The 72,089-nt window shown below is 39.6% G+C and overlaps 1 long non-coding RNA gene across 1 annotated transcript; it reads right to left on the bottom strand.

The window, feature by feature from the left end:
* Positions 1 to 17,793: 17,793 nt before the first annotated feature.
* LOC134488142 (uncharacterized) lies at positions 17,794 to 35,485 on the bottom strand. The gene is made up of 4 exons (XR_010066941.1): positions 35,319 to 35,485; positions 31,640 to 31,832; positions 26,435 to 26,638; positions 17,794 to 18,176 (listed from the first exon to the last, which is right to left on the bottom strand). It is a non-coding gene; the product is annotated as an uncharacterized LOC134488142 (long non-coding RNA).
* Between the last annotated feature and the right edge of the window lie 36,604 nt (positions 35,486 to 72,089).

The following is a 72,089-nucleotide window of genomic DNA, read 5'->3' as shown; positions in this document are numbered from 1 at the left end:
CCTTGCAACTGCCTGGACAAGTCCATGAAGTATTCTTGGGAACTTTTTTGGAAGTGGTTTGCCTTCTTCCTGAGAGAAAGTGACTGGCCCAGGATCACTAAGGGGCTTCTGGGCCTAAGGCAGGACTAGAACTCAAGTTTCTCCACTCCTAGTCCAGCACCTAAATTAAGCTGGCTTATTCCTGGTAAGGAGGAGGCTAAGGGATTAATTAAATGGTAACAGGAGAGAAGGGATAGGGACTCAATACTCAATATCAGTGAGTGTCATGAAAACAGTTTCAAGAGCTCAAAATTAATTTAGCTTGTTGCTTTGGAAAGATTTTGTGGGGGTTGAGTATTTACCCTCAAACCCCAAGGTTCTTGACAATTATTTGCTTAACAACCACATGGTTTGCTTAACACCCATGGTGATTCACTTAACAACTGCCACAAAAAAGGTCATAAAATTGGGTCATATTTGCTTATTGACTGCTTTGCTTAGGAACCAAAATTCTGGTCCCAATTGTGGTCGTTAAGTGAGGACTACCTGTACATAAAGTAAGTAGGATTGAAGTTTTCTATCTTGCCACTAGGTGGCAAAATCTAACAGGGCTATGATTAAATGTAGAAAAACTCATCCTTTCCCCCCTCCCCACTGCCTTGGAAGAAAGATGGGATATAAATGTAATAAATAATGAATTATCTTGCTGCAAGTGTTAAGGATAAGATTTAAGACTTGCATTCCATAATAACAAAAAATGGGGGTAAGCTGAGTGGATTGCTACAACTTATGGATTGATCTGAAACTTGAAATGAGAGATAAATTGGGGGATGGTTCTGGATTGTTTTGCAATAGGAAGGATGACATTTAAAAAAAAAATAGTTCAAAGTCTGATGAGTAACTTCAGAAATCTGACAAAGTTTTGTCAGTTTTCTGTCTACAAAATTTTCTGGGATTGGATTTTGTGATTTGGGGAAAATGTTTTTTGGTTTTCTTTCTTTCTTTTGTTTCTAAGGGAATTTCTGCTGTTTAGTTTTGCCCTAGTAGTGATGTAACACCTTTGTAAGTTTTTAAAAAAAATATTATTCTAACTGTAGAAATTAGCAACAGTAGCACAATATTTTCCTTCTGGTGCTCAAACAATAGTCCTGCTCATTTAGAGTGGGGGAATGAAGTTTCCTGGAAAGTGGGTGATATGTCTGGGATCAAGTCCCTGTAAAAAATGTGTGACTTCATACAATTCTGATTCCTGGCATTTTTCATGGCAGCATATTTTGGAAGTGGTTTGTCAGTTCCTTATCCCTAGAGTTGGGAATGGGAATGACTGGCCCAAGATCACCCAGCTAGCTTTGTGCTTAAGGCAGGACTAGAACTCCCAGTCTCCTGGTTTTTTTGCTTGATGCCTGAACCACTACCCCAAACGGTAACTGAGTTCCAGTTCTAGCAGCATCCACATAGAAGGTTGTACCTCTAACTGCTACCTGTGGTATCTCAGAACATACCATAGGAGTTTGCCCTTCACCAAACTGAACGTCGGGTTCAGCTTTCCAAAACTTAAGCTGAAACAGAACAAATACTTTCCATGTGGCTTTGCCCTTCAAACCTACAAGAGCCTTTTTGGGCCACTGCACCATTCTTTTTCAATATCCTCACCTTTATGCCTTGAGCTTCCCTGCTCTCCTTCCAACTGGAGCGGGCACTAGAAATAGCAGCCAGCCTGACCGCTTCCTTGTTATTTTTTTCATTGTATTATTTTTTTTCTGATGAGGGTAAAGAATTTTTTAAAAGAGCAAACAAACAAACCAGCCACTAGATGGAGGTGTGACTGAGCCACCTCTACATCACCCAGAAAGCAAAGGGGTGGCTGGGTGGGTCAGGGTCGGGGAGTAGGATATGTAGGCAGAGTGCCATGGTGCCTTCACTTCAGAGTGGAGGGGAAAGCTCTGAGGAGCTGGGAAGCAGGACAAGGTTAGTCCTGGGAATGGGAGCTTAAGCTTAACACTCTGCTATACTTCAGCATAGATATTAACAACAGTAGTACAATATTTCCCCTGTGCTCATACAACAGTCCTGGGAAACAATAATTCAAATTCAAGTGGAACTTCTATAATCTATTTTAAGAGAAAGGAATAGTGGTGGTATAATCTGTCTGTGGCCAGCTTGCTCCTGTTTATCCTCATTTGTTGTGTTTGCTGCATTTAGATGTTTCTTTTTCAACAGGGCTGTTCTCTGATACATCATCCTGTTTTAGCCGGTATCAGGCAGTGGGAAGCTCTGGTTTGCGATGACTTCATCACTCAAGGCTTTGTGTGGGGGAGAGAGGGGGATGAGGAAGGGAGGAAACCAGGAGGGGAAATCACTGAATGTTAAATAAAAACAGTGACCACACAGATGTTGTTCTTCAGGTTGAACTGTATCCTAAAAAGAGGGAGAGGGGGAGAATGAACTTCACAGATGCCTGCAATTTTTAAGAATCTATAGATTCCCCTGCTTAAGGGAAATGAGTTTATTACCAACCCAGTTTATTGGTCATTGCTTTGCAGGGTTTCAGGCAAGGCAACATCCTTCCCCATCAGGTTTCAGGTTTCTGTTTTTCTAAAGGCAAGTAAAGCTAGAGGCTAAGATCTTCTGCAGACAAATCAGGTTCTTTTCTGGTGAGCCCATCCATGTCCATATACTGCTAGCCTATACACATGCTGCCATTTGACTTCAGTATAAATAAAGGAGATTTGGAACAGTCTCCCTAAGACTTGCCATGGTTCACTGGACGGGACTGGTACAGCAGACACATAAAAGCAGCCCATCTGGAGTCCCATGTCAGATCTGCATAGTCAGGTCAATTTACAGCTGCTGACATTGTGCTATCAGTGGATTTTAGTCATATTGTAGAGTGGGTCTTGTGACAGCAAATCCAGGAAAAAGATTGGATATTTATATATTTACATTTTAAAAAACCAACTACCGCCAGCTAGTAGTACACACACACACACACACACACACAAACACCCCTACCTTATGAACACAGAAACACAGGAGTTCAAAATCATAGGCTAGGAGCCTTTCCACACTTGCATTTAACTAAGGAGTGACATGCTCCAGCAATCTCTTTTGCCTCATGACATCACCTTCACCTGGTCCCTAGTCCACCACATCAGAGGTAGGCTTAAATTCTTCTTAGCTCTTCTGGTCCTAAAATAGTGTTTTCCTCTCTCACTCTGACCAAATTTTTGCTGTGGATATAATCCGGCACACGAAACAGACCATTCTGTTGGTGACATAGTGAGACTCCAAGAGGGTTGCAATAAGCCAAGCTCCTAGTGGGCAGGACCCCTCTGCTTCAGTCCTTGGGAACTCTCCTCCAGAGACAGTCCAATTTAGGCAGTAGGAGAGCCTGTTTCTTTCAAACCAGGCTCTTCTTTGGTATCTTCGGGTCTCCATGCTGACCCCTGGAGCTGATCCAGATTTGCCCTGAAACAGTGTGAACAGCAGCACTGAACAGCAATGGCCACTGGGGGCTGTGCAGGGAAGCGGGATTAAAAGAGCCAGCTTTCTTGTTGCCACTTAATCTAACTTTTCCTTATCTGTCAGCTGTTATTCAAGCTAGTTTCGAAAGAGCTTTTGGTGCCATTCTGGGACAGTCCTCAGTCCCTGAGCAAAAGCAGTCTGATGGTCAGGCTATCTTTGAACTAGGCATAAACACTTGCACAAAACCAGCATGAGTTTTGACAGATGTCTAAACCCCCTGATCTAGACATCCTTCAAAACTTACCTCCTCCCCCTCTCCAGCACCAGCCCATGTTAAGAAGAGTGGTTGGTGGACGTTTTCCCTCTAGCTGGTGACTCTGGAGGAGAGGAAAACAAAGCCAGGGATTCCCTCAGGCCATATCCTGAATGTGCTCTGTACATCTTAATTAAGGTCAGCACCATTTGCCCCCTTGAACTTGTGACAGAATAGGGATTGAGGTTGGAGGCAGCAAATTTTATGCTGGTGGAGCTTTCTGCCTGCTCAAGGACTGGTAGATGGCACTTCATTTGGCTTACGTGAAATGCCCTCTGACCCTGTACTTCCTCTTCTGTCTTGGTGCTCATCCCAACACTACACCCACCCTACGTGGCTGACATCTTCCACAGTTACTGAGAAAGGTGAAGGTACTGAAACACACTAACCACTATTTCTACATCACAGCTCTTGAGAAGGAACTAGCATCCTTAAGTCCAGAACCTGGTTCTACCTGCCTAGGCTTTTCTGTGATTCTGTTCTCATGTCACAAATGAATCAACAATGGTTTAATCTAGCATTCTGTAGGAAATGCATATGGTGAGTTTATGTTTCAGTGTGTGGCACTAACCCAAAAATACATTGGAGTAGACCATGAGAAAGTCAGCCTTGGGGAAGCATGTAATGCAAACATAGCTTGTAGCTTTGTCTCATTCAAACTGCAATTTGTCTTCATAGGCAGGCACTTAGATCGAGATGAGAAGACAGCTCTCCTTCTCACAGGTATTTCCCATCCACTGACAACTGTTGAGAGCAATCAGGCAAGCCTCCTATTAGAAGAAATACTTTCCAAGTTTGCCAAGGATGTTAAGGCAGCTTCAAGCAGTACTCCTGGATTCACTAATCCTCTTTTGTCCAGCCCCACAATAGATTTGTGATTTTGACTACAGCCATAATTGTGAATGTGTTTATTGCTTTACACTGGCTAAAATGTTAATGAGTAACTAGGATTTTTTTAGTATTACAGTATTTCTATAACTTGAAAATGAACACTCCTCTCCATTCGTTGAAATGTAATATACCTTAGAGCTTCTACTCCAGTTAAGGGGGAGAGACTTCGGGCTCATTTGGAGATATTCATAGCCTTTCCCCCTTGAAGTTGATGAGTTCTCCATCCAATCTCAAATAAAAAAACAACCCAGTATTATATTTGTGGTCCTCACTGCCAATTCCCATCCTGCCTCTGTTGCCCAGTTACTGCCAGTCATCTGATTTCTTTACAAGGTAATGGGGGACAAAGCCTAACAGATTTTGCACACCTTGAAGCCACCCGTGGATGGGTTGGAATAAGGGGGTAATTACTGTTGTAATACTGAAATAAATAACATGACTTCATGGGCTGGGGATGAGATGAAGGCAGTATTACAGACACATTGCAGAGAAATATGTGACTGGGACATCTTTGTGCTGTGAGTAGTGCAAGTGAGGAAAGGATAAGAGCTAGTGCATCCCTGAGGTTCAAGAAGCCTGGCTCATATATAACCAGGAATCATAATGTGGTTGATTGGTTAGGGTTTTGGCTTATGTGATGTGCAAATCCATTTGTTGCAGTTTGTAAACTATGTTTTGTTTTTTCTTGGAATGAGTTCATATCATGCTAAACCAAAAACATACAATCTCATTATGGCTTAACATCATGTGCAGACCAGATATGCTTTCCCTGGAGACTGGATACAACATTTTTGACAATGGTTTTTACTGAAGAGTCTGTTTTCCTCCATTATTCTGGGCTGTTAGACTGTTTCAAAGTCAGATAGGCTGTGTCTGCATGACAGGTTAAGCTAAAAACATTATGTTAGTATTGTATTCAGATGACCCACAAATAGGGGTGGAATCAGCCTGGCATCCACTGGCCACTTTAGGCTGGTATGGGCACGTCCCAGCTTTCCAGTCCTTGGGTACTGTCTTCCAAAGTGTTTCTGCTCCGGACAGTAGGAGATTAATGGTTCTTTCAAACTGGATTCTCCCCTTGTCCCAACCAGTTCTCTAAGCTGCCCAAAACATGAATCACTCTGAACAGCAGCTGACCAACATGGTGAAACAGGAGAGAGCTGGGTCTCTGCTGCTCCATGGAGAAATTGTCCCTGCACTTGTCAGTGGCTGTTTTGGATACTTTTGAACACAGGTTTAGAGCTTTTCTGAAATAGCACTAAAGCAGCATTTGGTTCCTTCTGAACAGGAGTTTAGCGCTCTTCTAGAACAGTGCTAAACCAATATCTGTAAGAAGTCCAACTGTCAGCTGATAGTCAGATTCTCTTTGAACAGATTATCATTTGCCCTGTGCACTGTAAATAAGGGCAGCATCATTTACTGGCTTTGTACATATGGCAGGATAGAGATCACCAGAAAGGGCAGCACATTTTATGTTGGTATCATTTTCTGTTGGCTCAAACACTAGTGGATGACACTTCAACTAAGCTATGAGGAAAAGCCCTCTGCTCTTTTTTCCTTCCATCTGGATGCTCTCCCCATATGTCTGGCTTCTCCCACACTTACATCACATATTCAGTGCCTTTTCTCTTCTTTTTGTTTTTATAAAGCCCAATTTTATTAGGGACTATGTATAGTCCTAAACAGATGTGGGCTTTTAAAGGGTCTTATTTAAAACAGAAGTAATTTTAAAACTGCCAGTAGACTGGAAAGATGCCTTACCAACACAGAATAAAACAGACCAGATTTTTACTGATCCGCATCTCCCTGTTTAGTGGCATGCTGGAGTGAGGTTTTGCTCCCTTCCAATTATATGATGTCTGCATGGGTAAACAATGCCAGCATCTATTAGAACCATGGGAGGTTAGTGCTCACTGAAAGATGTGAGGCAAAACATCTGATCTTATTTTATAGGAGGGACTTGGATGCTCAACTGGGATTCATAATGCCACTTGGACAGATGGGATTGGTGGTAAAAAGAGGCAGCTGGCTCCAAGAACTGACAATATTTCACTCAGAATGTTCCAAACCTCTAAGGCTGGCATTTGGTTTTTCTTTACCTTCTTAGGAACCGTTGCCAGTAACTGGAAGGACCAGTGCTGGATGCCCTTGTGGAAATTAAAATTCATCTCCAGGGATGGACTTCTGGCGTAGTAGGGCTTTGCAGTGCTTCAGATTTGAAGGTAACATGCATGTGGATGTGAATGTAGCACTGTCTGCAATTCAAACCCAAAGTGTCTTTTTCTGGGATCGCTTGGCAGCTGTGGTGCAATCATGGGGAAACATGCATTTGGTGCATGGTTTGTGAGCCTACAAGCTCTAGGTACTTTTTGCCTTCAAATCTGAAGTACTGCATTGTCTTCCTGGGTAATGAGCTAACTTCACAGTCTAATCATATGATTTATGACTACATGATAATAAATGTATTAGCCTTTACGGTATCACAAAATCTATTGATTTTGTTGGAAAAGGCTAATGGCTATCCCTCCAGAAGCTTTATATATGCCATTCAGGCATTAATCACATCAATTTCAGATAGATTTGCTCCTTTGGAAGTGTGCTTATTAGCACATTTTCTTGGTGAAGAATAAAGCCTACTGGATCCAACAAAATGTTTTTCTGCTGGTTGCGAATTCTGAGGATTGAAGTTCAACCCATCTGAAAGAATATCAAAGAGGGAACATGAAAAATTCACCTGCATATAACTATTAGCCAAGTAGCAATTTTTGTAGTGATAATAGCAGAGTCAACTGATTTTTCCAAATTTAAACCAGTAAGGAAATCAATCAATTAATAAAAACAATAGACTCTTACGTAAGTCATAAGTCTACAGATAGTCTTGTGTTTTCAACTACCTTTCATTTATTCTGCCAATATTGCCAGTTATTTATTTAACATTAAAAATGGCAGGAGCTTTTGTATTTTACCCATTGGTTTTCCTACTTAAAATATGTCCTGGCAGAATTTAAAATATTTGGTACATTTTAATCCCTTAGTTACCTGTGTTTTTTTTCCCTCAGTCCTAAAATAGAAAGTTTTCCTGGAAATCCATTTGTAATTTTCTGGGAGCTCCGATTTCTGAATTCCCAAGTTTACTTCTAGATTAAATTGTAGTCTTTGTTTACAGTGTCTCTGAATATGTGCATGACACGAATGGAGGCATTTTGGAGAGCCTTTAATCCTTCTCATAAGAGAAATATTTTATGGCCAGCAAAGTGAATAAAGCAGAAGGATAATTTTTTCATGATTAACATACTTAAGTCATGGTTCTGGTGGCAAGGATTGATTTAATTCAGCTCTTGCTGAATTAAATCAGCCTAATGATTGGTAACACATGGACAAATGCTTCTTTCTTGTGGTGATTCTCCAAAAAATACGGGGAAGTTTACATAAGATTGCCAGTTAATATGAATGACAGATAACCAAAAGAACTTCCTTGTTTATCATTGGAATTTTACTTCAAACTGGAGGTGGAGGTGACCTACCTTAATATTCTTGGCAATTGTCGTCTCCCCTAGATAGTGACCTGGGGATTACAAGTTTATTTTGTCATATTATTGAACTCTCAGGAATGCTCCTGTTATGTAATACTTTTGTCAGCATCTCCCAGGGAAGGACTCATTAACATGCAGGCTCACTGATACTTGCATGTGAAACCAAAAGAAAGCTTTGAAGAGGTGGAAAGCTTCTTTTGGCTGGTTGAATTCAAGCTGACCCTGGGCAGTTTTCTATAAGGTATTCTTTAATTTGGATCGCATTAGTTTGCTGAGCATTGGACTCAGTGGCCTAAACAGATTTGGGGACTGAGATGTAGCTTGTTTTGGGTGGAGCTGCACTTCCCCTGAAAGATCTGGTACGTGATCTGGATACGTTCATTGAACCTCAGCTGTCTTTATATGCAAGTGGCAGCTGCAGCAAGGAACAGATTTGCGCAATTACAACTAGTGTGCCAGCTGTGACTCTTTTTTGAGCCAGTTCGGTTTGGTAACAGAAATCTATGCCTCGGTTGCTTCCTACCTTGGCTACTGCAATGTATTTTATGTTGGGCAACTGGTGGTTAATTAAGTTTCATTTTTATGACTTTAACGTTTTAGCTTCTGGGTGGGGTTGCTTTTTTAAGTATTAGCCACTTTAAGTACTTTACTGAGTAGAAAGTCAAAGTGTATCAAGTATTTATTTATTTTATTTATTTATCAAATTTATATGACTGCCCATCTCATACAAGATGAATCTGGGTGGCGTACAATAAAACCAGCAGTTAAAACAGTATACAAAAACCAATTAAAACAAATACAAATAAAAAAACAAGGTGACAAAAGGTAACACGTAAATAAATAAGTATATGGCTCCTTTCAGTGTTGATTCTAGGAGCAGAAACAACAACAACAAAAATTGAGGCAGCAGTTGCAGAGATCTAGTAGGCATCTTGATGTCTATGGGCACTTGATTCCTGATCCCGGCTATAAGATATTCAAATACTCCTCAGCCTCCTTGGTACAAGAATATATTTTTCTTGTAAGTTCAGCAACAGTATAATTATATCTTCTCTCAAATCAAACATATACCTCTTACATATACATCTTCTGTCAGATGAAACTGTGGAAAGGTGTCCAGATAAAGCATTTTCTTAGCCCAGACTTGCCTTACACAATCCACCAACTTGAAATCCAGTCTCTTAATCAAAGGACACCCATAGGAGGGGTTGGACGTGTTATGACCTTACCTCCTGCTGTATGATTTTAGGTATCTTTGAGGTATATTGGGGAGGGAGGATGGTCCATGGTCAGCAGTCAGAAGTAAATAAGAAATAAGAATTGATGAGCAAGCCAGAAGTTAGGATGTATGGACAAGTAAGAAACATATCTAAACTTAGGAGAATCCTGTTTCAGCAATTGCCCACTGGATGCTGGACTACAGCTTTTATTACTCACAACAGCCAAACTATTTGGTATGATGATACATTTGGAGGGTATTGGTTTTGGAAGCCTTTCCTAGAAGTTTTAGTGCAAGAATAACAAACATGATTTGTGGTTCTTTTTAAGGTCAAACAGGATAAACTATATGGATTTAGAGATGCTGGACTGGTATGTAGCCCTGCTCCATAAAAGTGTTATTTGGTCAAATTTTTAAAGGAAAAAAACAGGGCAGAGAAAATTGCACTAAATGAACAAAGTATAGTACATTTACTTCCATATTTGATAAATTCTAAAGCAAATCAAACTGAAGACAGTCAAGACTCCTGGACACAGGAAGCAGCAACTTCTGTGCTACCCCTATCTGGCTTGCAAAATTATGGACAGTGTTAGATGACACCAAGAAGTTTTCTGTATCTATTTGCTGCCAGTTAATGGTTCCCAGAAGTTTACAACCCAGATATGGTAGCCATATAAGTTCTGTCCATATTGTGGCTTCCTGACCTGTACATAGTTTTTGCAGGAAGATAATGAGATGTTCTGGGATTCCCATTTTTCTAAGCAGATTTCATAGCTTGACATGATCCACATGTATTGAAGCCTTTCTATAATAAATGAAGCACATGCTAACTTCTCTTTGGTACTGTTTTTATCCAGGTGCATCAGCGTGTCTCAAGTTCTTTGGCCATTTCAAAAACCAGCTTGAAAATCTGGCATCTCTTTCCATCTAAGGCCCTAATCTGTGTTGGATGATCTTAAGCGTTATTTTGCTAGCATATGAAATTAAGGATATTGTACAATAGTTTGCACACTCTGTTAAGTCTCTTTTTTTGGTATTGGAATGTAGATTGACCTTTTCCAATTGATTGGCCATGGTGTTGTGCTCCAGAATTGCTGGCAGAGCTTGGTTAGATCCTTGACTGATTCTTCTTCTGTTGCTGGCCAGATTTCTCTGGGTATTCCACCAGTTCCTGTAGCCTTCCGACTTTCTAGTAGTAGAGGTTCTAGTAAGTAGGAATATTTTCTAAGGTATCCTGGATGTTGACATCTCTACTGTACAATATTTCACTATATTCCTTCCATCTTTCTTTGATCTTCTTAGAATCAGTCTTTGCACTAATGGACATTAAAGAGCACCCTCATTCAATGTGGTCCTTTTGCTTCCAAAACCTGCATTCCCCATCCTTAAATCTTCAATGGAGTGCTGATGCAACCCCTAGCCACCTAAACAAGTACTGGTATTCTTGGCCCTATGTACAGTTATTGTAGAAAGTGCATTTCCTATATTTTCTATAACCATTCTAGAATCAGGCAGTGCCAAAATTGAATTACATACATACATATATATAGTACATAAATATTCAGTTGCCTTGTTGCCTTGAGTTTTTCATTCTGTTTCGGTGTGGATAGCATTTACATTAGTTACTATCTACTTGATTTCTGTAGGATGTAGTGATGCAATTTCACTGGCAAATGCCTTTTCTTGATCCATGGCAAATGCCAATTTTGTTCAGACCAGAGCCTCTGTTGGAGGGCTTCATCATACACCCCACGTACAAATACAGTCAAGGCTAATTTGTTTAGCCCTAATTTCAAAAACACTGAAAGAAGTGTAAAAGCAAATAAAGGTCCCAACCACCACAACTGAAAAGGAGGGTCACACTTTAGTATCTTCTTCCTCTAGCTTTCACCATTACAGTAATACGCCAAAACTAAAATAGCCCATACAAATAACATGGTATGTCCTTATCTTTAACTTAAACTGATTAAACGAGTTGATATTGGATAAAAAGTTCTTTGAGATACTCCCTAACTGGTCCTCTCTATTATTTTGTGAAATACTGTCAAAAGGTCAGTATGAAAAAAAAATGAACAGGCACACCTAATCTTTTGATCTAGAAATCAGTATTGGACTTTAAAAGACAAAATAATTTTAATTCAGAATTCATTTTCTGTCTGTTCTTTTGAAGTCATGATGCAACTTTTATTCCTAGCTCCCTTGGTTCACATAAAGATTTCCTTTCTAATCACTTCCCATTTGTTTTATTTGATAATAAATGCCCAAGCTCCCTTCCAACAATTTGGATCTTTGCCTCTAGGTTGTTTTCTATTTTTTTTTAAAGAGCTGGTTTTTCAGCATAGCAGGAAAAAATGTAAGTGCTTTGTCTCTGAGTTTTATATAATAGTTTTTCTTACAGCCACACATTTTAGAATGTCAGTTGCCTTAGATTTTGCTTTATTTATTTATTTATTTATTAGATTTTTATCACCGCCCTTCTCCCCACACAGGAGGGACTCTGGGTGGTTGATGTCCCAATGACATTCAGCTTTCATATTTTGCTAGTAGTTTAGAGCAAGTCACCCTTTGTAATGCAGTCCAATACTACAATATATTTTATGTATGCTCATTTATCTATGCACAGAGAAGAAAAAAAGCACGTAAGTTGCCAGCTATTATATATTGTATATGATTATGAATTGCTTTGTAAGCCACCAGGCAGGCCACTCTCACTTTTATACCTATAAAGCACTCTGCTGCAGATATTATTTTTGTGTTTATTTTAATAACAAAAATAATTTCACTTTACCAGTGTAATTAGCATCTGATTTAACTGCTGACCACCATACGGATGAATGAAGAACTAGGCATTGTCTACACGGTTTGTAAAGGGCCTTCAGGTATGTCATTAAGGTTGAGGTCCTTTCTTTGTGAGCTAGATCCAAAAGATATAGTGCCATAAGGGGCAATTTATAATTATCTGGTCTGAGCTGTTACATGTCACAGGCCGCAGCATTTGACCCACCCATTTTTGCATTAACTTTAGCAATTTTGGTAGCAAATAATTTGATGAATGGAAAACTCTTTTTTCAAGAATTCCTAGTGAAGAAGTTTTCACTAGAAAGTTTGGAAAATCACTGTCATGCTCAACTTCCTTTCTGAATTGAACTTTGACCTCAACACTCAAGCATGTTCTTGTTCTTGTATGACATAGTAGGAAATAGGAAATAAGATGGCTATTCTCTGTATCTCACCAATACAGGGAACATGTATCACTAAGAAAGAGGACAAATTTGCATATGCAAATTGATATGACAGGAGACATATTTAGAAGTGAGAAGTGTAATTTATATAAAGCATAATACTTTTCACCAAAGCAGAAAAGTTTGCATGAAGATGTCCTGTGTGCTGGCTTAGATTGCTGTTTTGTTTTCTCGCTGTTGATGACATCTTAAAGAACCTACTCTTCCTTCTGATGGTTCTGTATCTTTAATCAGTCCGGAGAGCCCTTCAAATGAAAGAAATAGAGGATTGTCCTGTAGGAAATAAAACACATGACTGAACAAGGAATAGCAAAATGTCTCAGATTGATCCATTCATCTCAAATACTCCTTTCCATCTGACTATGTATATCTTCACTACTATCAGTTTTAACTTTTTCTTTCAGTGCCAATACAATTGTGGAACTGTAGTGCTGTTTTTGCAACAAATCATTTATTTATGAAAATGTCCTTATCCTCCATACAATACTATTCAGAAGCTTTTGATTTGTATATTTACAGATCTCAAAACCCCTAAGATGAAGAAATTAAACTAGTTTGAGCAATTAAAAAAAGTTTAAGAAGCAAAATAAGTAGCAATCTAAGCATATTCAGCTCTATCTTTTTCATTTAAATATGAATACTATTGCTCACTATAAAAAGTGGTTGTTTCCTAGATGTCATCAGCAATTGTTTAATATTTCTACTTCCTAAAGTGATTAAGAATATATCCTGTATCTTCCTCATACTTTTGTTATCTATACATCTTGTCTGAAGTTTGAAAAAGTGGAGTGAAAGATATATATTTTTGAATTTACTATTTCTCAGCACAGTTTTGTATAGCCTTATTTTCCTCATCAGCATCAAGCTTTTCATGAAGTAGATTTGCCTATGAAACCTGCAGCAACAATTTTTTGAAGACACAACAGGAGGCCTTGTTTATTTTTTTGCAGTAGGCTAACAGGGATAATTCTGGGTAAATTATAATCTGTCCAATTTTATAGTCAGTCACACTAGCGCAAAATCAAAAAAGAAAAACATTTGGATGTGATCTGAAGTGAAAGTTAAATGAGGACCTATGTGCGATACCTCTTGCCAATTTTTAATTTTTTTAAAAAGAAAAATTAATCTTACCATTACTTTGACATAATATAAATTGAAGCATTCACAGTCGCAACATTATACTGAAGAGTGAGATCGGTTCAATGAGTTTTCCTCTTTGCTAAAGAATTGATGTGATTGAGAAGGACTTCAGATCTGTTGTTACAATTAGGAGTGGTCTTTTGCCTTAGGCCTTTCTCCTAGGTGGGAGACTGATGGGAATCCAAGAGGTTTGACATCCCAGCATGATATTTCCTGCAGCCTTTGCCGTTCCTGCTGTTCAGTTTATGCCAGATAATTCTGAAAGGTCAGACTGAAACTATACACACACTGCAGATTCAGAACCGATACAGAGTTCATACCAACACAACAAAGGAAAAACAGAACAAGTTTACCATTTAAAAAGTAAATTGTTTTTCTTTTCTGATGAGCATCATCACATTATCTGGATTATGTGTTATGTGAACCCAGACAATTCGGGTTATGCCATAAACTTTGTTTAAGCAAACCATAGCTTGTACAAGTTTCTTATAGCAGGTGACCAAGGTCCTCAGGGGCATGGGCAGGGCACAAGAATTCTGCCTCTTTTCTGGGAGGTTGAGAGATGAGGCTTAAGACCCTCATTTTGTCACTTTGACCTCAGTTTGTATGGACTGGAAAGTTTTAGGGGAGAAATGGGTGGCTTAGTACAGCGAGTGAACAAAAATCCTTTTAAGAGCAGTGATAAATATTAAATGTTATTCAAGTCCTTTCATCCTGTGGGTTATAGGGGTGGGAAGACTGAGTTTCTTCCATTGTGTATTAGAGATTGGAGGGAAAATACAATGATTTCTGGATTTTTTCCCCCCAGAGCATCCTGGTAATTTAAACAGATGCTTACAGGGTAATAAGACAACCTTAGTGTTGTTCAGAGCAGGTTAGCAAAAAGGAACTCAGGGAATGAGAAAACTAAAAAGAAGCATGAGGATGGATATTTCTTTCTCTTTTCTTTGATAATCTTCTGTCTCATGCTAAGGCTTTGAATAGGAATGTGACAGAATGTAGAAAAGTAAGGTGACTCCAGAAGAAGTATGCAAGAATAAGCTGTAATTTCACCTACTGGGATAGATAATGAATTGCTGGGGCAGAAAATCCACATGTGTAAGAAGAACATGGTTAACCACCATGTTCTTGCCAAATTGATCTCCCCTGACTCCTCTTAGCAGCAGCAGCAGCAGCAAAGTAGTGATCTGTAATATTCAGAGTGGTAATACAACTTAAACATTATACTTGTTAGGACAATATCAGAGCATTTGCTCACTGGATAGACAACTGACTTTCTCTCTTTCAGAAGGGCTTATAAGCCAATTTCATATATAATGAGATACCGAATATTATACCATTCCAACAGTAAAATGGCAAAAGGGAGAAATGAGGCACCCTTATAAGAGTTTGCTGCATAGTTAAGCATCCCTTTTTTGATACAGTTATCCTAGCCCTAAATTTGCAACCTTCTTTGTCAATCAAAAAGGGGTATTTCTGTGAGAGGAGAGGGACTGCTAGTAGCTGCCCCCCATTTCCCACCCCTTGGTACAGGTAAATCAATAAGCTTGTTTCAGCATATTATGTAATAAATCCATGTTACTCTGTTCTTGAATGCTATATTAATGTAGTAATGTTGAGAGAAGAACTAATAGAATGGAACAAAAATATATTGCTTTGCTGGAAATATCTGAGGAATATTTCTTTAGATCCAGGAATTTTCTCGGCTTAAACTAATTGACTGAAACATTAGCCTATCTATCTTGGATTCCTTTATTTTGTTTAAAGGTAATTTATTTTAGTATGGCAGTATAATATTGTACTTAATGTCTTGGTTGGTTTCCTGGTTTTTAAAATATATTAAATAACAAAGTGCTAACTACTGTGCAAAGGCAGAATGAGAATTAATTAGTTAATTATGTTAACAGCCACATGATATCTAGTATAATATTTTGCCTCAATGCTTGTATTTATCAAACAGATGAATCTGTGTTATTTTTTTAAAAAAAGAACTTGAATAAACAAATACAACAAATGCCAGTGTAATTCCTGATTATCGTCGCTGAGGGACTTCAATAGCTTCTGGAATCATGAAGTGATGACCGGATTTTCATGGAGGGTGTTGATTAAAATTACGGTGTTGGCTTTATTATACTACAAGATTTATTTTTCAGTATCACAGTGAGGCTTTAAAAAATCAGAAGATCAAAGTCATCCTGAATAAATAAACTGCATTTGCAGTGACTTCACAGAGACTCTCTTAATTGTGCAATGAATGGAAATTGGGTGTGCATGTTGGGATGGTAGGGGGTGGATTGGTCTTTTCAAACAGATGGGTTAAGCCTATTTCAGATCTTCCTTCACAGCTTTGGTGTATTTCCTTCATTGCACTGGCAAGAACAGCCTTATTCTAGGACTAGCAGATTTGGGTTGAAAAAATCCACACAACTGCTAGGTAGCAGGAAAATGATACCCTTCTTGCCACCCATGGGACCTCTTGATTTGTGTAGCCCAGACTTGATAGCCTTATATATATAGTACATCAGAGGTAGAAAATATTTTAGTAGTTGGGGCTGTACGTGACATTCTATTTGATGGGAGGGACTCAAGAGGGTAGTTCAAGATACAAATATCTTTTACATAAATTGCATTTCTATGCCATGCACTAAATATTGGCAATTGTTTTCTCACTACTGGTCCTTCTCAGAATGGGATGACTTTTGTCAAGATTGTATTGTCTTTTAGCCAGTTCACAATAGGTTCATGTTAGTTTCTCTTCCCCATTACAGTAACATGCTAGAACCCAAAGTGCCTTGACAAATACACACAGCAGAACCAAATAATTTGTTGAGAACAACAGCTCAACAAATAACCAAGGATACTTTTATTTCAGATGAATGAATTAAAATGTATCTTCACTGACCAAAATAGTCTACCACCAATTAACCAAGTAATAATTAAATGTATTACTTTTCTTAAATGTATTAACTAACAGTTGAAATTTCTTCAGAACTACCAAGAAGTAGGTCCCACTGAGTCTAAGAGAATATACTCCCAGGAAAATGTGTACAACAGTTAAGACTAAGCCATTTAACCTTTGCTACTTTTGCTACTTTTTAGGCAGTTGGTTAAGTTTACAGACTTCCATATAACCAATCTTTTCCACTGATAAAGTCTTCTGATTTCATTACTGAAAGGAAGCCAGGCTGTTGTCTTCTTCTACAAGTCTACATCACCCTCAGAGTAATAACCCATTACAACTTGTCTTTCCTCCTAAGGGTCAATCAATGAGGTGCCTAAGCCAATTGATGCTTGTTTGCTGGCCAGTAACAAGTACACTGTCTCCTTTAGTTTCACACCAAAAGGACAAAAGATCAATCTTCCTGTCTTACTGTACTTTTTTGTATCTGTTTGCAGCCCAAATCTGATAGCCCTGGTAAAAAAAAACATTAAATTGCTGATGTGTCTGTTTGTTGTGTTGGCAGCTACCACGCTGCTTCTGCTGTGAAGTATTTTTGGCTCCTTTTACTCAGTTTTGACCAAGCCTTGATGCTAGGATACTCTTAGATGGGAAGAACTGCAAGCTAGGTGGCCTCACCAACAGCTGCATGGATTCCTTGGTACAAGTGATCACTACAAAATGCAGCTGCTTCTAAACTGATGCTTGCTGGTTGCAAACAGAAGTTCATTCCCAATTTTCAACCATGTAAAATCTGCGGGAAAAAAGTGGGACTTGGTATAAGAGTAAACATTCAGTGACAACATCAAGTGATTGGTGTAGGGCCCAAATGGTTTCACAAGCAGATTGGAAACAGAGCATGGTAGTAAGCTTCACGTAAATATTTTTCATTTTTTGTCATTACCTGCATGTAGAAACTGATGTTAAAATAATTTCTTTCATGTAACTGAATTCAAAAATATCCTTCTGGTTCCTGGTAGGAAAGAAAGCTGTTAATAGAGTTTATTTTCAAAGTTTGCAAAGCAATATCCAGCTATTTCCTTTGGTGCATAGTGAATAACTCCCCCGTAATCTTTACATAAGGATGATATAAATTTTATATCCAATAGCAATTCCTGACCACTTTAAATATATTAAATATATTAATATTTAAAACAAATAGTTGCAATCACTGAAAGAAAAAAGAGAGAAGTATTTTGGTCACGGCCTTTTTGTGTAAACTTAGACAGTGGGTGTGGGTTTACCATTTGCATTTGGAATATCACTTAATAATGAATCATAATACCAGATACCTTTTAAAGAAATCCTCTTACACACCTTTTGTGAATTCAGTTGTGTGGATTTTCAGTTAAATGAGCTGACAATTGTAACCCAGTTATTTTTCTAGCCAGACCACAGGGAAAACTCATCAGTATGTCTCTCTCTACCATGGTAAGGTATGTGATGAAATAAACAGCTGTTCAGTACAGAAAAATGTAAGAGATGATGCATCATCACTGTGGGCCTTTGGAATTTTAATGTGGCAGGAGGTCATTTGGGCAAACGGCATTTGGCTTCCTTTTCTTTTTTTTCTGAAGACCAACCCTGCTTCCCAAAACCATACTGTATGTTGTATGATCTGGCAAGAGCAAACTTCAGAGGGAAATAGTGTGAACAATGGCAAGTTATGCATAAATTAGAACAAGGAGATGAATTAGCATATTTTGGTAGAATGTTTATTAAAGATGGTGAAAATGGATGAAAAAAAAAATTCTAAGACACTCAAATGCTGCTAGAAAAGCTGTAGGTATTACGTGGCTTGTGGCCAGAAATACATATCTGTTGGAAGAAGCTAAAAGAATCTGTGTATAAGAGCATCATTCTATCCTCTGCTATATGGAAGGAAAAGTTGGGTATGTTAAAAAAACATGGAAGTCAGTGGATTGCAGTGGGAATAGTATATTTAGGAAATATATGTGACAAAACAAGAAGAAATGAGGTAAAGTATACATCGAAGATGAATGAAAGTTGAGTCAATACAAAAGTGGATGACCATATACAGAAGAAGCATGCATGTTGAGCTGGTTTGAATTTATAGACAGTTGGAAAGACAATCAAACACAAAACAAACACAAAAAAGGTGAATGGGCTGAGAGGAAGGGAAGGCAGAGAAAGTCATGGCTGATGGAGCTCATGAGAGCATCATGAATTTTAAGGTGAGGATTTTAAAGAGTAAATGGCAATCTTTTGTATTAAGGGGTGTATGGAAATAGTGGCAGCAAAAACTGTTTGCAGGAATAGGTATAATGAATGGCCTAAGCTAGACTGAGCTCTAATTCCCACCCTTTTTCCTGCCTCAGACTTTTAATTTTTTCTGTGTATAGTACTATTTCTTACTCCCTTTTTGCATTCTGCACAGTGTCGCTCACCCTGAAAAGAAATAAAATGATGGACATGTATGTATTAGGGATAGATCGATTTCTCCCCTTTTTAAAAATAGTATGGTTAACCTGTTTTAGGGCTTATCCTATACTTTTTGTGTGCTTCCTGTCTCAGAATGGTAAGAAACCAAGCAACCAATTTTTAGTAAATAAGTAATAATGTATATTCAGTCAAGCAACCGATTGTTGACATTTGTGGTCAAAGGACACTCCAGGACCTGCAAAACAGGCTCTTAAAGGCCACGGGTGGTCCTCTAGTCTCACCACTGATTTAAATGTTAATGCAAAGAGACTTTGGCTTCCAGTTCATGACAGGCTATGTAAAACAGGGATGTGCAGTACAATGTGTGCTCCATCCATGCAAATCTGCGTGGCTTGTAATTTATGGTAGAAATCCATTTAAAACATGCAATTACTTGAGGCAGGTGGTAACAAATGCCTTTGCTAACAGGCAGAATCAAAATGATAGCCTCCAGTTCTACTTTAAAAGGAGAGGAAGAAATGAGAGATGAAGAGTTGTTAATAGGCGGAAGAGGTAGTCCTACCCATGGCATTTCCCATAAAGAAATTTTGACATTTGACAAACTAATTGTATGTTTTCTGAACACACATGTATCTTCTCTTTCATAAGGTACGGGATGGATGACCTTTGTAAAACAAAGGGAAGAAAAAGAACACTAAAAGCAGATAAGGCAATAAGAGAGAACAGCCTCAGGGCTGAAAAAAATCACATAATTTTAAAATGTATTATTATAATGGTAATGTTTTCTAACTTCAGGCTAGAAACAAAAGCCACAGTTAACCATTGGTTACTGTGAAAAAAAATTGGTTTGATTTCTTCATGTATAAGGAAGTTGGGTCTGGAAATGGTAGAATAGCCGCCTCCGGAAGGAGTAAAGGTAGTCCTCATTTAGTGACTGCCTCATTTAGCGACCATTTGCAGTTATGACAGTGATGAAAAAGTAACTTTGCAATTAATCCTTGCATTTATGACCTTCACAGGTCTGTAAAGCAAAGGAAAGCTGAAGTAAGATTGTAAGTGTCATGAGTACTAATGGCCCCCCAGGGAGGAGTCCGTCAGAAACTAGAAGAACTAGAGGAACTTTTCCTCAGAAACTAGAGGAAAGGGTAAAGTATCACTTGTCTCCTTTATTCTGAATACCAGCTTGACCACACAGCTATACTCCAAGATGTACTTTCTGAGGTTGCAGGTCTGGATGCGTTCACCCAGAAGCCTCGATGTGACCTACAGAACCCGTCTGAAAATTGCCAGCCATTTTAATTGTTAAAATGACAGCAGGGAAGAAATTATTACATATACTGGAAATAATATTAATATTTTAAAAGATGTTCTTAACCTAATTTAAATATAGATTAAACTAAATCAAAACTCCTCATACTTCTTTATCCATGTCCCATATACAGTACATTTTAGAATACAACCTCCAATTTGCCATTTAAAGCCAAATCCCATCTTTGGGTTGAAGATTATTTTGTTCTATGCTGTAGAACATGCTGGCTCTCAAATCATATTTCAAATCCCTTTTCTGAAATGTTAAGCCACCCTCCCTCAAACTGACATACCCTAAATCTGTTCGACCACGTATGTTGGATCAACCATAAATAATGCTCCATGAGCGCCACCAGACTGGGAAAGCTTGTCTAAAGTTTTTGTTTCTTAAAAAGGTACATATATTGTTTCTGTGGTATCTTAAAGCCTGAAATACTTACAGGTAGTTCTCACTTAACAACCACAACTGGGACCAGCAATTCTGTCACTAAACAACATGGTCGTTAAGTGAAACATCACGACTGCAAGACTTACAACCTCACTTTCCCCACAGTCATTAAACGAGTCCCCTACAGTAGTTAAGTAAGGCATCACATGACCATGCCTTGCAATGTTACTGCCAGCTTCTCCATTGACTACTTGTCAGAAGCGAGCTGTGAAGTGCACAAATGGCAATCGTGACTGCCGGATGTGGCAATGGTTGTAAGTGTGAGGACTGGTTGTAAAGTTACTTTTTCAACTTCGAATGGTTGCTAAATAGGGCAGCCATTAAGTGAGGTCTACCTGTATTATGGTATAAATTTTGCAGACTAGAGAGCCAACCATGATGCATCAGATGAAAGTTGCACAAGTTAGTTTTAGTTTTTTAGGTCCTATGTTTGTCAATTTCACCATACCAATCTAAAGGCCAGTTACCGATGGTATAAACACACCCACACACCCTCACTCAATCAGTAAGTGGGAGAGCGGCATGGTGAGGGTTGAGCTTATGGTAAAGGGAGTTTGCCAAAAACGTCGTAGTAACATCTCCCTAGGGTGGCTGCTGTATCAAATATGCCTCAAAGTGTAAGCCTTTAAAATGTAGTAGGAAGATAGTTCATAATTCCAGCTCTCATTAACATTTACTTATATGGAATTATTTCTTCTCTATATTTCTTATTTCATATCTGGATGATTTCAGAACTTCAACTTGCTGTCTTTGCATTCTATCTTCCCCTCCCCTGAGATAAGCAAAGTGTTGCATTTTCAAACTCCCCGTGATTTTAACTTTCAAGATTTCAGATAAGGCGATTCCCTTCAGCCTTCTCCCTGTCTTCCTTATCTTGAGTGTGATGGATTGAACTCTCTTGTTGCACAACCCAGTTCCTGGCAATGGGATAATGTGCCTCAGATTCTGTTTATGCTTACGATTGTGTGTATCACCATTGTATGCAATAGGAAGTATAGAGCCTAGGAAGACATTTTATTTATTTATTTTATTTATTTTCTATCCTGCCTTTATTATTTTTATAAATAACTCAACATACCTAATACTCCTTCCTTCTATTTTCCCAACAACAACAACCCTGTGAGGTGAATTGGGCTGAGAGAGAGTGACTGGCCCAAGGTCACCCAGCCGGCTTTCATGCCTAAGGTGGGACTAGAACTCTCCGTCTCCTGGTTTCTAGCCCAGCACCTTAACCACTAGACCAAACTGGCTATAAGTTTGGCAATACTTTGGTTTTTTCCCCCTTAATTCTGTGTCCAGCAGATATTAAGCTCTGCCATACCACCATCCACAGGATGTGCAAAGTGTACCCAAAGCACAGTAAAACCAACCAGCAATTCTTTCCATTTGTCCTCACCAAACGTGACTTTCAGACTTGCTCATCATGGTGCTGGGATTTCATTCCAAGCCCAAGCTGGCAGGTCTCCAGGCAAATGTCATCTGTGGGGCCTAGCTATCTGAGGGACCACCTGTAGTGTCTGTCTGATTTATTCCTACGGATTGGCCTGCTCTGGATCCCATCAATTAAACAATGTCATCTACTGTAATGGGACCCAGGAGGTGGGCCTTCTCTATTGCTTCACCTGCCCTGTAGAACAGTGTCCCACCAGAGATTTGCATGGCCCCCACTTTGCCTGCCTTCAGGTGATCTTTAAACACCTGGTTGTTTTCCCAGGCCTGGAGCTTTGGGGTAGGTGTTTGGCAGGGTCCCCTTTTAGTGATGGATGAAGTGGAGGTATGTGGTGACTTTGTGGTTCTCCTCCACATACCAATTGTGTTTTACTTTATGCTGTACATTGTTTCCTCTGTATTTTATTGTTTTTAGTTTGTGAAGCTGCCCAGAGTCATTTGGGGGGTGGCCAGCCTAGAAATGTGACTTAAATTAAATTAAATTAAATTAAATTAAATTAAATTAAATTAAATTAAATTAAATTAAATTAAATTAAATTAAATTAAATTGTTCCTCCAAGGTCATTTCAGGAATCTCCTTGGTGCCATCCACCTACATTATCTATTGTCTTCTTATACTTCTACTGCCCTCAACCATGCCAAGTATAGTACTTTTTTTTCTAGTCCATCATCCATTCACATCACACCCACAAAGTATGTGTATTTCTGTTTCCTGATCACTTCAAAGGAGTACTCAGGCTTTATTTGGCCCAGGACCAATGGATTGGTTCTTGCAGTTGAGGGAAGTTAATAACAATTTCAAAAATTCTTAATTTGAAGAAGTAGGTTACTATATCCTTCCTATATCTAGCTTTTATTCCACAATGGGCTTGCCCAGAGTGAATGCAGTTCTCCTGGGCTAAAAGTGTTCCCCTCTTCTACCACAGAGTATCAAACCAGAATTGGGTTCAAATATCCTTTGAACTGCAAACATCATGTGTAAGCATGATGACATTAATTGTCACTAACTCTCAGCTTAGCCAAGCCTATTTCACTATTGTGAAGATAAAATAAAGGAAAAATCTTAATGTAATAACAGTGCAAAAGGTAAGAAGGTAACAATGTTTGAAGGTAAGATTTATTGGTGTGTGTGTGTGTGTGCGCACGTGTGTTTTTCAAGACATGCAAGATGGTGGATGCAGTATCACAATTGCACACATATATCAAAGGGTGGGGCTTGGATTGTAGCAATATGTCTGCCATGTTGCCCATTTTGACCCCCACCCCCACCCCCACCCCCACCCCCACAGCAACCAATGCCACGAATCGTGTAGTGACAAACCCATCATTCATTTAATTTGCAGTTGACTTTACATTACATTTAGAGTACATTTTAAAAAACGATCCCATATATTCATCCCGAGAGCTTCAGGAGACTTCTAGTTGTGCCAGGGGTCACATTCAAAACATTGGCAAGGCAAAGACAAAGGAGCTACAGAGGCCAAGAAAAAACTAGATTTGTCAGGACTTCTGTTGAAATGCTGGATGAAGATCGGATAGTCGAGTTGAAGAAATTAAAGGGAGAGATCGAGTTGCAAGCCATCAATGAAATTGATCTTTTGATGGAATGCCATGGAAAAGAAGGGGTTATAATGTATGGGAGGACTCCTGAAGAGAAGTCGGAGTTTTTGAGGGGGGCAGTTGGGCTGTTCGATTTTTTAAAGAAAAAAGCTCTGTGCACATTGTGGGGATATGTAAATACTCTGGTTTATTTTGAAGTGGGATAAGGGTTTAAGAATATTTATCTGGATTGCTTTTAGGGTTTGGCTGATTTCATTTATCTTTAATGATTTGGATTAAGATTATTAAGGTATTTAAAAAAATAATAAATGTCTGGTTTTAGGTTTGATATGATTAAGATTATTAAAATTGTTGTATTATCAAGTACAATGGCAGACAATTTATATGTTTTTTAGTTTGATCTTTATTATAGTAGACAGAAATGTATAGAATAGTAGTAGGAAGGAAATAATAAATAAATGTTATCTTTGGGGGGGAAGTTGATTAGGAGGTTTATATATTTTTTTCTTTTAATACAGGGGAGGGAGCAACTGTATTTAGTGATTCTTATAATGTGCCAATGGAATGATTTATAGAAATAATGTGATTTTGGTTTAATATAGAGTAAGGGATTGATTATGGAAAATTGTTGTATATCCTTGCTGTTAAAAGTCGGAAGTCACCTCTTTTTGTAATTTTGAAAAATTTTCTCTTGCATTTCTACACTTTTTTAGTTTTTTCTTCTTTTCTTTGCAGTTTTTTGTTTTTCTGTAGCTTTTATCTTTGTTTGAAACTTAATAAAATTCTTATAAAAAAAGAAAAAAACTAGATTTGATTATATTCAAGTTACATTTAAATGTACATATAAATGTTATTAAAATTAAATTGAACACTGCAAATATTACTCCTGAGAGCCAATTTGGTGCAGTGGTTAAGGCACCAGGCTAGAAACCAGGAGACCGTGAGTTCTAGTCCTGCCTTGGGCACAAAGCCAGCTGGGTGACCTTGGGCCAGTCGCTCTGTCTCAGCCCTAAGAAGGAGGCAATGGCAAACTACTTCCAAAATCTTGCCAAGAAAACTACAGGGCCTTGTCCAGGCAGTTGTCAGAAGCCAATAGTGACTCAAAGGCACCTCCCCCCCCCAAATTACTCCTAGGCAATTAATCATTTTTCCTTTTTATCATACTAGAAATATGCACATAGGCTTTGGAGACCATACCCCCAACTTTGGGGCTGCTTCACAACTATATGGGACTGCAATATATGGGACTGCAAGCCTGCCTCTGACTCAGAAAGTGAAACTCTTTCAGAGTCAGAGGAGGAATTGGAAACTTACCAGCCTGAAATTGGGAAAACAAAAGGCTAAACCAGCAGCATAAGAAAAATCCATAGCGCTGATTGGGCAAGATTCAGAGGAGGAATTGAATACACCAATCAGTGCACGCCAACGACGAGCTGAAAAGCACACGCCGGAGAAAGCAGCCTGATTGGCTGCAGGAGACTCCAAGCACGCCAAAGATCGGGATAAAAGGCAGCCACGTGAAGAGCGGGCTGCCAGAGGCAACCGATCCTCTAAGCCTGCAGCTTTGGAAGAAGAGTCCTTACTAGCGTCGGAGGCAGCGTCTGTGGCCGAAGAGGAATCCGTGCCTTCGCTCCACTTTTGAAGAGGAATTGAATCCTGCATCTGCTTCCAACGAGAAATCAGCGTCAGCCGTGCCCGGCAGCCTTCACCTTGCAGCCAGCCTTGAAACTCCGTGATCTCCTCAGCAGCGTAGTCAAGTCAAGAAGTTTCCGCGCTGCCACTTGTCTGCAGTCCTGTGCAACCATGCTTCGCAGACTCAGCTGTGCTTTGGGGTTTCACAACTATCTTGTTCAGAATCTGGGTTCCTGGCCACTTTGGGGCTTCCAGCCGAGTCCAGCCTTGCTTCCAGTCTCCAGCCTTGCCCCAAGTACCGAGTCCTGCTCCAAGATTCCAGTCCTGAGAATTTTGCCTAGTCCAAGTCTTTTAGCTGAGCTTAGCCTTGTTCTGAGTTCAAGTCCTGCTCCAAGCTCCAGTTGCTGTGTCTAGTCCCAATCCAGTCCCAGGTTGCCAGTGATTCAGCACCAGAATAGCTCCAGCACTCCGTTCCAGTTCGAGACCTGTTGCTTCCAGAGCACTGCATTCCAGTCGTATCCAGCCTTCCTGTCCAGTGAGAGAGTCCGGTTTTGCTGCTTGTTGTGCCCAGTTGGGCTTTTGGATTGGAGTCTTCGTATCCAAAGACTTAATTATTGTAAATAGTTATTAATCAAGTGTGTTTTTAAGACCTTGCTTGGCTGCATAGTCTGAACAGGACATGCAATCTCTGGGTGCCAACTTCAGAATTAGCTAATATGTTTCTGTACAGCAGTCTTCCTAACCTAGTATTCTTTGTGTGTGCTGGACTACAACTTCCAGAATTTGCAGCCGTCCTTGCCGAGAATTCTGGAAATTGTAATTAAATCTCTGCAGACTGATTGGGATTTGCTTCAGTATGATGCGTGGCTTTACTTAGACCTTGTAAAGCATTTCCAGCAAAGAAAATCACTCACCCCTGTGAATGTTTAGAGATAGAGAGCACCTTGTTTCATGGTTTTGCTTCTAAGGGGTGCATAGTTTGAGCTTTTCACAAAACAAAAAACTTTTTTGAAGATGTACAAACCCCAACATGTCTGGAAGGACAAATGCGGGGAAAATGTCCAACTGTTCATGTCTTCTTTCAGCAAAACAGTTGTTCATGAGATGTTTCTTTTGCACTGTTGGAGAAAGACAGAAAATTAAGGCCAAAGGTTTGCAAAACAACATACTATTCAAGTGCTGTTACATGTTTTCCACACATGAAGGACTTTCCTAATGGATATAGAGGCAACTGGCACATATATGTGAGCACATATCTCTATTTTTCCATGTTTACCTGAATGAAAGACTATCTTGGATTCAAGAGGACTTTATCTGGCACCCTGAAGATTAGACAAACAAAAACAAAGCAAAACAAAACTCTTCTGCGTCTCCATTATTGTATCTGCAACAAATCTATGACACTTCTCCCATTTTAAAGTTAAATTATTTGAAAAAAAAAACTGCTATTCATTTCCAGTAAATACAGCATGTTTATTTGGAAGCAAAGGTTTCCCATTACTTCCATGTACAGATATAATTTGCAGATTTTTATGATTGTTTTTATGCAACTCCAGAGCATTGCCTGTACAATTAAGCAAAGCTTCTGTGTTACAATAGACTGCAATTGTTATCTATATATCTAAGAGTAATTTCGTTGAAATGCTGGGATCTATAACCAGATAGATTCCTAGATACTTTTTTGGAATTGAACATATCAGCACCAAGATACTTTTGGTGATAATTTCAGTAGCAAATGCCTAATGTAAGGAGAATTTTGCTCTAAATTCTTCATCATGGTTGAGGTAAACTGAGTTTAGTATACTGAGGATAGTCTAATTTTGCCATATTTTCCCCTGCCTTAATCTGACAGCAAAATGCACCAATAATCACAGCTTTTAGAGCCCTCTGAGTATGGTAAAGTAAGATAATACCATAACTGCATCTTAGCCAGCAGGATCAAATAGCAAATAGCAGCTTATTTACTTCATATGCTGTCAAGGATGCCTTGATCATTCATACTCTGTCCTCAAGTAGGCATTTAGAACTCAATTATCTCCAGCTTCTAGGCAAATACAGTATATACAGTTGATTCATTTATTAGGTGGCATCATTTTGTCTTTATTGATTTTCTTTGGGAAAAAAACCACCCCTCCTCTGTACTCATGGAAAGTTAAAAAGAAAAAGGGTTCTAATTTATTCATTATTCAAATTGGACAAAGATTTAGAATTTCTTCTTCAAACCTGGAGATGTATTGTGCTTTGACATGAAACATGAAACTGTCAAATTGTCCTCCTGTGTTCTGGTGGCTCTTCTGTCTTTTGTCTTGCTACAGGAATCCAATTTTTTGTGCGGAGTGGCAGAACGGAAGCCCTCCCTGCAATTGTCGATCACTCAACATCTGAATACCCTTCTGTATTTTTGAGAGGAATGTTTTAGGCATTCAGTAATGTATCACCAGGACGAACCTATCACCGCTCAGAGCATTCATTAATAAACCTCCACACTGGTGCCATTTTATCACCCTCTTTGTTTTTAAAAAACGGTCTTTTAGATTTGCCCTACATAATTGTTCCAACTAAATTGATAAATTATTAAAACAATTGTATAATAATACTTAAATGACAGAGTGTTGCAGTGCTAATTAAATCATTGGTGGTTATGTGGTTCATAATAACAATATAGACTCAGGGGGGGAGGAATTGAAACGTTCAGATGAATTGGATTTCTCCCTATACACAGCAGCTATATCATAAGCTTGCAAACAGCAACACACACACACACACAAATATTACGCGCGCATGTGTGTTTGTAATATTCCCAATAGTGTTGCAAAATCAAATGCAAAATCAAACACAATACATTTTAGCTGACTGACCTTGTCTGGGCTTGGAAGCTGAGAAAGACTAAGCCTGGTTAGTACTTGTTTGGGAGACATTCGGGGAATTCCCAGCTGCAGGTTAGATTGAGGAGCTGAAAGACATTCTAGAAGAAGGCACACTGTTCCATACTGCTCCCCCCACCCCCCAAATTGCCTGGAAGAATCCATGAAGTCACCAGCAGCTGAGCCTGATTCATAGGAGATCTGACCGTTTTAATATTTCCAACCCAATGGAATGTTGGAAAGACATTATATCAAAGGGGCTTAGGATCCTGTCTGGAAACTGAACAGGATCGTCCCAAATTTGATAAGAGCGGAAGAGCTGGCAAAAGAAAGAGCAAGCTTGAAAATGGGTTGGATTTCACTTGGGGCAGTAGAGAAAATATTTCAGAAAAACAATCCTCAAATCCTCTTTTGGAGAGGTAGTGCAGTTGGGCAGCCTCTCAGCATGCTGTTGATTGCTTCATTCTCAGCCCCCTTCCCTTCTCCCTCCTGGTCACAGGACATTGAGCAGAGCATTTGCAGCTTGCCCCCCGTTTTCCACTGCACACATGCACACAAACACACACAGTTGCACCATGAGGGGAAATCAGAAATACAGACGTAACATGCCATTTTGTTACACAGAGGAGAATACAGATGCCTTCTACGGCCACCGCTGATAAGGGACTGGAAAGAGTTCCAGAAGTCTTGTTCTGCCTGCTTTCCCTAACTTGTTATTGTCAATCAAACCTAAACTTTCTGTAAGTGGATAATTAGCACAGTAAAGAGAAGGCCAAACTAAAAGTTTGCTTCCCCTTAGTTGTGCTAATTTTTAGCCAGGGTGTGTGGGTTGGGTTTTTGTTTTCTGTTTTTTTGCATGTAAGAGAGCATTGAAAATGACACCTGCCACCAGTGATCTGAACTGGTAGAATCTACTTGATCACTGCAAGCAAACTGAGATTTCAATGAGTTGATAAAATGTACATAGTGATGACACAATGGTAGTTCTGTTCCTTACATACCTGCACCCAGTGTTGTGATGCATGTGCAGAAGGAGTAAAGTCTGCATTGCAATGGTGCAACACATGTTTTCTCATTTGGCTCTGCCCTCTGAATGCACATGATTGCAGGTTTTTATTCTCTCATTCTGTTGTTTGCATGGACTAGGATTTATATTCTTTGAGTTCTTGCAGGAGAGAGAGAAAAAAAAAACACAAGAAACCTTCAAGCGAGCATCTCAGGTCCCCTTATCTCCTTAATTCTTGCATGTGTAAGCATTCTATTTAATCCACAGATTTCAGCTTTTGTTTAGTTTGTTGGGAAAATGGCTAGCATTTCATGCCTTATTTTTACTACCTCCTGATGTAGAAGGATTTGTTTCCTGGCTCATTAAAATCCACCAGACTTTTTTCTTGAATGCTGTCAAACATTGGCTATGAAATGCCAGGCCATTCAAAGGTCTGCAGTTTCTCTGTTTAACCATTCAACATGTCCTTTCTCTACACATTGATCTATGAATCCAGCTGGATTTGAACCAAGCACACAGGAAGGTGCAGGGAGAGAGATTAACTGTTTTCTTCCCTCAAGGATCTTGTGAAAATCCCCATCCTCACCTGAAGCTCCTCTTAATCATGGCAAGAAAGCTTCTGCTGATACCAGTGTCACAAACAAATACACCTCATTGGATGGGGGAGTGGAAATGGAGGAGAAAATAGAGAATTTGACATGTTTAAATTGCTTAATGCTGCACTTTTGAACATATATGTCAGTTGAATATCTTTCTTGTTTAAAATCTGCACCACAGAAACTTTTGCATAAGGTATTTGCACCACCCTAGGTTTGGCTCCACACCTCAATGATCCCACACTACCATATTCTTGAGCACTTCTTCTGGCTCAACTATAGTATAAGAGGAACCATTTTGAGACTGGTTCTCCCTTGGAAACATGGGGTCTCTGGGGTCTTTTCCTCCTTGGGGGGACCTCTTGGTTGCCTGCATGCCTGCCTCTTCTTCTCTTGAGCTTCTTTAGCAGGTCTGCTTTAGCAGGTCTTATAAGATAACTACCCATCTTCCACTCAGTATCCTGGACCTTTCCCCCCCCCCTTTTGTGTAGAGCAGGACTAAGAGGATTAATGCGACAGGACTTGCAGCAACTCAGAACAGGAGAGGGTGATGCTTTTCGCTCTTGGTTTGCAGCATTCTGGCAGAAGTTAACATGATAGCCGATCATTTCCAAACTGGTTTTGTGGGATTGGAAATAACAGCAGTGTGGAAGTGCCCTTCATGGAGGTTGGCAATGCAATATTCCAGTGGGGGGGGGCAGAGAAAATTATTTGCAATTTTCCTTGTATTAGGAACACTGCTTACATTATGTATTAGGACAAATGCACACATGTATGACATATATATATATATATATATATATATATATATATATATATATATAAAAGAATTTCAAACAGATATGAAAATGAGGTGAAACAGTTTAAGCGTGGTAAAATGAGAAACCACAAAATTAAAATGGATAGGTAGGTAGGATACATCAATAAGATTTATATAAAGAAGTATCTGATTTAACTAAGAAATTCCCCAGCTGGATTTTTGAGGACAGTGTAACCTTTCAGTTTGGTTCTTTCCTATAATTTACATAATCACTTTGCCGCAAATAATATCTTTATTCTTTATACACAGGAGACAGTATTATAAAGGTGATAATGGGGGACCCCTCATACGGTAGTGTTGGTGTAGATCATCCAAAGTCAAAGAGATGAAACCATGATGCTGACAGAGAGCAGTCTGCAATCGACCCCAACCTTGCAAACATTGAATCATGTTGTTATGAAATCTGGATTCCGCAATGAATGACTCACTGTTGGCAACTTCTGTCCTATCAGTGTGCTTTCTGTAGTGGAATAGAGGGCTGGTGTTTGATATCATCTTGGAACATTTTGCTCCCAGAATGGTAATAAGTAACAGAACACTGGAGCTTCTATTGATCAGATCCTTAAATTATTCCAGGCGTTTACCAGTCAGTACACAAAATCTGCATCAAATCACACAAACCACATTGTCTCCAGGCATAAAACTGTACACAGTCTCTGTCTCTGTAAGGCACTTTTTCTTGCTGCTTGTCAGTTCTTCTAAAATTTATTTCTCGGTAGATTTTCAGCCACAATGAAGAGCACCATTAATTGGCGCTGGGTGTCTAAGAAAACAGAGGAATCTGATAAAGAGATAAACAGACTTGCAGATCAGAGATTCGGCATTAAACCTACCAGATGATGAAGTGTGCTTGAGCAGGGATTGAAAGCATCACACAGAGGCATAGATCTGTAGGTCAGAAAAAGATCTGTCGGTCATCTGGTTGAACTCCTCACATGGATCATTCTCAACCCACTCCTTTGAGGTTAATGCATGTGGACTAGCTTTTGGCTCTTTAATTTCTTTGAACCTTGTTTTATCCCCTAGCTCAGGACAGAGGAAAATGTTATGGATAGAACAATCTCATGGAGAGAGTAGGGGGAACTCATGGTGAAAAATGTATGACCTGCTAAGCACTACTGGATTTGCTATGTTTTATTCCTCCCCCCCACTTTTGTGTCTTTGTGTGTGTGTTCTTTTCTTTTGCCTCATATTGATTTCAATGGGAAGGAAAATAAATATGCCAGCTCCAGAGCAATTGAACTGTCAGAGGAAAGAAAAGTATTCAGATGTGGTATCATGTTTTGAATGTTCCCTCATAGGAAAAGAACTAAACAGACCTAAAGCAAAACTTCCTGCAGTACAAACTAGGTTTTTTGGCAGAAATATTTGCTATAGCCCATTCTATGAAAGGTAAGCACACTGTATGCAGGAAGGTTTTGATATAGAAGAGTATCCAGAAAATGGCTTTTTACACAAATGAGCACTAGTACCTGCTCTGTAGTGGTTTGGTTTACATTTATGTAACTTGGTTAATCTTGTTGATCTGGATAATCTGATAAAGAACCCTCAGAAATATACCAGCTGCCTATATTGGCTTTCCCTCCCCCTTGAGAAATAAGCCTTAGGGATTTTTAAAATCTTGTTCTTAAGGTGCGTGACAAACTCTTTAGAATTTCTTTGGTGATGTTTTTGAGCCAACTTGGAGAGGGCAGAAGGTGCCACTACTCATGTTGATGTTTGTTGCACAACTTTTGTCTTGGGAAGCCTCCCTGGCTGCCCCAAGTCAACAATAAAATACAATTAAACCTTTGAGATGTAATTAAACTGTGGAAAGCCAGGAGGTATGTAGATTGTTGCAGAGATGATTATTAAAGGAAAACAGGACAATAGCACACACCCTTTGGTCACCTCACAATAAGTATGTACAATAAAGCCCCGCTGCACCCATGGGAATTTCACCTAAATTCTCTTCTTTGCATGAAGTTTCAAAATGTTATCAAATTGAATGAGAATCTGATGGGGAAAAATGGAGGAAAAATGTTTGGCATGGCATTATAAAATTCTGCTGCCAGTTGACAATACAAACAGCTCCTGATAGAAATGTTGGTGGGATGTTCTCACCTTCTTTCTAAATTCTGAACTTTTCACCCTCTGTATCTGTGAGGAACTAAATAGTACTGCATTTTTCTTCTTGGGATGGTCCTGTTTCTAAATGACAATGAGCTCAGGGCATACATACATGTTGTGTGTAGGGTAAGTGGGACCCTCTTTTTCAATGGATAGAACAAGCCAACTCAATTTGAAACAAAGGATTCCAGGTGTAGGAAGTCAGTTGGATAATGCAGCTTGTCCCTGTGATGTATTTATTAGCAACCAGTTTACAAACTACAAATTGGCCTGTTATCCAGACAAGAAAGATCACTGTTTCAAAATTCAGAAGAGCTTTACCCTTGGCTTGATTTGACGCTGTCCCCACAGCACTGTTGGAAGGGAAATACAGGAAAAAACCCTTTGTTGAACGATGGTGCCCCTGTGATGCAGGTGCAAAAGAAACCACAGCTCATGTCTGTTATACTGCCAGTTCTACAGGGACATTGCTCCTCGTTAAATTGCCACATATTCCGACTTATTTTACTTATATTACCTATTAGACAACAAAGAAAATTCCTTGCCTTTAAACGTTGTTCAGTTTTGCTGTACTGTCTGTAAACTCTGCCTTGCTATGAGCTGTCACTGTTAGTGTATATCCAATGTCTTACTATGGTGGTCTTCTCTCTTTTTGGTCTATGATCATAATAAAGTCTATAAAGCGTAGTGCAATTGCCAAGCACCTGGCAGTGGATACCTTCAAAAGAAGTAATATCATCAGTGATGTACATTAGTGGCTATTTTTATGAACTTCCAGTCATTTCAGAGGAAACGAATATTTATGAGCTTCAGCTGTTCACTATACTTTTTGTTTTCCAGCCTCATAACAATACTGACATATGGTCTCTGGGTGTTCAATTAATGGAGAAATCTTGGTGTATCTTTGAGCAGCATGTCAGCGGGATACCAGTTGTCTTAGTCCAGCTACCTTGTTATCTTAATTAAAACCGAAAACCAGCTTTGATCAACTACAACTTCATTGTATAAGCTCTTTCAATACACTCTTGTGTGGTTCACTCACTCTGCAATACATGAAAAGGATTTATATTTCACACTGGACAGGAAGTCTCATTTAAATGTTTCCTGGTTTTGATCTCCTTAGGGGGAATTAATTTGTATTCCTGTTTGAAAAAATAACAAGCGGCATGGCATTCTGTTCATTAAATCATTTAAATAGTCCCAATATGAGCTCCTGGGCTAATGAGTTATGCATCACAATTCTGAGCTGCTCAGCCTTTGTGGGAAAAATCCCTCACGGAATAAATTTGACAAAGTCTTGAGAAGCAGCAAAAAGATTTTATTAACGTTCTTGCAAGGATGGGTGCCCAGCCAAAATAGGCACACCCCTTCACACAAAGCACGCAGTTTTATTCTCTACCCCCGGCCGGTGAAATCCCTCCTCCTGTTGCCCATTGGATAGGTACTTGGGAGTTCACAGCCTATCCGAGACACCTTAGATTTTGCAGGAAGTCCCGCCTTTGTTTACATCTCCCATTCCTCATTTTTTACCTCCCCCAGTCCCCTATTTGTTCTTTTCCTTATAAGGCAGCTAGCCCCCTTGGAGTAAGTAGGTCGGGGTCATGTCTGACCACAAAGTTCGCTAGAACTGGTGTTGAGCATATTTTCAGCATCAGTTAGGCAGCTTCTTTCCTTAACACCTGTCAGCATAGAGTTATTATCTTCTGTTCCCCTGACCACATATTCCACATCCCTAATATACGGTCAAGCAATTCTAGCTACTAGAAAGCAAGCTTCAGTTAGCAAGTTACTGAGAAAGCAAGTCCTGTTCTATTGTAGGCCTTGCAAAAACAACATCGCTATCCCCCCTTTCTCACACCTTTTTCTGGAGGCCCAGATATGGGGAGAAAAGAGGAAGAACATGAGAGTGAATTGAACACATAATGTTTCCTCACTTGTTATGGAAATTGATCTGCACTAGTCTCGGACATGCAGTCTATCAGTTCAGAAAATGTAATAGCCATTAAGGGGCAGCTATGATTTAATTCACAGAGCTAGGGATGGTTAGAAATACAGCTAAGCAGAAAAGGATTGTGCCAGATTTTCATCCTTAACAATGGAAAAGAGGAATGACTCATTTTAGAAATGGTCTTCAAAACCTCCTTGTTTACCTTTCTCCTTGTGCTGATTGTTGCTGTTTCGCAACTGTTTCTATTCCTGCTGAAAAGTTTTGGTGACCCAAGTGAATTAAGCAAAGACATACACAATTTGGAATAGTGTGTCATCACACACATTTGACCATGTGATGTTCAGGGGAAATAACTAAGTGGTAACTGCACTTTTTGGCCTTGTACTTTTCCTGACTCAGAATAAACATGTTTCACAGATACATTATTCTGCAAGGAAAATGGAAATTCTACTCACCCTGATTCTATAGAGTTGAAAACATTTTGTTGCTTCAAACTAAAGAATGAGATTCCACCACTTCCCAATCCATGTGTTTACCAGTGCATGCCAGCATTCAAAATATGCCTTCCTCCTGAGCTAGATGGAAAAGTCAGGTCTTAACTGCTCCCTTGAAACCCTGGAGGGAAGAGATAGACTGGATCAATTTTGTCTGCGGGGGAGGACTCCAAAGCATAGGGGCAGTAACTGAAAATACTCATTTCCTGGTACCCATCAAATGGCATTCTAGGATATACAGGACCTGGAGGGAGCTGACTCTTTTCTATCTGATTGGATGAGAAGATGAATACAGATAAGCAGGTCTGGAGCCATGTAGGCTTTTAAAGGTAACAACCAGCAGCTTATTAAAAGGAAAACTATATTCAATTTTGATTTAATAAACCTATGCTTTTGTTTTATAATATACTGTTGCTTTCTGTGGTGGTTGTGCCACAGGGGATGAAAGATCCTGTGAGGGTAGGAAATAAGTTCTCTATATTTCCCCCTCCCAAGACAAGCAGTAGCTTTGTGAGCAGAGGGTGTGCTTCTTCAGAGGAGATGGAAACACCTCCTCGTACAAAAAGTATTAACCAGCGCTCAGATCCTTACCCCTGTCACCTCACAGGAGACATTAACCAGCCATGAGGGGCAGGGATACAGCTGAGAACGGTGGAGCTAACACTACAGAGATCCCTATCCACTTCTTCATGACTCATAGACTCAAGCTGATCCCAGATTACATCACAAGATGAACCCTCAGTAATTTTCATTACTATAGCATGGTTCAGCTAGAGTCCAGCGTGCTTGGATCCAGGCAGTTTTATTTGCTAAATGCTATGAGAATTCTTCACAAAGGCCCTTCAGATATTCTTGGTGAACCTCCTTATCTGATGTAGAGGAGTATGAAGATAGTCTTGAAGAAAGTATATGGCAGCCATTACAAAAACATTCAGCTTAGCCCAGAAAGACAGGAGGGAGTGAGGAAGAAACTCAAGATTGGCCCATCTTAACTCTCTTGGGTATAAGAGGGAGGAGAAGAGAAACTCTGTCAGGCTTTCAAGCCATCAGGATCCATTAGGTTCCTGGGGTGGACTGATCTAACAGGTCCCTCCCCACTGCAGAAGGGGATCACCTCATGAAATGGCACAGTGATCTATCCACAACAAGGAGCAAAGGTCAGTCCCAACTTTCAGATCACACTTAATTCGTTTTTCACATATATTCATTAAGTGTGTTTCGTTTATTCTCTTGTTCTGGTTAGTTTCCACACTGTTGGTATGTTGTTCAAAAATAACATAAATATCTGCAAAAGCCAGTGAATCTTCCAAAACAAAAATAATATATGAGATAACTCATAATTTTTAAATAACTTACATGTTAATAACTCCTTTTTAAAAATACAGTATTTCTGTAGCATATTCATATTGTCTAACATTATTACACAATTATTTAGATCTGTTACAGAATCTTATTTTGTGACACTTGCTCAAAATAGATATTTTAGACGAAGAAGAAAACAATAAATGAGATAACTTCTAGGAGCCATGAATGCAGAGGGCCATATTGTATCAAACTGTGTTTTCCCTTGGGAGGGTTGTACTGAACATCCTAATTCTCTATTCCATGCCTCCTGTCATGAGTACTGATGGTAAGCAGGAGGGGGCCCCTATCCAGGGGGAAAAACACATGCATAGTTTAGAGGCTTTGAACCTTCCTTCAAAGAAACTCAGAGCAGACCTGCCTTGAGTTTTGGGTTTATCTGTGTGGGTTTCTCACGCTCTTTCAGTTTGGCAGGATTCTATCTTCTAGAGCATTCTGAAGCCAATTCAGTGGCCTGCTTGAACCACTGAAATGGAGCAGAGCTTATAACACAGCTTAGAAGCTGGCACAGAAAAAGAAAATCATCTTAGATAGCTTCAGTGAGCATGCCAGAGAAACACAGGTTATTGCTCTTACACATTCAGCCCTCCCAAGCATAAAGAATCACATGCTCAGACATATTAGGTTAAGAAGTAAAAAGCAGCTTACTGACTTTATTCTTTGTTGCTGCTGTTACATCCATCTTTGTGGAAAAGATGAAGTTCCTTTGTTCTTCTTTCCTTTCTAAATACTTAGTTTTGCCCTAAACTCTCAGCCCTACAGCTGCCAAGAGGTGTGTGAAAGAAAGGGGCAGAATCCCTCATCAAGGCCCAAGCACATGGCCCTGATGAAGACAGCATCCATGCTGCCTCCCCCTGGGCAAAGAAGAGAAAGAGAGAGAAACAGGAAGTGCGAGTGGCTTCCTCAGAGTTGCATTTTGGGTAACTTAATTTACATGTTAATGAGGCATGCTGGATTTGCCAAAACTTCCAATACCCCTTCTCAAATCCTGCATGAATCATGCCTACACAAGATTTAACTCACTTCGTAGGCCTTGATAGACACCCCTTGCAAGTGGCTTTGTCAGGATGTCAGCAATCATGTTCTCTGAGGGACAATACTCCAAATTTATTAGTCCTGTCTCCTGTGCCTCTCTAATAATGTGACGAACATCCATGTGCTTGGTCCGCCCTCCCACCTTCTTTGATAGAGAGTCTTATACAACTTTGGTTGTCCTCAAAGATTCTTATTGGAGCAGGAACACTAACAGCCAGATCCTCAAGTACATACTTGAGATATTGTACTTCTGCGCATGTCTCAGCCGCTGAGACATACTCCGCTTCAGTAGTTGAGCATGCCAATATAGTCTGTTTGCAACTAGTCCAGCTCACAGCCCCTCCCCCAAACAAAAACACATTCCCACTAGTGGATTTGCGATCAGTTGCATCCTGTCCAATCTGCATCAGTGTACCCCACTAGTTCAGGAGAATCAGTTGCTGGCAGCTTAAGCTTCAGGTCTGCAGTCCCCTTCAGGTATCTTTCCATCTTTCCTAAGGAGGAAACTTCCACCTGCCTTTCTGTCAATTTGTATCCCCAAGTAGTAGCTCGCCTTCCCAAGGCGTTTCACCTCTACTTCTTTGTTCAAATTGGATACAATTTCATCAATGTCCCTTTGATCCTCATAACAGAGAATCAGATCATTTACGAATGTCAGAATGAACATGTCTCTGCCATTCTTATGTCATGCGTAAAGGCAGGGATCAGCTTTGCCCTGAGTGAAACCTTGCTTTATTAGCATCTGGTTTAGTTTCACATTCCAGGCCCTTGCTGCCTCCCCCTGGGTGGAGAAGAGAAAGAGAGAGAAACAGGAAGTGGGAGTGGCAACAAACAGCTTCCTCCGAGTTGCATTTTGGGCAACTTAATTTACATGTTAATGAGGCATGCTGGATTTGCCAAAGCTTCCAACACCCCTTCTCAAATCCTGCATGAATCATGCCTGCACAAGATTTAACCTCCCTAGATTTTTGACTATCTAACAGTATCATTTATCAGCCAGTTATAAATAACAGTAGCCAGCTATTTATTGAGAATTTATTAAACCCACTATAAATAGAGGATTCCTAAGCACTCAGATCTATAAGCCCATATATATATATATATATATATATATATATATATATATATATATATATATATATATATATGTCAAAAGATGTTTTAACTGGAGTTATTGCCCTTCTGCTTATGTTGCCAAATGTTATATTACAGGTTCTCAAATGGCAAAAATGCATTATTTTTATATACTAATTAAGCAAATTAAACTCATCATCTGGTCCTATTAATGATCCAAATATATGCTGCACTTTCTAGCTGTATTCCAGCAAAAAGGCTACCTTGCTTTGGATTCCTGCAAACTGTATTTCTGAGTTAAACAGAAATTCTTTATCTGGCAAACTCAGTAATTAAGATACTATCTTAAGGCTTTTGGTATTTGCATAAGACACGTTTATCTATTACAATAAGTAAAGGTAAAGGTTTCCCTTGACGTAAAGTCCAGTCGAATCCGACTCTAGGGGGCGGTGCTCATCTCCGTTTCTAAGCCTTGGAGCCGGCGTTGTCATAGACACTTCCGGGTCATGTGGCCAGCATGACGACTCGGAACGCCGTTACCTTCCCGCCGAAGCGGTACCTATTGATCTACTCACATTTGCATGTTTTCGAACTGCTAGGTGAGCAGGAGCTGGGATTAACAATGGGAGCTCATCCCGCCACGCGGTTTCGAACCGCCGACCTTCCGATCGGCAGCTCAGCGGTTTAACCCGCAGCGCCACCGCGTCCCTCCCATCTATTACAATAGTGTGGCTTTATTGATTTATTTTGTCAGTCTACTTCTGTGTGCTGCTAGATTTCATGGCTCTGCATTACAGATAGTTTGCAGCCATTACCAATTCTTCAGGGAATTTTGTAGTCTGTGATGATTTCACCATTAGTCATGATCCTGATTTGAAAATAAATTTCAACCAAAAAAGATGGGATTGCAATGAAACAAAACATTTGTCATACTTCACAGCTGGCATAGGAATCATAATGCACAGAATATAGTCAATGATGTGTATAAAGGTCAACAATTATCTTTCTTTCGTAAACAAGTTATTTGCAGAAGCAAACAAATGCTTGTATAATGAGTAAGTTAGTTGGCAGTAAGTTGGTGTTTGCTTCAGAGAAATCAAGATTCTAGGAAAAGATAAAGCAATATTAAACATTTCACATTTTTAAGTTAAGAGATCAAATTTGAATCTTGGATTTGACATTATTATGAAGTTATTATGCTTCACTGTAAATTTCCTCTCCTTCCTTCAGTGCCTGCAAAGGCCAACATGTAGGCAAATGGGAAATGTTATGTTTGCAAAGTTTCAATTGTTTTGTGTGTGTGTGTGTGTGTGTGTGTGTCCTGTAGCTCAGTAGGCAACAGATTTCTCTCTAGCCTAAAAATCCCCAGATTAAGCTTATGTTTGGGAACTTGCATATCTATATACTGCTAAAGCTCTTGTGTCTGTTTGTCTGTTTGTAACCTTCAATTGGGCGAAATGGTGCATCATAGGGCAACAATTTTTGAATCAATGTACCTCAAATGGGCTAAATTAAACAATGTGTCCAAAATCCAGGACCCATTACTCCTGTGGGATTGAAATTTGGCAAAGTTGTGGCCACTTCAACACCACTGTGCCTTCCAACTACACTTCTCAGAAACTCATAGGTTGCATGTGCAAGGGAAGATTGGAGGAGTGTATCCTTGCCCTCATTCCCACCTCCCTCTGGTCCCTGCACCCAATCAGCTGGCAGCAAGGCCTGATGGGTGAGTGGTGATTGGCTGCTTTGGAACCAAGGCCGAAATTTGAAACCTCTTAACGGCAATGGGCAGCGAGGGAAGGACAAGGGAGACATTTGAGGACAAGGGAGACATTTGGATGCCTGCTGGTGAGGTAGGGCTGGCTGGGGGGCACTGGCAGTCGACAGGTAAGCCCTCTTCCTCCCTGGAGGGAGGGGGCCCTTGGGGACACGCTGGAATGGGGAGTGAGGGTGCAATTTTCCTCATGGTCTGTGGCTCCCTTTGTTTCCCCTCCCCCCAGTAAAGTGGCAGGCAGTTCCACGGGCAGCCGAGAAGGAGGAAGAGTGATTTCCAAACAAGCAAAGTCAATGGGGAAGCTGGCAGGAAGTTGGAAGTCACTCCCTCTCCCATTGCTTTTGCCCACCTGTGGTCATTCTGTTTCTCTGTTTAGGTAAGGAAATATCTCTGAAAGGATGACTCAGTGGGTCACGGGTTGTCTAGCGTCACCTAAAGCTACACTTCAGGACAGGAGAAGGCTTAAATTGCCATAGTCCTAAAGTTTGGAAATTGAAGAGAATCTGTTATTTGCACTAGTAAAGTCAAGGTGGCATATTTGTAAAAAGGATGATGAGACTTGGTTGGCAAAAATCAATGAATGATGGACTTTCTTTTTTTGTTCCATTGCTCAAAGTAAGGGCAGAACCATCCAATATGTGTCTGATGTTCATGGTAGCATCTCTTGATCCAATGCAGTCTTCCTGAAAAAGATATAGCCAGTAGTTTTCAGATAATACAATCCATCTCTAGGCATTTCAGCCCACTTCTTTGTTGAATGAACATAAATATGAATGGCATTTATTCCCAAGACTTGTGTGCATATCATTCAGATAAAAGAGATGTTTCTAATTACCACTGACATTATTTGTCTGTGTTTATATGCTGCTTGTAACTATTACTCATGACACACCAATGTCATTAACAACATCAAACTAAATGAACTATCCCAATCAGTTATGTCATTCTCTTTCTCTTTCTTTCTCTTTCTCTTTCTCTTTTTCTTTCTCTTTCTCTTTCTCTTTCTCCCTCTCCCTCTCCCTCTCTCTCTCACACACACACATTTTCATATTCTATACATTCTTCTCAGTAGAAACCAAAATATACAGCAATGGAAACGTCTTCTCTTCCCAGTGCTAGAAATTCAGGAATGAATCCAGAATTCAGGATTATGATTGGCAAAAAGATTGTGTTCATCTTCACTGACCTTCCTGCTTCTCAGATCCATTTCAGTGCAGTTTATTGTTTTAAATGATCACTTTTACTGTACTTTATTTTGCTTCCTGCTCAGAGTTCCTTTTGGAAGATGAGCAGTTATATAAATTTGTTTAATGAATAAATTAATGAAATAAGAGCCACGTAATGGCAAATATTTGACAGCAGCTGCAATCAATATAGCTCCTACATCATTTTATAGCATAGCTGGTGAGGGGAGGAGGGAAGTCTTCCCTTACATGATGTCCTTCCTAGCTATTGGATTTGTATCTCTCCAAATTCCAAGCCACTTTCTTAATGCAAATGCACCTGGACCGCAGGGTTAGGCCACGGCAGTCTCAGGCTGCCTGCTCCCTTTCTTCTTGACAATCAAGAAGGGGCTGTGGCAAGGTGAAGCCTGTGTGTATTGCCTGATTTAACTTTTCTTCATTTTAATTTTTCTCCTTTGTTGTGCTGGGCCCAACACCTCCTCTTCATTCCCCTTTTTCTTTAATGAATCTAATTTCCACCAGCAAATGGTGCTTAAAGCAGCTGCAGTATTGCAGTATGTAGAACTAGCTACTTGTTCATTTTATTACCAAGTCTTTTCTCTCCTGAGCCAACTGGGTGTAAGGATGTTAGGAGTTTCACATGCCTGATACTGTGTACATGAGTAAGATTTATGGAACAAGAATCAAGAGATTTAAGGATCTCCTAACTCTTACAGAGGTCACAACTGCCATCTCAATGCAGATCAGGGAATAGAACACTACAGGCACTCCTTGCTTAATGACCATTCGTTTAATGATGCTTTGGACTTACGAAGGTGCTGAAAAAACCGACTTATGGCCAGTCCTCACACTTACGGCCATCACAGTGTACCCCCACTCGCATGATCATGATTTGGGTGTTTGGCAACCGGTCTGCATTTATGACCATCACAGCATCCTGCGATCACGTGATTGCCATTTTTAACCTTCCCAGCCAGCTTCTAGCAAGCAAAATCAATGGGGAATCATGTGATTTGCTTAACAACCATATGGTTCACTTAATGCCCACAGTGATTCACATAATGCCTGCTGCAAAAAAGGTAATAAAATCAGGTCAGTTTTGCTTAATGACTGCTTCGCTTAGCAACTGAAATTCCAGTCCCAGTTGTGGTTGTTAAGAAAGGACTACCTGTATTAAGCAGTTGGAAAATGAGAGTTTGGCCCCCAAACAGCCTCTTATGACTATCTGTCTAGTTTGAATGAATGAGGACAGGAAGTTCTTGGGACTTGCCTGTCCATTTCCGACAAACCTCTTTCCCCCAGCACATCTTAGATGTGTGCCAAGAGTGGGATTTGCACATTTTGTGCTCTGAGTCAGCATGGAATTGCCAGATAGAAATATAAGGAGGTTGTTAAGTCTGCCATGACTTCTCCTCCTGTAAGGATTAGAAACTGGCAATGTGGGGGTTAGCAATATAAATAGGGATTAAATATATGACTAATCTGCTGCAGCTCTTTATGATAATCCATAAGACTATAATATTGTATATCCCAATAGATTGTGCTTTTATTTATTTAATTCTTTTGTATAGAATGGGCAGGGAGACAACTCCATGACTGGTGGCCTTTCAGGAACATTGATGCTGTTTCAGGGGTGCCTTTGGAGGGTGGGGATTTATGTCGGTGTGCCTGTATGTAAGCCTACATATTTAAAGGGCATTAAGAAAACTGTAGCCCTAGAAGGCCGCCTAAGTTCAGTGTCAAATCATACCCTGCATTTTGTGTATAGTATATATCTTGAGAACTGAAGCAAAAGTTCAATTTTTCATGTTGTCTTCCACTAAGAACATTCAGAGACTGATTCCTCTTTCTTCTCCAGGATCCTCATGAGATGTTACTTCTTGCACCAGAAAAGTATGTTTAGAGGCCCCTCTCTTTAGTATCTCCTTTAACTGTTACTTATTTCAGCAGGAAATGGCTGTTGCAAGTAGATGCAAGGGTGTAAGTGTGTTCTTTCTACATTCCCCTTTTCTGGTTTTGATTCCGTGTTTCTGAATAGTCCTTGAGTCTTGGCTGTGTATTATAAATCCCAAAATACAGGCTACCTAAACAAGAACACCCCAAAATGCATTAAAGTGTACAAGGGGGGAAGAAAGAAATGCTCAGCCTAATAAATGACACTGTCGTTTATTAGCAGTTGGGAAGGAGGAACCCATTTGGGAATAATCAAAAGGAGCTGAGATACAGCTTAGTAATAACAAACAGATGTCATTAGGTAGGAAACAAGACATTATTTAGCCAGTCCTGGTTTGGCACAAGGTATGCATAAACCACCAATGTGCTCTTGTAAACTTGTGTGACCCATGTAGAACCCACATGTGTTGAGTGAACCAATTAAGTTGTTATAAATCAAACCTGTCCACCCTAATGTGACAAAGGCGGGGTCTTGGTGTTTAGTCAGATAAAAGAACAAAGTGATTTTAAAGCCAACGGCTTTGCCACAACAAACTTAACTTTTCTTAATGGGACCATTGCTTGGAAGTACTGACATATGTGCAGGGAAGAACACAAGGTGAATAAGTACAGTTAAGCTCTGTGCTGGCAGATGACTTTGCAAGCTTGATTTCAAGAAGTACGAAACAAGCGTTCATGCATGTATAAACTTAGAAGCAACAATCTTATCCATTGGTAAAGTTGTTGTTGGCTTAATTTCTGTTGGTTTAAACATGCCACACACAATATTTACTTGTAGTCAATGGTTCCAATCTAACTTAATTTACTTGTATTTTTGCTTTCCTGTTTTATTAAAAAAAATGGAACAAATATGGAAAAGCCATAATCTAGGGGTAAAGCATGTGCAAATATAGAAGGTTCTTGGTTTCTTCCTGGCTCCAGGTAGATAAGTATGCTAGTTTTGTCTTCTCCAGCATTCAATTGCTTTCTCCCACATCCATATCAAGCTCTTTACAAAGAAGTTAAAACACTGAGAAAGAACAAACAAAATTCTCCTATGTCTTTTTCTATGCTTTTACAGATCTGACACCTTTGATAACCTTCCAGCCAATGCACTGGGAAAGAGCCAGGATACAAATGGTGTATCTAAAGAAATGGAATTGTGAGTTGGATGAAACAAAAGTTTGTGTTGGTATATGGCAGCCCCCTCTCTGACCCTCCTTAAAGTACTCTTTCTTCTATGTGATTTAATCAGATTAGTTTTAGTTGGCTCATTACACAGAAGAACATAGATTATCTCACTGTCGTTTAAATCTCCCTTAATTCCCTTTATTATTCAATTTGATCCCTCCATGATGTTCACCATAGACCGATATATTCACCATTATTATTAATTTATAGTTGATTTATGTCTTGCCTTTCATTCAGAAGCTCACAGCAGTGTATGTAGCCCTCCCTCCTCACACTTAATCCCCATAACAGTCCTGAAAGGTAGGTTGGGCTAAGAGAGAGTGACTGGCTCAAAGAAACCCCAGGAATATTTGTGGCTGAAGGGGGAATGGGATCCAGGTTCACCTGCTCCTAGTCTAACATCTTAACCACTACACCACACTGGACCTGATGGCAAACATTATATAACTGTTTTGAATACATACTGTGTATACATGCTCACATTTGATACTATAAATTGATGCTCTAGTATTATGCCAGTAAATCCATGGCTAACTCAGAATCTGAACTCAGGGTATTTTTTTTACACATGTGCTAAAAGTTATGGAGGCTAACTTTGAATTATTTATGCAAACATGTGGATCCAATAAGTGTAGGACGGAATATGGAAATGAGCCACTTTAAAATAGAACATATATTTTCACTAATGTTGCATTTAGATTTGTATTTTGTATTGCCAACATAGAAAATAAAACACCCAGTTTAAAGATCACTTGTGAGAAATCATCTGAACTGTAATGTGTCATCCCACAGACCACATGTCAATTCAGTGTTTGGAAATAATATTTTCTAGTGTCTGTATAGACAGAGCTATACACGGTGGCTGAGTGTGATGAGAAGCAAGGTTCAACACACCTTTAGATACACAGGTGGAACAACTGATATAAAATAGTGAATTGTCTTCCAGGTCATTTGGATTTTAACTGTCATATGTTATCAGCCTGGGTCAAAAAAGTCAGATTCTTAAATGACATTTTAGTAATCCCTAGTATTAGCCTGAAAAGAGAATAACCAAAACATTTTCCAGTCCAGTTTTGGCCATATGCCCAATGAAGCAACTGCTTATCTGAAACTATGATATAAAAACATATATCTGTGTCAGTTTTATGACTAATTCCATTGCTTCACAGTTATAATATCCAGGTTGTTTGCTCAGCTGCAAAGTTGGCTAGCATGGGAGAATATTGCAGACTGCCCTGGCATGTTCTGCGCCTTCCTAGAAGCTCCACATTTTCTATCAGATTTTTCGTTTTGGGTGCTGTTGATGAGAGGTGAATAAGGAAACTCTTCTAATGTTGTACAATTGCCATGCAGACATCTGGATTCTTGAAAAGATGCCCTGCCAAGGTCACCTCCAATAACATACTTACATACTGTATATCCCATATTATTGGTATCGGCAGTATGTAGATTATGTAAAACTAGGCTGACCATATTTCCTTGAGACAAAAACGGGACATTCGGATGGCAAAACAGGACGGGGTTAAAAATGGGACATTGAGATGGCAAAATGGAGCAGGGCTGGGTGACGGGCTGGATCGGCAGGCAGGAACTTCTCTGGTTTTCTCAGGCTGAGAATCTTCGGATTCCTTCGTTTGCAAGAGGCAAGGCTGGGCTGGAGAGTCTAGTGAACGGTTGTCCTCAACAAGCCATTCCTCCTCTGGCCGTGCTTTTACGTTCTTTTCTTCCTGCCATTTCAAGGCAGGAAGAAATCGGCTCACCCTTTGAACGCCGCCTATCAGCTGATCCTGTTTTTTTCTTTTTAGGTTTCCCGCTGGGTTGAGGTCTGTGGCTTTTCCCCCACTTTTTATGCTGAGCTCCCCCTCCTTCCACTCAAAGTCAGACTGCATTCTGACAGGCTTGCGAGAACTTTCACATTTTTAAGTAAGGTTTTTAAGAAAATGGGACAAAAATGGACATTTATGTTAAAACGATGGGACGGTCTGGAAATGTTAAAAAATGGGACTGTCCCGTTCAAAACGGGATGTATGGTCAGCCTATGTAAAACAGAACACCATACATGTCAAAAAGCTGAAACATATCTGGCATTTCAGATAATTGGGAAGATAAGCCAGAGAGAAACACAGAGAGAAGCTAATAATCAGGGCACAATCTGATCTGAAAGACCCCTATTCATGAGCAATCGTTTTACATCAGTATTCCCTTGATTCTCATAGGTCTATTATGAATCCAACGTTAGCATTTCCATTGCGGTGCTCTGGGATGCTGGAGGAAATAAACACAGCTCCATAAGTGATTGACTGGACATGTGCCATCAGGTCAGTGTCAATTCTTAGCAATCACATTGATAGATTTTCTCCAGGACAATCTGTCCCCAGCCTGCTCCTTCAGGTCTTCCAATGGGCCACCCATTCCAAGCTCCAGAAGTACTTGTACTTTTATCCTACTGACCACTAGGGGGCATTAGAAGCAGAGACAGCAAGCAAACAACTTTGTTATCTCTTTGTCTCTCCTGTAAGAATACAGTCTGTGAAACCTTTTAAATGTTCAGTATTTCTGCAGAAATATGACCTAAAACATGATCTATTCTCCACACAAGTTCTAAAACTAGATAAAAAGAATCCAGTTAAACAAATGAGTCAAAAACATTACACTTGTTCCTTCCCCCTCCTGTGGACACCAACAGATGCAGACTTTTTATTGGAACCTGCAACTTGCTTACCAGACTTTATATATTGTTTATGACTTTAAGCAACTCTCTTTAGTTACTTTTGATGGACTTGAATCTACTTGCATACCTTTGCTCTGCTAAATGCTGTGAATGAATTGAAGGAATCCAACTAGAGTTACCTCAACACTTTTGCCCCACTGATCTCAGCTCAGTTGTCCAAGACAACACTTTCATTTCCAGCTTGAGACAAACTCTGACCCTGGATCTGTGAGTGGGAGAGAAACAGCTCATGCTTTCTCACATGCTTCGTGCTTTTAAATAACACCCCTGTTCAAGGCAAATCCAGTTTCCAGTCATGCAAAGACAAAGTGGGGCATTAATCAGCTCCCACCTGTTACCACTGTGTGCAGTGGGAAAACCAGCAGATGGTAAACTGAACCGACAGCTTCTGAGAAACCCTGAACGTCTGAGGAAGCAGAAGAAACAAAGCTTGCAATTAGTGCATCGTGACAGGTCCAGCAGCCCTCCTGCTATTAATGCAATTAGAGTCAATGTCAGGAGAACATGAACTTAAAACACCCATTGTTTCAAGGAGTTTGTTACTGCTTTAGTCCTCCTCTTAACTGCTGATCACATTAAAATTAGTATAAATAAAGCAAGAAATTGCCTATTTTAAGTTCCTTGTAAGCCAGGAGGAGGAGGAGGGGGCGGCAGCAAGCCATTTCAAGCAATGATATTTATTAGGGCTGTGCAGGGACCCCAAATCAACTTTGCAGCTGGATCTGGTCTCCAGAAATAGCCCAATCCATCTTATGTTGCTCCTGTCGGTAGGTCATCCCAACTCATTTCTGATTCTGGAGTAGAAATCAGGAAAAATGGAGCAATGTCCTCTCATTACCTAGAATGGAAAATGCAGGAAATGCAGAACACCAAAAGAGGGTAGCCCCTCTTCTGGTGGTCCAAATTCCCTAGGAACTGGTGCAGGTGGTATCATCTTACAGGGTCTTCTGAGCATAGCATCTCCTTGCTCAGACAATTTCCTCTGTGTTGTCAAAGCTCCCAGAAATCCTCTGCCAGGGTGTTGCCTGACCCCTGCCTTTCCCATCTTGATTTGTTTGGTAACACTGCCTAATAAACTTATGTGCACACACACATACCCTTCTCAATACAACCAAAATAGCAGTGGAGGAACAGAGAAGAAGGAAGAATATTGTCTGTAGGGACAAAAGATTGGAAGATGTTTTTTTTTTTGCTTTAATGACAATTTTTCAATAAAGTTGTCTGTCTGTGTGTGTGTGTAAATAAATAAACGACAGGATAGAATGGGGGAAGAGATGAATGCCAAGTTGGCTATACAAACCACAGGAGGGTTAAATGAGAAAGGGTCATGCATGGGTGAGAATGGGAATGAGGATGATGAACCCAAGCAATATATGAGTGGGTTGTTTTTAAAAAGGGTGTAGTCATACACCATCATACACTCAAAAAGAGAATCTGGCTGATAATAAGGTGTGACTGTGGTCATAGAAAATATATACATATCCAACCTCAAAGATGTCCTTACCCATTCAAAAGATTACAGTTGGGGCAACCAGTCTCACCCCTAATTTTATAATGGATCTGTCAACCGCTAATCCAACATCTCTATTATTCCCTTGCCTTTCCATCGTGGCATTTTTCTTGAAGTCCTCCTCCTCCTCCTCCCCCTTCCCCTACTTCTCTTCCCCCCTCCTCCTCCCCCACTTCCCCTGGCATGTTGCACTACCCTACAAACTGATTTCCTGAACTACATATCAAGGGTAGAGCTCCATGGGGATGTTGAATTAAGGAAAAATAAAGTTGGACACCTCTGTTCCACAAAAGTTAACCAAAACTAACCAGGATTTTTTTCAGTCCATGCCAGGTTGGGTTTTGGGATTTTGGCACAGAGCCCCAATATTAACAAAAATTGTTGCTGATGTTAGCATTATTAATTTACACATAAAGGCTACTTATTCAAGACAAAGTTCTCTTTCCCTAATAGAGTCCAAGGTAACTACTGTCACTAGATAAGGCAGCAGAGGAAGAGACAGAAAAGATGAAAATGAAGAGGCAAGGGGGGAGAATATGTTTCAAGCAAAATTAGAGGGCAATTTTGAACAATGATTATATTACAAATAACCTCCATTAATTCATTGAAATTATTCATAGCTAAATAGTAATCGTTTTTCAGCCTTAAGTTTTTTTCAGTGAGAATGAAAGCACTAATCCAGTCTTCCCCAACCTGATGTCCACCAGATATACTGGACCACAATTCCCAACATCCCTAGATGGCAATGCCCTCAGCCACATGACCCTGGAATAATAGGGTGTATCTATAAAGCATCAGGCTGAAGAAAGCTGAATTAATTCAAAGGCTGAGGATGTATACATGGCAATGGTTGTATACAATGATAAGACTGTGTTAAGTCTGTCTACATACCCAGTATGTATTGGCATTTATTGAGTGCCATTAAATTTAGTACTTAATAGAGCTTTGATAGGATCATGATTATTATTACTTCTCTAATTAAATATGAACTTTGTTCATTTTGCAGCAGATTGTCTACTAAATAAACAATATGCAAATGTACAAAAATATGTGTGCATGCAGAGAAATAAAATATTTTCCACATGGTGTTTTTTAATGGGTTTAATTTCCATCTTCCTTTTCCTGCTCTTCTTTTCCGCTCACTGGTTAAAGACATTGTTGGTATCTTATCCATAAACAATGCCATTAAAAAAGACACATTATGTTATATATATATAAATATAAAGAGATAAACTGCAAGGAAAAATACTTAACTGCTGCATAAATCTTTCTCAGTCTATCTAATAAATCTGAAGAATTTATATTCTTACCAATTACAAAGAAATGTGTGATTCATTACCATAGAGCGTTACTGAAAGGGAAAAAACTCAAAGGCTTTAAAAATGTTTTCCTGTTTGGTGTAAGGAAACAAAAGATTTTGTGTCACAATCCATTGGGGAATTTTACTTTACAAGGCAAGCTTCGTTGAAATCAAATTCATAAAGATGCACTAGTATACCTCCCATTAATTTCAAAGATGAATTTCCCTCTGGGCTCTGTTTTTCATATTGTTATAATAATCCATAAATGGCAAGGATGGAAAATTGGTGTGTTCAAACACATTACTTTTACCAGATGCCTCCAGATGTGTTGGACTTCAATCCTAGATTTCCTGACAAATGTGTTCAAAGGTTGGAGAGTTCTGGCCAATACCAGAATTAGAACGTTCTTACTCAGTCATGTGTTAGCCTTTCAGTGGCCACTTGTAAGATGGAAACTATCATTCCAGGTGGCAATAAAAGTTGTCAGTATAATTTAATTTATTTAAAGTATTTATGCGGGCCTATCAGTTGTTATTTATAAAGTAGGTTAAAACATAGCAAAAATCAACAATATGTTAAACAACCAAACCAAGCATCAAAGTGGCAGAAATCAAAACAATCTACAAAAGGTTCACAATTGTTCAGGATGAGGAACAATTTAAAAAAAGCTTCAAAATGGTTTTTGAAAAGGAAGCCAAATATTTGATCAAGGGGTATCAAACTCTATTAAAAACCTGTGCAAACAGCAGTGTCTTCCACTGACATCTGGAAGATATCAAACACTTGTAAAATACTCTGAACATTCAAAACATGTAATATAAATTCAGCATTATTGTTGTCAGACTCCTTCTGTTGGATGAGGCTAGCTTAAATACTAATGCTGAAGATAAAACCTGGGAGATCTTTTCACAGTGATGGGAAGCCCCTGAGACAGAATGACATGTTCTTCATAAATCCAGCACTGAGCTCTTTCCTAGTTCTATGTGAAAGGCTTTCCCTCACATTATTGCCATTTCAGACTCTGCATTTATTCGGAAGAAAACCTTTTATTGTAATGTTAAAATACTCACGATGGTGAATAAAAAAATAGATTTGAAAGGAACTGTCTCCTGCACAGTGTTGGGGATGGCTTGGTATTCTGAAATGGAGAGCAGGCTGTTCAAGATGCCTATGCACCATTAACAGCTGGACAAGACATTGAGGAGGCACACAAAGCATTTGGACTTGCCCACGATGCTGAGGTGTGTTGTACATCTATTTAAATTATCATTATTTCTAAAATTTCTTCTATACATAAAAATGAACACATTCAAAATCATGAACATCAGTGTTCCCTTTGTCCTGTGTAGGTAGCCACTCTATGTGCTAACCAGCATGTATGTAGTGGAATCATCCTAATCCACAGTTGCACATACATATCAGAAGGCTTGGGAGACCTCAAGGTTTACCAAAATACAAATAATGGACACAAAGTACTAGCTGGTTTTTTTTTTTTTTGGTGAGAGAGGGAAGAGAATGAAAAACTGGAGATGCAAGAATATCACTGAAAAATTATGGCTAGTAAACTAGAACCCTGAACAGGAACATTCCATGCTAGAACATTTTTGTGGAAGATCTCAAGAGTTGATATAATCTGAAGCAAGCAGAGTTCATTCACTGGATCCAGATTGATATATTATGCCAAAACTTTTCTTTTCAGTCTACAGCACTCTTTCTGTCTTTCTCTGGACATATTTGCTGTATTTGTTGCTAGCATTCTATGATCTAGATGTCAGAAGCTAACTAAATAACAAGCTCTCTTATAACCCTCTAAGATGTAAACATGGAATACAACCTGGAATCACTGTTAGCATCCTCTGTTGCTACCTGCCTCCTTCCAAGTGTTAATCTTGAGAAGGTGGGATGTCTGGCTTTGGGGGCCTGACCTATTTCCTTCTTATCTGTGATTTTCCAAGGAATAAAACAACTCTTCAAATAGTCTGGTATCTACACATTTCATGGCTCACATATGGCAAACAGATGCTATAGTCAAAAAGCATTGTAACACAAAACCACCTGCACCAGTTTCTATGGATTCTATGGATATGGGTATATTTCATCCTCCTTTAATGTTCTGCATTTCCTGTTTATTTTGTCCAGTTTTGATTTTTAAAAAGCCCCATATTTTTGGACCATTTTTCTAGGTGCCATAAAATAATAGAAAGATACGGCTTGTAGTCGTAAGGAAAGATGTGTGGTACTGCTTGGAAGTCACGGATTACAAGACATACTGTCAACCACAACTCTTAAGAAAGATATATTGACAAGATATAAAAATATTATACTTATCCAGTGTGCTCTAGTCTTGTTGATTTCCTGGATCTTACTAGAAAATGTTAGAGCAGATTGGCTCCTATTGGCACCCCTTAGTTAATGAAATTTAATGAATCTTTCCTGGGATATCTGGTTTCATGCCATGGATTATTACTGAACAGGGAATAACCAAAAATCTGCTTCTTAAGTCAGACAAGAACCCATTTTATTAATGGCCAGTATTATGCATAAGCTTGATATGAACAGAGGAGTAAAGTTTTATGAGCTCCTGCTTTTTCTGAGTCTTTTCAACACATGTTAACCATAAAAACACCATTTAGAAATGCTTCAGTACTTTGTATTTTCATTTTTGACAGGCATTTTGTAAGAAAAGTAATACTAAGAGAATAGCAAATCATATGTAATTTGTTTCATACAGAGAGAGATGGGAAAAAAAAGATGGGAATGGCAATAGCAAATTGGGAAAGGCAATTCTTTTATCTTCTTCACTTCCTTTCCATGAGATTGGCAGAAACTAGCTGCTCTACAATGAAATCCTGACACTTCCCAAGTGAATTCCAGTGTTATTTTATTGTGTAATATCCACAGCAATTATTCCCTCTGCCATAAAACCTATAATATGCCTGTTTCCACTAAAAGTCAATTTATTTCTGGAGCCTGAAGGGAGAAAATGCATTTAACAGAGTTACCCACTTACTTCCAAAGAAGCTATCGGTTGGCTCATTGCCTTGTTCAATTTTTTTTTTTAAAAGAGGTACAGTATATTATAAGGCAAGGATATAAGTCTCTCGTTCATAAATAGATTAGCCAGGAGATTTCTTTGATGGGAAAGGAAGACTTGTATTCTCAAATTAAGAGCGTTCAGAGGAAGCTTGGAGGGTGCTTTCCAAGGGGTTCAGCCATATGAGCTAATCCAGCAACCAAAGACAATGAAGCTATTTTATTTCAAAAGAATTTCAAAAGAATTGCATTATCTATGTTCTTATACAAATCAAATTTAATCAGTTTTATCTCAAGAAAAATCTTTTAATTTATTTTGTAAGTTATTCCCACTAAAGTAAGATGTGATGGAATTTTTAAAGGTTAATAAAAGAACTCCAAGCAGCTAACAGCAATCTTGCAGAGTAGAAGTGTGAACCAAAAAAGAGAACTTGCACATTAAGCTTAATTATGTTCAGAAACAAATTCAGTCTTCACACTGTAGTTAGGTAAATTAAAAAATAGAGATAGCTTACTTTTATTCAGTAGATCTGGATATAGGTAGGTTCATAGTAGAAAGCACTTAACCATCACTGGTTCTTTGTAGACACTTTCTAAACGGCGAGATGGTAGGGGGACGAGCTGCATTTCTGCAGCACCTCCTGCTTGTGGGTCTGCCAGAAAGGTAATGGAGATTGTTAATCCCCAAGCCCAAGGAGGAGGAGGAAGTGGAAATCAGGAGACCCATGTGACATCCCAGAAGCACAATAGAGAGACCCCCTTATGCTTATGAGACAATGCTGAGTTGACCCCTGGTAATTCCAACAAGATGAAGGTAGACTCTCAGTGATTTTGGCTACTTTAAAAGAATATTAGAATGATAGAGGTGATGGCTGTAATTGTACCAATACAGTCCAATTTCCTTCAAAATTATTAAGAGCTCTAAGTTAATTTTTATACCACAAATCAATATTTTACTGAAATTACTGAAGTAATTTCAATTGCATCCTAGGTACAAACTGAAAACAGATTCTCCCTTAACTGTTTGAGGGTTGAGAGCACTCTGTTCTTATTTTTTTTAAAGCAGGTTTCCTTACAAGTAATACAGAGAGAAAATGTATAAATCCATCCTCCTACTAATCCATAAGTATGTCTTAATACCAAATGTACCTGTACACATTGGTCAGTTTTGTTTGTAAATTCAGCAGACTGAATGTCCTAAACACACTATACTATGGCAATGATTTGGTTGTGAAAGTTGGCAAGTTCAACACAGCAGTATGTAAAATGTGGCATGATCTTACCAATAATAAATGTTAACCAAGCCAGAAATAGTTAACATTTGTGCTTTACATTTTGAATCTTAATTTATTGTTATATTCATGCCTAGCTTTCTAAAGTCATACTTCCATAGTTTCTGGATAATAGTTATCTTAATTTAAGTATTACCTTACTTAGTTTTAAGCAATTCTATAGTATTTTATAGGCTTTAGTGTCATAGATTTTAGCTTTATATTCCTTCTATAGTGATTCTATGTTACCACTTAATGTAATTATTTTTGGGGGTAAGTAAATCCATTTTTAATCAGTGTTTGACTAATTCTGCAATTTTATGTATGTTGATGAAAAATGAAATAAAGACTGATAGATAATAATAAACTATTTGGTTGCAAAAGTCAAATAGGTATTGAGGAATTGCTCAGTGTGATTTTTATATATCACATCAGACAGAATATGTTTCTATCTGTATGGATATCTTAAAGATTTTGTTCCAGGGCTTCTCGTTTTACGTAAACCAGGGGTGCAGCTGGCCAGCAATATGTCAGAACATAGCTCCACAAGGTTTGTGGCCAGGGAAAGATGCTGTTGCTGAATTAAGCAACCCACAGTAAAGCTGACAAGCAGGCAGTTAGAACAATAGAATCGAAACTTGGTCTCTTTAGAGAATCTTTTCTATGGCAAACCATCTGCTGTGAAATTGCTGCAGAAGATTTGGGGACTTGTTCTAGGATACATTTTCAGTTCAGGAAGAGCTACTGCTTCAGAGAAAAAAGCCCTGCTCTACACAGTACTGTCTCTATATTAGAAGCATGATCATGGTTGACAAATGGCCTTTTGAGCAACTTGAACCTCCTTATTTCTCAGTGATGCCCTCCCACTTCCCGTAGCTATCCAAACGATTCTCTCCTTATTGTGCTTTCAAATAGCCATGAAAAACATGGCTGTTCAAGAAAGCCCATGGGGATGAATAAAGGTATGTGTTTGTGTGTGTGTGATTGTGTGTATAACTTTAAGTAAATCTTGACTCCTGGTCACTGCCTGGGCAGGTCCCTGCAGTTTTCCTGGCAGCATTTTTGGAAGTAGTTTGTCCTTGTCTGCTTCCTAGGGCTGAGAGAGAGCAACTGGCCCAGCTGGCTTTGTACCTAAGGTGGGACTACAACTCACAGTCTCCTGGTTTCTAGCCTGATGGCTTAACCACTACACCAAACTGGCTGTAGTGTAGGATGTAGAAAATGTAAAACTAAATGTATGGAGTGATAAAAGGGAATACTTTATTGCATGGTAAATAGTTAAGCTATAGAATTTGGTGTCATTAGATAGTGTTAAAGGAGACTAGGTAGAGAGGTTCTGGATATCAAGGCCTACAAGGTCTACTTAATGGCGGTTGATTACCTCCTGAATCAAGGCAGCAGACCTTAGATGCCTGCTGCTAGTGGCTACCACCTTTCTGTTGCAGGTTGTCAGTTTCCTGGGGGCACTGGCAGGCCTCTGTGTGAAAGGGAATGCTGGATTCAGTGGTATTATAATTGGTGGAGCAGTATACAAGCTGGAGCAAGCAAGCAAATCAATAAATAAATTTGCAACCCCAAATAAACTTCATGATTTGGTAGAAGATAATTAAAATCACTGCACTGGAGCAAACAGATTGAATTTTGAATGTAATTTGTTTTCCTAAAGAAATAAGCTTTGTATGGGCTTTGAAATAAGGAAGATACCTTTTAAATGTTATATTAATTTATCTTGATTTTTTTTAACATCAAAGTCCCAGGCTTAAGAAGAAAATATGCAAAACAGTTAAAACTCATTATACAGAAGTTTTCTTAAACAAACAAAAAATTAAAAGCATGATTAAAATCAAAGTACAAGCTATAACATAACTTAGAAGCATGCGGCTAAAGTTTTCAGCCCTTCCTTGGGGACACACAATTTCCCTAGAGATAAACAAAATATAACTTTATTAAAAAAGAAAAGAGACAATATATGAAATCTGATTTACCTCAAAAGACATTTACAAAAGTACATGCAAATTTCCAAGCAGCCAGTCTGCTACCAGTGAACATTTTGTCTCAGGGAGACCTGAGTTTTTGCAATTTGATATTACAGACTACCGGAAAATTATAAAAAACATTAATTTCTCCCTGCCCAGACTGAAGGATGGAATGCATGGTTGAGGTACACTACTTTGTATAGAGCAGTGTTTCTCAGCCTTGGCAACTTGAAGATGTATGGACTTCAACTCCCAGAATTCCCCTGCCAGCATGCACTACACAGGAAAATGAATTAAAAATCTTACACAAGCTCCTGGTAGACTTTTACATATTTCTACAGAAGTAGCAATTTTCCAAAGCAAAAGTTTGATCAGAGGCTGATGAGAGAGAGTAGAGTTCCCACTCATGTCCAAACTCTCTCACCTGGCTTCTCCCATTTTAACTACCTCTTTGTTCTTAAAAAAACTGTTACAGTATTACAGTGAAATATAGTAAGCATTTAATCTACACAAAAGTAGATTAAAAAGTCAGTTAACCTCAAATAAACAACTGAAATATTTGCACAGTACACATCTCCAAAGCTCTTTGTATTGCTCCAGAGTCAGCATCCAATCTCTGTGTCCACATACAATCATCTGTGTCCAGCAGCTGAGGTGAACTTTTTCTGATGTTGCTACAATGTGACCCAAATTGGGAAAATAATCTATTTCTGATCTGAAGCTTGACAGGATTTGCCCCATCCTGCCACCCAGCTCCTAGATGACATTGCATGTTGCTATCTGGTCCTTAAATGGGAAAAACAACTTTCCAGTTTCACAAGTTTCTTTTCACAGCAACTGCTTAAGGTGTTTTTGCATATGGACAAGTAGCCGCATACCACTTTGTTAATTCCACTTTAACATGAAACCAGGATTGACCTGAGCTGCTGCTTTGACAGCTTGTGTGCAGACACTCCAAGGTGTCTTAACAGAGCATTCCAGTGTCTCCGCCCCCCCCAACATTTCACTTTTCTCTTGGTATATACTAGCCCAACAGTTCTGGAATAGTTTATTGTTTTCTGGAATCACTTCCTGATCCAGAATAATCATTTCCAGAAATTACCCCCAGAAAAGCCAGATCATTGAGTTCTAGGGGGAAAAAATAGAAATTCCAGCAATTTCTTTGATTTTACATTTGTGGGGACTGAGATCATTTTGTTTGCTCCAGGACTATCTCTTTCTCCTCCTTCCCCTGCTCAGTATCTTTCAATTTCCAGATCCCAATACCTGTTTATAGACATTGCTTAGAAAGCATTGCTCCTTTCCTCTAGTTCAGCTGTTTCTGCAACCTACAGTCATGGTTAGACACCATGGGAAAACCAACTGGCAGCAAAACCAATGACATCCTATCATGTCACCTTTTCATAAGTGTCCATAGGATTTTCAGTATAGGACAAACTGAATGGGTTTGTGGCCAGGTGAACTCACCCTACTAATGAATGTAATCATTGAACTGAAAATGTAAATAGGAGGAAGGTGTTAGCAGTTTGTTTTATTTTATTTCTGCTGCTGCGGGCAGGTAAGGGGATTTTTGTTCCTCCAGGACCTGCAGTAGTTGGGACAGGATAATTTTTGGTCAACTGGAGGGACAACACTGAATGGATCACCGTTGTCCTCTCTTGTTGTTTGTTTTTCAGAGTCTACAAAAGTGAAGCTGATTACACAGCCAGCTTTAAAACAGCTGAAGGGATTGAGGGATAGAAATGGTGCTGCATGGAGGTGCCCTTAGTTACAGATGTAAGGGACAGAGTGGCTAGGGGTTGAAGGACTCTTCTCTTCCCACCTTCATGCATTCATCATAAAGAGCTGAAGTGGGCTAGTAAGCGTATCTCATTCAAAACACATGGGATTCTTCCTGTGGTTCTAATCCACTCCTGGCCCCAGAAATTCTCTGGATGACTTTGGGCCAGTCACTCTTCCTCAGCCCAACCTATCTCACATGATTGTTGCTATGGGGGCGGGGGGAAATAGGTCTTCTTCTGCACTTGTAAGTAATTGCACACCAAAAAACAAAAACAAACCCAAACTGAAAAAAAGTTGTGATTAGCAAGACTGATACAAGGGCAGTGGTGATGAAACTGGCACATGCATCTCAACACCTCTTATCCAATGGGGTATCACACATAAACATTTTGCTCAAGATTTTTCTTTGTACTGTATAGATAAAATAAGACTTAACATTCTTTTATTCAGTTTATCAATGTAAACACAGTAATAACAATAAAAAACCAGAAAATAAAGTATGCTGGTTTGAAGACAAAAGTAGAGGAAGGGTTGGGTGAAAGTACATGAATGTTCTACTTATTCTTCAACTTTCCTTTTATTAAGCGACAAGCTTACACATACTTTTGCTGGTAACAGTCAGTGAGACCTACTGCCAAAACCAGAGAAAGGTTTGCTAGTTGGATTACAAATCAGTGTGTTACAGGAGAGGGATCCCCCCACCTGCCCCCATCAGTGCAGGAATTAATCCCTCCTTAAGTGTTCAGTCCTCCAGGGCAATCAGGTGTTGACTGATTGCTCAGGTTAATAGATTCTTTAAATTTCTTACAGCTATAAAAAGAAAACCACACATGACTTAGCATTTACAGTCAAGCAGATATGGATTATGATTTCAAAGGCTTTCTGACAGAGCCAGCCTTTTACGTTTCTTCTCAGAAGGACATCCCCTTGAATCCAGCGGGCCTTACTCCCAGCTGTATAAATATGGGTAAGTCTACAGGTTAAATAACATCCATGTAAATACAGTCATGGCTTTATTTTTGCAAAATGAATAATGACATGGTGTAATATGTCACGTGTTGTTGTTCATCTGGGGTTGTCTTTACCTAATTTGAAGACCTGCTCAGGACCAGATGATTTTTATTATGTCCTGATACGTAAAACCATAGAACTCAAAGAGGGTGTACTTACTTTTTCTCACAACTGTATTACATAATATTGTGTGATGCTAATCAGCTTACTTACTTGTAGACCATGCAGTATTATTGTGTGAAAGTGAGTGAAAGGCCCCCTGTGCAAGCACCAAGTCATGTCTGACCCTTTGGGGGGATGCTGCTTTCACGACGTTTTCTTGGCAGACTGTAGCGGGGTGGTTTCCCATTGCCTTCCCCAGCTGTCACCTTCCCCAGCAAGCTGGGTGCTCATTTTACCGACCTCGGAAGGATGGAAGGCTGAGTCGGCCTGAGCTGGCTACCCAAGAATCCAGCTTCCATTAATTATGATTAATATTAATGTTTGAATAGAGGTTGTTTTCCTCAATTCTGGTCATATTTACCTTTCCCCACCTCAGTGGATTTAAGAGTGGAGTGGATTAGGTGAAAGATACCTTGTAAGTTTCATGATGATGTTGTTGATGTTTGGAACAAAGAAAGAATCCTTCAACAGAAAGGGAATAGCAGGTGAAGGTCATGGCCAGGGGGATGGGAGTTCCCTCAGCTTCAGCTGATGTACCAGTTACAGCCCCACGTGGACTGAGAAGACCTTGCTGCAGTGACTCATACCCTCATCTCCACCTGTTTGGACTACTGTGATGTGGGGCTTGCTGGCTGGGGAATTCTGGGAGTTGAAGTCCACACATCTTAAAGTTGCTAAGGTTGAGAAATCCTGCTTTAAAGACATTCTGAAGCTTCAGTTGGTCCAAAGTACAGTGGCCCATGTGTTAGGCAGCACTTCCCAGTGAGAATACACATTACACCTATGCTGTGGGCCCTGCACTGGTTACCAATAGGCTTGCGGCTGCAATCTGAAGTACTGCTCTTGACTTATAAAGCCTTTGATGCCTTGGCATCAAGTTACTTTCAGGACAGCATTCTCCCACTAGAATTGGCCCAACCAGTTTGATCTTGCTGGGATAAACTGCTGCTGGTTCCTCACTTCTGGGGGGTGAGAGGGTCTGAGACTCAGAGGCATTGCTTCTTGGTGGGGGTGTCTACCCCCAGTAGAAATCAGGTTTGTTCTCCCTGTTCTGGGAGCAGTTGAAAATGGAACTGTTCTGGAGAATGTCTGGGGTGTGATGTTATCTTGGGTGAAATTTGTAAATTGATGGCTGCTAGTTTATCATACCATGTTGGAGGGTTTTTTGGGTTTTATATATTTCTTTAAAAAATTTGGACTAACTGTGGATATTTTAATTGTTATTGCCCATGAACTGTCAACAGTCCTTGAGGATTTGGTGCAATATATTGAAATCAAGCAAGCAAGCAAGCAAGCAAGCAAGCAAGCATCTAAACCCAGGGTGGGAATTGAGTGGATTTGAAAAGCCACTGAAGAGTGAAAGGCGCTAGTAAATGTTTCAAGATAACTTCATGCAGACACTGACTTTGTGCATATACACAGATGTTTGCTGTGGATTGTTATGTTTCCTTGACAGTATAGCAGTGCCTCCCTTTCACTAAATTCCAGAGATATTACATGCCCTGAAGAAATAAAGAACTATTTATGCCCTGAGCAAAGATAAATCCAAAAAGAATTTACAATAATGCAGTACGTTTAGAAGAGCATCATTATTTTTTTTTCACTAAGAGGACCAGGAAGAAAATTCCCACTGGGTTTTGTGGATTGGGCCAAGGACAATACTGCAGGCAAAAGGCCCAGATTTGAATTTGGATCTCTTATATGTATAACAGATAAAAAAAATTACCCTTAAAATCTGATCATAACTCTAATAAACCATACATGACATTTCTTGTAAACCTGAAAATGATTCTGGGACAGCTGCTGGTCCTAACTGTCACTGCATGTCCTGTGTTTGAATGCATAAGTGATACTGAAAGAAAGGTAGTTTTTTCAGAGAAAGGTAGTTTTTTCAGAGCTGTAGCACGCTCCTAGAAGGACTGTGTATTACATTAACAACAGAATGAGTAACAGCTATTTTAAAATGGGATGGGGTAAGTACAGCTCACGCAACCTTTGAAATCAGTCAGTACAGTATCTATTTTAACATAAAAAGAGAAAAAAATAGGGTGTTTCGTTTTGGCTGTTGATTCCCTATCTCAGCTGAGAGTGAATTATAAATAAAGTATCAGGCACACCATTTGAAATCACTGTTGCTTGATGTAAAATCACATGGATCTTGAAAATTGCAGAAGTCAACAAAATCACCCTTGGATTCTGTACCGCTTATACCAAGAAGATTTTCTTTTGCACTTATGGAAGATGGCCCAAGCTTACAATTATAAGTTGGCAGGAGGAGGGAAGCAGAATATCTTCTAAATTATTTGCCACAAAGAGAACTTGCCATTCTGCAGTACAAGAACCGTTCCCCTAGGGAGGCCATTCTCCCTAGGGGGGAAAAAAAGGAAGAGAAAACAGTTGGTATAAACTGGGTGCCAGAGACAGGCTGGCAGCAACTGCTGCAACAGAGGGTTACATGTTGGAAAATGACTGTGGTAATTTCCAGTTTAGTTTGCACCCAGCACACCCCAATCCCCATATCCAAACAAGAGCAAGTACACCCGCCACTCAGTTCAGCTAGCAAAACTATAGCTTAATGTTTATTTTTTAAACATTAGCAAACCTCAGAAGCAGTTAACTGGCAAAACAGGACAAAGAAGTAAAAACAGGGAGAGACATGAACAACAGGAAAGAGACAGAAGGGCAGAGGAGTTAATAACAACAATCTATCTATATGTCAAAAGGCACATAACTTTCCAGAGCCATTGGAAATAATACTGGGGAGAAATGGCATGGACAGTCCCAAAGGAAGTGGCCTTTGGTTATTCCAGCCGTAATCATCTTACGTACACAACAATAGCAGAATAGAGATGGAAAGTAGGACACCTCTATTCTGCATTATGAAGGAAACCATTCAGTGGATGGAGTGATGTATCCAACATTACATGTCTCAACTCTCTACCATCCTTATCTTCACCATCACTTAGAATAACAGTCTGCTCACGAGCAAGGTCTTCTGTCTCCACTGGCAGATTCAAGAATGACAATTTAAGGTGAGGGTCCTCACCCATTGCTAATTGCCTCAGAACTCCAGCACACCATGCATACCCCAGCTTTGCTCCAGAGAACCCTTGGACTGGGCCACACATCAGGTCCCAATGCTGTGCCTTGAAAGATCCTCAAGAGGGAAGCAGCCAGCAGTGATCAGTGGCCCCGTTATGGTGTTTCAAGTGGGAAATCCCCTTGGGCCACCCTGACCAACATTTCAGCTATAGTAAGACTCTTCACATCCACATGGTATCTTTCCACATGCCAGAAGGCTTGTTTTTATTTGCTTTTTTTACATGGGGAGTCAATGAAACATGTAATCTTACAGGGATTCAAAAGAGGTACGGTACAACTATGTGTCTTTTAATGTAATTGTATTAGCTATAGATAGTTCTACATGATATACATAAGGAATGCTGTCCTGACCATTTGTTTTGTAGAGTGCAGTAGAATGGACTGAGAACATCTCTTTACTTGATTCTTCTTTTCCACATTTCTTTTTTCTGGACTGTATTGTGTTATTGGCTGGACATATTGGACATTGGTTAAGGTGCTGGGCTGGAAACCAGGAGTCTGTGAGTGCTTGTCCTTCCTTAGGCATGAAAGCCGGCTGGGTGACCTTGGGCCAGTCACACTCTCTCAGCCCAACCCACCTCACAGGGTTGTTGTTGTGGGGGAAAGAGGAAGAGAAAGGAGTATTAGGTATGTTCCTGCCTTGAGTTATTTATATAAATAATAACAGCGGGATAGAAAATAAATAAAATAAAATAAAATATTCCAAATTTATCTGAACCCTTAATCCATTTGTAACTTTCTTCGATCAAAATCTCATTTAGCTTTTTGCTGTTTATTTCAAATTCTCTAAGTTCTTAAGCATGTAATTATTTTTTTTTATTCAGAGTTGGGATAAATATTAATTAATTAATTAATTAATTAAAATAATCTAAAGTAGAAGCAGGTGTTTATTAAAAACACAGCTACCCCTAGAGATAGATAACAAAATGCCTCAGGATTGGTTGTTGTTGCTTTGCCTCCTTTTCAATAACATTTGTTTGTGCTAGGCAGGTGAAAAACACAAATTATGCAAATCCATAGATATATTTAAAGATACGAATCTGTGAGGAAAACTTTTTTTTTTCATGCACAGATTCTCCCCCATCCCCATCTCTGTTTTTCTACTAAGCCTGCTTTGTAATAAGATCTTGGCAGGGCCTTTGGCAAGTAGTTATTATTACAAGAGTGTCAGATCAGCAGGGGCAACATTCATGGCAAATCCTGATTTCCTCATGGATTATGTCAAATATACTTGTTTATTTTTCCCCTCTGTAATGAGGCAGCTAGGGTTTTCTTCAACTAGAAAGTCATAGTAACCATGATTTCCTTTAAATGACACATAAGCTAAATTTGCCTTTAACTGAAATAAACACTGCAGTATAAGATCTCCAACTCTCTGTTCATCCCAGGATGGGCATGCTTCACCTTTCTTCCAAGAAACAATGTCACCTGATGGGACCTAGGAAGTATTCTTCTCTGTTGCAGTACATCCCCCTGAGATCCAGATGGTCCCCATCCTTTTGGTCCTCTGAAAGGCCCTGAAAATTTGGTTTTTCTCCCAGGCATAGGGCCAGGAACTGGATGAGCCTGTCCCAGAATGATTTTGTATTGGAATATGTCGAAGTTGCTTCGGTTATGCATGGTGTCAATCATGCACACTTGATCTTAGCCAAAAGGCTGAGAAGCATAGTGTTATATTTTTGTTATTGTTTTTTTGTTTCCACGTTTTTAACCATATATAAGCAGCCCAGAATTGCAATTTGTGAGTTGGACATCCATATACATTTTCTAAACAAATAAGTAATTTTAAAAGATGTGTGCAATTTAAAGGATCTTGTTGGTGACAATAGTTCAGAATTTGTTTATACAACCTCTGGGGTGGTATGGCGAACTGAAGGCGCCTCTGCGAAAGTGGAGCCAACAACCGTGGCAAAGACCAAGGAACCAGTGGGTAGACCGGTCCCCTGGAACCTCTCCAGCTAAGGAGGGGACAGGAGATTGCCCACATGGACAGCTGCTCCTCACAAGGAGACCACAGGACAGCAGTTTTCCACAGGTTTGAGCGCCAGGAGACAATGGGATCAGCCATCTTGCTAGCAACTGTGGCGGAAACTTTTAAAGGACACTAAGTTTGCAAGCCTCACTTTCTAGTCACTTTTGAAAATTGCCTATTAACTATTCTAAAGCTATTAGTGACCTTTGGAACGACAGGTCTGAAAAGTCTTCATCAGGTAAGTTTACCTTCAACTCTGAATAAAAAAAAATTAATTACACGCTTAAGAACTTAGAGAATTTGAAATAAACAGCAAAAAGCTAAATAAGATTTTGATCAAAGTTATAAATGGATTAAGGGTTCAGATAAATTTGGAATAGTTTATTTTATTTTATTTATTTTCTATCCTGCTGTTATTATTTTTACAAATAACTCAAGGCGGGAACATACCTAATACTCCTTCCTCTTCCTCTTTTCCCCACAACAACAACCCTGTGAGGTGAGTTGGGCTGAGAGAGAGTGACTGGCCCAAGGCCACCCAGCTGGCTTTCATGCCTTAGGAGGGACTAGCAGGGCTGAAACTGGGGGAGGGGGGAGGCAAGCAGGGCATGTGCCCCAGGTGCCGCACGGGGGGGGCACCAAAATGAGCACTGGGGGGCGCCAAAATGGGCGTGGAATCCATGTTTGCCCCTGGTGACACAGACCATAGTTGCAGCCCTGGGAACTAGAACTCACAAACTCCTGGTTTCTAGCCTATCGCCTTAACCACTAGACTGCTAGAAGTAAACAGAAGTAAACTGGTTTATTTGATCAAGGTTAAAATAATACTTTTTTTTTTTTGCAAAGTTCTGGCCTTTATGGACTTTTTGCTGATACCAGGCTTGAAAAATTGATGCTTTATGGATTTGCTTTTATAAGAGATGGGATATGAGATGAAGAGATATCTGTTTAACCTTATAGGAGGTAAAGAGTTACTAAATTTGTTTATACTTCTAATGAAGGTTGAAAGTCACTTTTTTATATATTTCTTTTCTTTTTCTTTATTATATTCCCTTTTTTTCTTTTTCTTCTTTCTTTTTCTTCTTGCGCTTTTTCTTCTTTCTTTCCATGCTCTTCTCTTTCTCTAAGTTTAGTTTGTATTAGTTTTTACTATTGTAATTATAATTCTTAATAAAAATTATATTTTAAAAAAGAATTTGTCTATACCATGAGCTGGTTGCCAGTCCAGGGTTTATAGGAAATATAAATTAAATTATACATATTCATCTAAGGTTTCTATAAAGCTGAGTGAAAGTTGTATCCCCTGAATAGGTGGCAAATATTATTTTTATAGTTTTTTTATATATTCATGCCAGCTGGGTGATCTCTTCCATTATGAGAAGGGTCATGTCAGGATACCCGTCTTCCATCTCTGAAAGGTAGAAGAGGGACATAAGATTTAATGCAGGTAAAACTACTACTTGCTTACAAGTGGGGAAAAATGATTACTCCCTATCTTTCTTACTAAAGTGCTGTTCACCCCTCCCCCCAAATAAAACCAGTACTGAGATTGCAATCCAGCAGAATGGCAATTATTTTCATTTTCTTCAATAGTACATGAGAATGCTATCTGGACTTGGTACTGACTCACATGAAAACATGAGAATAGTAACACTAAGTGATTTTTGATTGATTATGTGTCACTGAGTCAGTGTTGACTCTTAGCAACCATTTAGATAGATTTTCTCCAGGAGGATCTGTCCCCAGCCTGGTCCTTCAGGTCTTCCAATAGGGCACTCATCACCTCTGTAATTGAATCCATCCACGTTGCTGCTGATCATTTTCTTCTCATCCTTTCCACCTTTCCCAGCAATGTAGACTTTTCCAGAAAACTAGGTAGTAACACTAAGTACCACAGCTTTATTATTATATTGGCTGAAAAGCCTAGCTTTTTGTCAGGATGAATGTGTGTTCCATACATATTATAAAGTTATCTTATGCCATGTCTGATTATTGATCCACCTATTCAGTTTTACATGCATGCGAACTAGCAAAACCCTTCCAGGGTTTCAGTTCTATTGGGAGAAGTGCAGGACTGACACTGAGCTCATATTTAGGTAGAGCATCTGCTCTTCCAGTACGCGATTGCCTCTTCTGCCGTATTAAAAGACAATGTGGAGAAGCAGTGGGGAAATATGGGCCAATCTGGAAATTTTCAGTTAAATGAAATTTACAGCTTAAGACTTAAGATAATATTATTAGTAGCTTTTTTTCTTTCTATATCTCCCTCCCAAGCTACTACTAAAGTTCAACAGATCCTTCTTGCATCTCTCCACCCCAGCCCCCAATGTAATGAGTGTGATATATTAACCCGAAAGTTGAAAGCCACCATGGTCTGGATCCAATCTATTTGTTTGTTCTTTGTGGAAAGAACAGCTTTGATTCAGGGATTTCCAGCTGGTAAAACTTTCACTCTGTAAATCCTCCTTGCAACGGAGCTTTGGAGAACTTTCAAAGAAGCCGACATGTCAGATGTATCTAATTAGCAGAGGGCTATGATGGGGTGCAAAGGTCTGCAGGAGAAAGGAGAAGTAGGGAGGGAGAGGGAGAGGAAGGAAAGAAGGAAAGGAGGAAAAGAAAAGTCCAAAAGTAGCTTGAGCAAACTGAACTTAATTGCAATGTCATCATATTTGTGCTAAAATGAACTGAGTCTAACAGCAGAATCCCATGCGTGCCTGCTCAGAAAAGTAAATCTTACTGAGTTTGAGGAGGCTGACTTTGAACGGAATTTGTGTGGTCTTAATTTTACTCATCAATATACAGCACCTCACATAGAACAACATCCTACTTCTCCCTGATGCAAATATATAATCTATATTCTAGAGAAGTTGATTACCAGTGTAAAAATGTGTATGTTGTTATGAAACCATATCTGTTAATTTTGCATGGGAGAGGGCTATGTCTGATTGGGAAGAAATGTTCACCCTAATATTTTCCATATTTTGCCTAGCAAGCTAGAAGCATCCAGGGAGTATTTAAAGTTCTTAGCACGGCTAGATCTTTTAAAAGATCAGCAGAAAATAGCAAGGTACAAAGATCCCTTCAGAAATTGTGTCCAGGAATGTACTTCCCCAATAAATAAATAAATATTAGTTAATAATGAGCTCCTTTTCTCTGTGCTTTCCCTTCCTTGAAAATAAGGACCTGGTGCATGCCAGCTCTGCCTAATTGTATAGGCCAGGCAGAATCTCTGGAAGACAGGTGGTCTTTCAGATAATCAGGCCCTATGCTTTGTAAGTGATAATCAGCATCCCAAATGACACCTAGAAGCCTACTGGTTATCAGTGCAGCTCACGGAGCAAAGATGTTACATGAGCATGTCAAGGCATGCCCGCAGGGCCACAACTAGGGGGGGGGGGCAAGTGGGGCATGTGCCCCGGGTGCTGCACTAGGAGGAGTGCCAAAATGAGTACTGGGGTGGCGCCAAAATGGGAGCGGAATCCATGTTTGCCCCGGGTGACACAGACCCTAGTTGCGGGTCTGCATGCCCATAATTGTTCATGCCACTGAACTCTAGACTAGCTGCAGCTTCCAAGTGGTTGTCAGCCCTCCCAGGGAAACCAGACAGGAAACACAATGAGATGAGCTAATTCTACTTTATTGTAAGGCTACGTTAACCAAACCTTGCATGTCTGAAAGTACAAATCTCCCACCCTCCCTATCTACTGCCTGAGTAATTAGGGCAGGCCCTTCCCAAGTTTCTTTCTGTGGCCATCACTCTGTTGTGCGCTCCTTTCTCTTTTATCTGATCGTTCCCTAGGCAGCATCTCTTCCCCCTGTCTTCCACAGTCGCCCTCACATTCTGTCACAGTGGTTCTCAGAGGCAGCCCAATGTAGAGTGTATTGCAATAGTCCAGATGCAAGGTGACCAGAGCACGTGTGATTATCTGAAGGGCCTCCCTGTCCAAGTAAGAGTGCAGCTGGTACACAAGGCAGATTTGTGTTAAGGCTTCTTAGCCACAGCGGCCTCCCACCCCCTGAGCAGGATCTAGGAGTCCAAGAAAATTCCCAAATTGTGCACCAGTCCCAAAGGGGGAAACACAACTCCTTTCAGGTCTAAAGATGAAACATCGCTATCCAAAAGCCCACAGCCATTCAGTCTTGTCAGGGTTGAGCTTCAGCCTGTTCTTCTCATCCATCTCCCCCCAATAGAAATTAGGTCAACTTCTCCATTTTGACCTTTTAATCACCAGAAAGCAGCACCGGGTGTGAACACACACTCTCTCTCAAACACTGGTATGAGAACCCAGAGGACTTCTGGGAGAGGAGGTTTGACTTCTTCACCATTTCACCATGCGGTCCTCAGTATTTGCTTTACTTTGAAAGATAGGATGCTTTCCTGCACCCCAGCCACACTGAAGCTATTAGTACAAATTTTCTATCCCTTTCTTACTGAATAGAAATTCAAAGGCAACCCAGGATCTTTTTCTCTTCCGCAGGTCTCAAAAGGATGAGAATATGCAGAGATGAACCAGTTGGGGTTCTCTCAGCTGATCAGAAGATCAGTATAAGGAATATAATTCAATCAGTGGTTTACTCCAAGTTGCCATCAATCCTGGAATAACAAGAATCCCCTCACTTATATACCACACAAAAGGGCAATTGCATTTAATTGCTCAGATCACACACACGCACCCGTCCCCAATAACAATCCAAATTTTCAATTCATAATATGCACTTTAGTCTGCAAAGAAATGTGAGCAGTTGCTATGAGGGGATGCTTTCCAGCTACAAAGTTGGCTTTCTACCTGCTTTTAAAAAAATATTTTACAAACCGTGATAGTATAATGATAGCAGGCCAGAAGTTTTACAACTAGCTCTGCACAGTAGAGCCAGGGGAAAAAAAAAAAAAAGACACAGTTCTCAAAGAGAGTGAACCAACTGCAATTATATATGTCCAGTCCTGAATCCGAAATGGTGCAGAGTCCTTATGTGCAGGGGCCTTCAGGGAGCTTTATCTCCAAATAGGAATTTCAAGCTGGAGTTCCCAAATCCTTTAAATCTGGTTCACTAGTGCAGATTAGGTGCCTAAAATTTCTCCTACATATATTCAACAAGCATGACAGTTTTGCCCTAGTTTGCTCTACAGTAGTTACCATCCCTGAAATTTCCATACGAAATTTCCATATGACATTTCTGCCATACAATTCAGTCTTCTTATGTCATATTTAGTTCTCCATGCAGAAGCCACCTTACCTCTGAAGCAAGCTGGGGAATGACAGGTGGCCAGCAGCTTCTGTACATCTTTTCAAACATTTGTATGGAAGAGGTTTCATGATGATGTTTTCTGGGTCAAACACTAGCTGTTTAAAGTATACAGAGAACCAGTCTGGTGTAGTGCTTAAAATGCTGGGCTGGAAATCAGGAGACTGAGAGTTCTAGTCCTGTCTTAGGCATGAAAGCCGGCTGGATGACTTTGGGCCAGTCCCTGTCTCTCAGCCCAATCCACCTCACAGGAATGTTGTCATGGAGAAAATAGGTGGCAGGAGTATTAGATATGTTCATCACCTTGAGTTGACTATATATGGGAAATCATCATTATCATTATCAACCTTCAAGCAACTCTAGAGTTTCTTTCAGGCTGCATTGAGGAAAGCAGTGTAAAAAAGCAATGTAAAATAGAAAGAATCAGAGTCAGACCACTGAATATTTCTCAGTCTAGACCCTCCCAGGACTACAATTCTCACTGCCACAGACTCTTGATTGTGCTGGCAGTGGATGATGGGAACTACAATCTAAGCTAAAGGACATCACACTGAAGAAGGCTAGTCTAGGGTCTGTTTAAGAACATAAGATGTCACCATCTAATCCAGCACCAGCATTCTGTTTCACATGGTGGTCAGCCAGATGCTCCTAGGAAACTGACAAGTAGGACAGAAGGGTGGTAGCCACTAGCAGCAGGCATCTAAGGTCTGCTGCCTTGATTCAGGAGGTAATGAACAGCCACTAAGATTTGTAGTCCTTGATATCCAGAACCTCTCTACCTAGTCTCCTATAACACTATCTAATGACACCAGATTCTATAGCTTAACTATTTACTATGCAATAAAGTGTTCCCTTTTATCACTCCATACTTTTTTACGTTTTCTACATCATACTAGATGTAGAAAATGTAGAGCCAGTTTGGTGTAGTGGTTAAAGGCACCAGGCTAGAAACTGGGAGACAGTGAGTTCTAGTCCTGCCTTAGGCACAAAGCCAGTTGGTGACTTTGGGCCAGCTGCTCTCTCACAGCCCTAGGAAGAAGGCAAACATTTCTAAAAATCTTGCCAGGAAAACTGCAGGGATTAGTCCAAGCGATCGCCAAGAGTCAAGACTGACTCAAAGGCACGAATATACATATATACCTATACCTGTACACATTGTTTTATAGAAGACCTCTAATATAGTCTTTGCCGTAAAGTCAAAAGCCACAAACACTTCAATTTTTCCTTGTAAGAGAAGTGCTCTTGGCCTATAATGGGTTTGGACTAGTCTTTTCAGTGTTGAATGCTGATGTGAAGCTCACATATAAATTACAATGTGTATTTCATACAAACCATAAAACTGCTAGAAGACTGAGATTGTTCTCCTAACCCCCATTCTGGCAAGAGGTTAAAATGTAGGACAACAAGACTGTCTTGATGGTGTTGTGGATAGATAAACAAGAACTAGTCTGATCTCATTTTTCGACCAAGTTAGGAGATGGATGAAATATACTGAAGCACAAGTGTGTTGCTTCAATCATCACAAACAAGACAGTTGTGTAGAAAGTTAGAAGAGTTGCTAGCAGATGCAGGAAGAAGGGCAATTCAGAACACCAATTCCTTTGCTCTCTCTCCCGATAGATTTAAACCGGTTGCTGCTTTCCTGAGTGAAATTTTCTTAGCCATCGTACCTTGCAGCTGCCTGATCATTAAGTCAGAGACAAAGAATCAAAGTCTGGAAGGTTTTGGAAAGGATGAGTGTAAAGCGTTTTTATGTTTTAGATGGGTTTTAGTTTAAGAAAACTATAAAACCCCAAACTTTTAATGAAAGATCAGCTTTAACATCTGTAATCTGGCCAGACAGCAGCAGGATGAAGAAAATGTTTGATGTAAAATCAGGGTCATGCCCTGAAAATCAGAGACAGACTTTGAGAGGAGTGTGTGAGAGGGCCCTTAAAAAGGAAGGGCAGGGTAGGGGGGAAGCTGAGACAGATTGCTTGGTCTCTCTCCTGCAAATGAGTGACAGCCTCTTTTGTTTTGGTTTTGCGTGTGATATCACCAGAGGAAAGAGTATTCCAAATGAATAGAAAAATCTAAGATTCTTGT

Source organism: Candoia aspera, chromosome 1 (assembly GCF_035149785.1).
Source record: "Candoia aspera isolate rCanAsp1 chromosome 1, rCanAsp1.hap2, whole genome shotgun sequence".
In the NCBI taxonomy this organism is placed as follows: domain Eukaryota; kingdom Metazoa; phylum Chordata; class Lepidosauria; order Squamata; family Boidae; genus Candoia; species Candoia aspera.
The sequence above is the reverse complement of the archived record's forward strand: the minus strand, read 5'-3'. Positions and strand labels throughout refer to the sequence as shown.